The 55,394-nt window shown below is 39.9% G+C and overlaps 1 protein-coding gene and 1 long non-coding RNA gene across 2 annotated transcripts; both read right to left on the bottom strand.

The window, feature by feature from the left end:
• Positions 1-11,882: 11,882 nt before the first annotated feature.
• LOC119789536 (interferon alpha-inducible protein 27-like protein 2A) lies at positions 11,883-12,600 on the bottom strand. The gene is made up of 4 exons (XM_038294455.1): positions 12,478-12,600; positions 12,339-12,371; positions 12,098-12,259; positions 11,883-11,991 (listed from the first exon to the last, which is right to left on the bottom strand). The coding sequence occupies exons 1-4, from the start codon at positions 12,485-12,487 to the stop codon at positions 11,894-11,896; spliced, it is 303 nt and encodes a 100-aa protein (XP_038150383.1). The 5' UTR covers positions 12,488-12,600; the 3' UTR covers positions 11,883-11,893.
• A 13,429-nt stretch (positions 12,601-26,029) lies between these two features.
• On the bottom strand, positions 26,030-26,458 carry LOC119789531. Its single transcript, XR_005281600.1, has 2 exons — positions 26,355-26,458; positions 26,030-26,241 (listed from the first exon to the last, which is right to left on the bottom strand). It is a non-coding gene; the product is annotated as an uncharacterized LOC119789531 (long non-coding RNA).
• Between the last annotated feature and the right edge of the window lie 28,936 nt (positions 26,459-55,394).

Genomic DNA, 55,394 nt, shown 5'->3' with positions numbered 1-55,394 from the left:
CTGAATCTTGACGTCCGCCATGTTCTTCAGGTCCGGAAGCCAGGACTCCCACCGTGGTCTCAGATCGTCTGGCAGCAGATCATCCCATCTGACCTTGTCACGGCACATTTGTTATAGTATTTGCCTTCCGAATAAAGGAAGCAACAAAGCCTAAGGGGTCGAAGATGGAGGCCACAGTCGACAACACTCTTCTTCTTGAGAGCGGGCTTTCGTCCACCACCACTCTGAAATTGAAGTGGTCTGACGGGATGCACCATTGCATGGCAACAGTCAGTCTGGATGCTCTGCTGCTCTTTTAATGCTTTAGCACAGCAGGCTCTGCATTTGTTCACCCCTCTGACCAAGATATCACATATATTCACACAATATATATAAACTGAATTCCAACTCATGATTTCACTCTTCCCTGTGGCATTTTTTGTTGCTATTTTGCTTTTTTCCTGCAACACACTTTCAACTTTAAAGACATTTCTAAGGAGTTGGACTGTAAATAATTTGTTTCCCTCAGTATAAACAGTCAGTGCTTTTTAAAAACAGCAAAGGGAAAACATTCATTTTTGCTCATTTTTATTCTAAAGACATGAAGGATGACAGAGAAATGGAAAAATTAAACTGTTAGTTGTGCCAATTGAAACTTTATTGCCCTGGATATTTTTTACTTTTCATACAGCTTTCCGTGATTTTGCAACTCGGTTCTTTCTCTCATTGCTGAGACTCAGAAAAAACAGATAACCAACAGCAAGACAAATTCTTCAAATCTCTGTGTGCGGGTTTGGAGAAATCCCTAAAACATGCTATATGCTTTTTTAATGCAATTAAATAACTTTGTGATGGTTACTTATAAAGATCTTAAGGTATTTCGTATCGATAAGATAACACAATAATTTGTAGTTCTTGTAGTCTAATATACTCACAGAGACCCATGCCCTCCCTCCAATAAAAGTTTAGAGGAATATGTGGGCCATAAATAATATAAGTCTCAGCCAGCACAGTTCTAAAGGCCCCCTCCCTTCAGATCACTGAGGGGAGGAGCCATGATGGGCTATGGCTTTATTCTCAGGCTTTTGCAGGTGAGGGGGATCTAAAGTCTAAATATCTAAAGCTGTTCCTTAAGGGCAGCTTCTTCAGGTGAGAGCCATGTAACTATGTTAAAATGATAGAGCTGCTTCCTGACCATGTAAAAAGGGGAAGATTCAGGTTCTGTGTTAGTTTTGATGACTTCAACGTGAATCTAAAATTTTCATAGTCATGAAAATAAAGAAAGCTCTTTGAATGAGAAGGTGTGTCCAAACTTTAGTGTACTGTATAGCATCTTGATAAACTTCAGAGAAATTGCATCAGCGGCATAACCAGTTAGAGGAGATGTCTAGTGGGTGTACTTCCCAATACTGGTGTGGATAATCTAAAGAGAGTAATAATAGGAAATAATTTTATGAAACTAACAAATAAAAATCAATTTTCCTTGCAAACATCTTTAAAATACCTTGGCCCGCCCCTGGGACAAGCGGCCAAGTTGTCACTCCCTGTCGGCAGGCGTGTCGACCATATAGACGTGGGTGTTTGTTTACAGTAATGTATTTGCATATTGTTGCTTTTTATGTTTAATTAGTAGGTAATCCAGTCTTATGGGTTGACTTAAACTGTAAGAACTACAAAAAGCATGAGTCATTCTTTTTATGCATGTAACCAATGTGGTTCTGACTAATGTTTTTCTTTTTATAGTCGTCCAGTTCCTGAACAGTCAAAGAAGAATAGACAGGCTCAGACTCTTTGTAAATAAAATACTTGTAAAGGGCCAAAAACTGTTAAAAACTAAACCCATGTCATACTTGGTCTAGAAAGGCTAAGTAAACAATTTTAGAACAGCAACATATCTGTTAACAGTTAAATAGGAAAGAAATGCAGAAAAATAACAAATTGCAAATTAAGGTGATCAGGAAGTGTAAGACTCTGACTGAATTTCTTATTTGAACTTTCTGTTTTTATTTGCTTCATATCTGCAAAAAAGATCAGAATTCTTGTTTTGAAAACTTATAGGAAAATACAACAGAAACTTAAAGTTGGAAGGAAAACATTGTGATGAAAAACCTGCCATATGACATCCTGTTGCTCTAAAGGCAGAGGAATGACAGAGCATCACAAGGAGGAACACAAGTCACTGAATGTAAGCTCAAGTATTGTTTTCCCATTGAGCTTCTTCAAATGTGAGAAAGCAACAATATAAAAATTAGTTTGGTGAAGTACAAAACCATAATTTACAAACAAGGATTTCAAAAATATGGACTCATAGTTCTGTTCTTGCTTAAGTAATAATAAATATAATCAGCAGTTAAAGTGCATGTGTGCATGACTAAGAGATTAACTAGATTAACTACGAAAGCAGTTAAAACTATCAGCACGCCCTGTCCAATACTTGAGCCAGAAATAAAATGCATGCATCATTATTTGTGGTGCCTATAAATTTGACTTCAATAAAGAAAACAGAGCACCTTTTAAATTTGACTAAGCCACTGATAGCTGATTATGGTGTTGCTCAACAATAATAAGTACTGTTTGAGGAGACTCTAGCTAAGAGCAGCAGGGGTGGATTTAGGAAATTTGGGGCAAAGGCAGGCAGGGAGCCCCCTGGATTGAGAAGACAACACATAAAACAGACCCATTATACAGATACATAAATTTTAATAGAATAGACATACATTATTTGTTCTACAGTTTGTTCCTCTCATCTTGTCACTTTTCTTTTTGTTTTCCTCTCTGTTTTGTACTTAGCTGACTTTTCAGCTTGCCTGTAAAGGAATCAAATGTTTTTTCCCCAATCACTAAGCTCAATTAGCTGATTGCTCCTTCCTGTGTTTCCAAATAGGCGACAGCAAAAATAAAAAACCTAGACATGTCTGTTTGTTCATGATAATGTATTTGCATATTGTTGCTTTTTATGTTTAAGTAGGTAATCCAGTATTATAGATTGAGCCTCACTTAAACTGTAAGATCTAGAAAAGGCATGAGTCATACTTTTTATGCATGTAACCAATGTGGTTCTGACTAATGTTTTTATAGTCGTCCAGTTCCTGAACAGTCAAAGAATAGACAGGCTCAGACTCCATGTATATAAAATACTTTAAAGGGCCAAAAACTGTTAAAAACTAAACCCATGTTATATTTGCCCTAGAAAGGCTAAGTTACCAATTTTAGAATGGCGATATATCTCTTAGCAGTTAAACAGGAAAAACATGCAGAAAAATAACAAATTGCAAATAAAGGTGATCATAAAGTTTTCTGAATAAAGTTTGTAATTTGAACTTTCTGTTTTTATTTGCTTCACCTCGCAGTTTAGAATTCTTGTTTTGAAAAGTTATGGGAAATTACAACTGAAACTTAAAGCTGGAAGGAAAACATTTTGATTAAAAAAACCTGCCATATGACATTCTGCAGCTCTAAAGGCAGAGGAATGACAGCATGACAAGGAGGAACACAAATCAATGAATGCATTTCAGGTTTTGTTTTCGCTTTGAACTTCTTCAAATATGAAAGAGCAACGACACAAGAAAGGAGTTTGGTAAAATACATAAAGAAAAATTTACAAACAGAGATTCTGTTCTTGTTTAAGTAATAATAAATATAACCTGGAGTTAGTGTGCAGGTGAGCATGACTGAGAGGTTCAGTATATGAGGTAATTATTCAGGTATATATTGGTCCTCAAAAAGATCAGCAGTTCTAACTACCAGCACGCCCTGTCCTTTATTTGAGCCAGAACAAAAATGCATGCATCATTATTTGTGTTGCCTAGAAACTTGACTTCAATAAATAAAATAGAGCACCTTTTAAATTTGATTAAGCTGCTGATAGCTAATCCATTGATTGTTGGGAGCTGGAGAAGTTCCACCTTTCTCCAGCAGAGTCCGCTGTGGATCCTCTGAGGGAGCCTCCTGCACAGCTGCAGTTCATCAAGATCATCAGAGGATCCACTACTTAAGCTGTCTTCAGACCTTGCCTCAACGCCGCAGTGTTGTTCCAGTTGGTCAGCGCTTAAGCCTAGATCCTCAGTGAAACTTTGTGACTTTGAATCCAGCCTGGATTCTAACTATTGTCTCTGTCTTCCAGGAAACCAGTGTCTCCTCTGAGAAGCTCAGGAAGAGCTAACCTGCCGAGCCGACCCTCTGAGCCAAACCTGAAGAATCCTAGAGAACCTCCAAGCAGCTCAGGGCTAAGAGCTGGAAAACCTAAAGCCAAGGTCTGTGCATTACTAGAAGTGAGACGCTGAAGCAGCTAGCGGACTCTGCTGATGAACCCCTCTCCAGATCCAACAGAGACTCTCCCAAAGCTAAACCTCAAGAACCCTCAAGGTACAATCAGTAAGCTTCAGGAAATCAAACCTCTGTTGGCAACGCTAACTGAACTGTCTCTCACGCAGACTCCGGTGAACCAGTATCCAGGCCCCGAACCCGAACCAGTACATTCTGTGTGCTTGAGCAAAATAAACTTGTTAAACTTTCATCCCTGTGTCCGTCAGTGGTGTTCTGCATACTTGGGTAGCTTTTAGTGAACCCATCATGACATTGATTTTCTCAGCAATACCAGGCTGTGTGAGAAGAAACTAATTAAGATCAGACATACAGAAAGAAATTAAAGAAGCAATGACTGCAAAAAGAGACAGAAAGGCAGGTTGCTGTTCTCTGTTTTAGGTGTTGGGGGTCTCATGGTTCCTCGTGAGGGTGCTCAGGCAGCAGGGAAATGAGCATTGGGGGAATGGCCAGATAGGTGAGCCCTTATGAAGACTACTGAACTATGTTTTCCCATTCCAGATGGGTTCTAAGGACAAGCAGAGAGACTCACTTGGATATCTGCACATCTTGGATTTAGGCTGAGCAATCTGGAATCAAGATAGTCTTAAAATTAGGGAGCAAAAACAGGATTAATCTTTCTAAAGGCATTCCAGGGAGTAGGTCTGTTGCTGCAAGCAAAAATAAACTGGCATCTTCTTCTTGGTTTCAGCTCTCCTTAAACGCCTCCTGACTGAAGTCAAAGATAAGAGGCTAAGGCTGCCACTCTGCTGAAAGAACCTGCAAGGACAGGTTAGAGAGTGCACTATAAAACCTGCACACAGATCTGAGAGTGTGACAAACTGTGCCAATTAAACGTAATGAGTTAAGATTTTACCTGTCATTTACCGTGTTTAAATAAAATCATCCTGTTAGATGTTTTTTATTCTTGTTTTTTGTGTTCTCTATGGCTGAGTGTCCCTGGGCATTTAGAGTAATGGAAACAGTACTGACAAATTCCCTGGGATTTCTATCACCTGGGTAACATAAATCCTTGGGCATCCAAAACAAACAGGGCTGTTAAAGTAATTGTTTTCAATTCTTCTGTGCTGACAGGTCCTAAGTTGGATATCTCCTTTGCATACATCTTACAACAATACATATTTTTCTATTGATGATACTGAAAAAAATCATCACAAAAATTGACTCTTAATTATAATTTATGGGATACCTTTGGAAGTGCTGTGCAACAAAAGTTTTTATATAGATCTACCAACTACATAAAGATACGTAATGCTGAATGCTCAGTACAGTTTTAGCTAAGGCTATAGATGCAGAAACAGGTCGTAGAAGTTTCTGTAATATAACATTTTGGAACAGAGGAAAACCAGCTTAAATGTACAATAAGTTTAACTTATTGCAGTCCATTTTAGTTGTTAATTTCTTTAAGCTTTTCCTCCTTAGCTAGTTGCTTCTCACACAGTAGCTTATATTTGCTGAGATACACAAAGTATCAGCTATCAAGCCTGTCCTGGGGCAACTGCTTTCACTTTGTAGTTTTAGGTGATGTTCCTAATTAGACCAAAATATACCTGAATATTACGTTACAAACTAAACCTCTCAGTCATACTTACTTAAAAAGAGTGGAAGTAAGCACTTCCACAGTTTTTTTATATAATGCATTAATTTAATAGTTTTGTCATTTATTTATTTGCGTATCACTTTTCAAGTTTTGCCTGATGTATTTTAAAAAGTTCCTTTTTTATTGTTGGTATTTTTTATATTATTTTAATTTCATTTGAGGAAGCTAAAACCCATGTTCCCTGCTTTTGGTTCCTGCATGTGATGCTTAGTCATTGACCCTTAAGGCAGCAGAATGTCGTATGTCAGGTTTTAATCACAAACTTATCTTTCCAGTTTTATGTTTCAGCTTAGTCTGACTCTATTACATTTCCAATGAATTGAAACAATGAAGATTCATCTTATATCTTATCCATCTTATAAAAACCACCCAACTCAAAACAGCCAAGGACACAAACATCAGCTGCAGTAAAAGCCGTAAGCTGCAGACATTAGCCGCAGACATTAGCTGTAGATTAAGACATAAAAAATACAAATACATTTATTTTGAAATATATCAATATATTTTTTAGATGTGCAAGACAAATATTTAATATTTAATGACGGGTAAAGCTGTTTCTTTCGTTGTACGATTGGTGATGTATTACCGCCCTTTGGCTCATAAATCTTTGGCAATTGACTCTCGTTAAAAGTTGTAAACGTACACACCCACAGCCAGGATAACCAAGGAGCGGCTCTGTAAAAAGCATATCAAGGTTCTGGTGTTGCCTAGCCAGTCTCCAGACCTAAACCTAATAGACAATCTTAAGAGGGAGCTCATACTCTGTATTTCTCAGTGACAGCCCAGAAACCTGACTGATCTAGAGAAGATCTGTGTGGAGGATTGGTCCAAAATTAGGCCAGCGGCAAAATTAATTTTTGCCTGCGAGTTGGTCCTCAATCAAAGCCCCAGGCCCTAGAACTGGCGGGCCAATCACATCGCAGAGATGTATTTTGAATTTTTGGATGCAATGCGGATGGAGTTTTGAGGGTGGGATGACAAAGATTAGCGACGCTGAAGAAAGCACAACAAGGAAGAAGGCAACAACTATTGAACAGTTCTCGCTCAATAATTTTTAAGAAGGACATATTCGCCATTTTACAGACAGGCTGTCATTTACACTCCCCCACCAGCTTTCTGTCACGCTTACTACATCACAGTCAGTTGCGCTCATTGGTCAGAGCGTTGGCCAGTAGACACAGACATGGTTTGAAAAATAACGGGTTGTCATCATCAACAATCTTCCGATGTCTCGTTCATCGGGGCCAGACTAAATTACACAATTAATCTCACATTTAGTCTAGTTTATCAGGCTAGGTCAAAATCCCTCCTGGTTAAAAACTGAAGCAAACAAAGGCTACTGTACCAAATATTAGCATTGATTTTCTCAGGTGTTCAATACTTATTTGCAACTGTATCACACAAATAAATTGTAAAAAAAACAAAAAAAAAACATACATTGTGATTTCTGGATTTTCTTTTCTTTAAATCATATCTCTCACAGTGGACATCCACCTACGATGACAATTTCAGACCCCTCCATGACTTCTAAGTGGGAGAACTTGCAAAATAGCAGGGTGTTCAAATATTTATTTTCCTCAATGCAGATCTTGGAACAGTGTGTTGGCAGTGCGGTGCTCACTGTATAACAGACTGTATGAAAATGATAATACACAACAGCAGCTTTATCCACACTGTCTGGGATGTTGAGCGGCTCAGAATATGGAGTTAGAAGAGTCTCAATATTAACATGTGATCCACATATCTGACCCACAGATAAACAAAGATCCACACATATACACTCACCGGCCACTTTATTAGGTACCCCATGCTAGTAACGGGTTGGACCCCCTTTTGCCTTCAGAACTGCCTCAATTCTTCGTGACATAGATTCAACAAGGTGCTGGAAGCATTCCTCAGAGAGTTTGGTCCATATTGACATGATGGCATCACACAGTTGCCGCATATTTGTCGGCTGCACATCCATGATGCGAATCTCCCGTTCCACCACATCCCAAAGATGTTCTATTGGACTGAGATCTGGTGACTGTGGAGGCCATTTGAGTACAGTGAACTCATTGTCATGTTCAAGAAACCAGTCTAAGATGATTCCAGCTTTATGACATGGCGCATTATCCTGCTGAAAGTAGCCATCAGAAGTTGGGTACATTGTGGTCATAAAGGGATGGACATGGTCAGCAACAATACTCAGGTAGGCTGTGGCGTTGCAACAATGCTCAATTGGTACCAAGGGGCCCAAAGAGTGCCAAGAAAATATTCCCCACACCATGACACCACCACCACCAGCCTGAACCGTTGATACAAGGCAGGATGGATCCATGCTTTCATGTTGTAGACGCCAAATTCTGACCCTACCATCTGAATGTTGCAGCAGAAATGGAGACTCATCAGACCAGGTAACGTTTTTCCAATCTTCTATTGTCCAATTTCGATGAGCTTGTGCAAATTGTAGCCTCAGTTTCCTGTTCTTAGCTGAAAGGAATGGCACCCGGTGTGGTCTTCTGCTGCTGTTGCCCATCTGCCTCAAAGTTGGACGTACTGTGCGTTCAGAGATGCTCTTCTGCCCACCTTGGTTGTAACGGGTGGTTATTTGAGTCACTGTTGCCCTTCTATCAGCTCGAACCAGTCTGGCCATTCTCCTCTGACCTCTGGCATCAACAAGGCATTTCCGCCCACAGAACTGCCGCTCACTGGATGTTTTTTCTTTTTCGGACCATTCTCTGTAAACCCTTGAGATGGTTGTGCGTGAAAATCCCAGTAGATCAGCAGTTTCTGAAATACTCAGACCAGCCCTTCTGGCACCAACAATCATGCCACATTCAAAGTCACTCAAATCACCTTTCTTCCCCATACTGATGCTCGGTTTGAACTGCAGGAGATTGTCTTGACCATGTCTACATGCCTAAATGCACTGAGTTGCCGCCATGTGATTGGCTGCTTAGAAATTAAGTGTTAACGAGCAGTTGGACAGGTGTACCTAATAAAGTGGCCGGTGAGTGTACATGATTATTCAAACCATAACATAAAATGTGTACACACAAAATGTGTACATTAACAAGACAAGATTTACATATTTTTTGATTTATACACAAATATATCTTGATTTATAACACAGCACAACATGCACAGGACAAGATCCGCAAATTCACAGGACAATCCACACATGCACAGCACAATCCACACATGCGCAGCACAATCCACACATGCACAGCACAATCCACACATGCACAGCACAATCCACACATGCACAGCACAATCTACACATGGATTGTAAAAGACCCACAAATGCACATACTGATTCAAAACAGCACACAAAATATACTCAAAATATTCTCAAAACAAGATTCACAAAAGTATTTGTGATGCAAACACAGTTATATCAAATGCATCTTTTAAAGCTATGATATGCAAATAATTAGACAACATAATATGTACATATATAAAATAATAGCGAAATATACATATGGCTGGGGTATGAAATAATATGACAATTGCCATAGCCTTATCCAATAGGCACAATGCCCTGTCTGTATAACAACAGGTTATTTAAGATCCTTTGGACAATATGTTTTCTTTTTCATTTTAATAACTTGACTTGCCATCTGAGGCTTTCTTGCAAAGGTTTTACTTTCCTCAGGCCATATCAGACTTCTGCACAGCATCTATAAACCAAAGTAAACAAGGAATTTAATGAATGAAAACAGATATTGAGGTTTGTTGCAATACTTGCGTCTAAGTGTTGTTTCCATATGTGTAAGAAGTTTATACAACATAAGAAGTAACAGCAAGATCAATTTATATCGGTTTATAGAGTCTAACTAAAATAAGTTGCAAAAACTTAAATGGTGTAAAATTCATGCATGATTTTAATGACAACCCAAATGATTTACACATATAAAACAAGAAATTAAAATAGTCCAAAAGTAAAATTATTTGTGAACAAATGTAGAAAATTATCAGACAGCGAACAATTTCTGCAGATACTTTATGTCCATGAAAGCAAACTAAATCAACAAAGATGGAGATATTTATATATATTTAAATTTTTTGCTTTGCTTTATTTCAAAATAGTTTCTTCATACCCTTTGCATTTTTTAACTGCAGAAAGAAAAAGATAATAAAAGTCTTTATTTTATCATTTATCCAATTTAGAAAAGATTTATCCAAATACATTTGTTGAAAACAGAAAAGTCAAAGCAGATAAGAAAACATGACATCCAGGAATATAAAAGATACTGCAGAGAATGGCTTAGTTCCAGTTCAACTATAACTATACTGTGCATCAGCAGAGTAGAAAAAAAAGGAAGAAAACATGTTTCATTCTGGGGTTCTTAACCGGGCTTGCAAATAAGCCATTTTCAGCCCAACCAATGTTACACACCCTATTCAGCAAACTTAAGGACCAGCACCAAATACCCTATCATTCTATGACCCCTTTAAAAAAGCACCAAAAAGCCTCCAGGCTGACTACTGCCATACAATCAATCAGTAAAATAGGAGATTTAACGGTAGATAACTGATAGAATAATTTTATCTCTTAACAGCTGCCCTGCAGAACCTACTGTCTAATTATTTCTTAACGGTGTGACCCCAATCTGCTGTAAAAGTAAACAAAAACAAAAAAATAGGAATATCTCATATTCTGGAAATCTTATGATTTAAAAGATCAGCGTACTTTAAAAAATTAACTGTCACAAGTTGATCTAGGTCCGCTGTCCAAAACACAGAAACAGTTAACAGGTGAAATCTCGCCGGTGATGCCATCACTGAGGTCTGAATCGGTAAAGTTGGTACATAATCCTGGGCTCGTGTCCACAGTGGAAAGTTTCCTCTCATTTTATTTTAACTAACTTCTCAGAGTCGAGCAAGATGTTATGTCCTTCGTCTGAAATAACAAACATTTCCTCGCTATTAACATTTTGTGATGAGTTTCTTATATGTCCCTCTAATGTGCCAGAGAAACAAACAGTATAGACACATATTAAAAAGTAAATCAAATATTACTCAATTGCCAGACACTTTAAAAATGTCAATGGTTTAAAGTTGATCTGCATGCAAACATCCACAGACAAACAGAAGGGAATAAGATGACAGCTGACATAATAAAACATGGTTACAGAACATGGCAGGGTCATTATTAAGACATGAAAAGGCATCAATATTAGCTATTCCAAATTTAAAGTACTACAACCTTATTTGGAGGATAAGCATCATGGCAACATCCAAACATCCAAGGTGATGGAGTGTTTTACAGTGTGTAAGATGTCTATGCAGACATCTGCAGTCTGCATAGATTCTAACCGGCTCCTCTTTTCCCCAGTGGTGCAGTCACAGCCCTTCTTCCCAACTTCAGTGCAGTGTTGGCTAGGATGCTTTTTAATTTATAATATTTTAAATGGTTTAACGCTTCTCTTACAGTGAGAAGCTATTATGATCTTTTCTGTGTGAAGACAAAAAGTAACATATTGGTTTTAGTGACGGAGTAGATCTATGCTTGGTTAAGTGTGGGCACTCAGGCTCACCCAGCTGCTTAATTTTTTATAAAAATAAAAAAAAAAGCCCTACTAATTTTAAAGATAACGTGGATTGTAGGTTCTAACTTCAATACAGCAAAAGATGCCTTAAGGAAAAAAAAGAGTCTCTGAAAAATGTCTGCAAGTAGAAGACCTTTCTTTAAGGACTTAATTTAAGTCTCTAGCACCACCCCTTTTCATAAATGTAATGATATTGTTTACCATGATCTGCTCAATTATTAGACTGTTTTTAGTCTTGATTCCTCAGTGGTACAGAGGCAAGGTCAGAGGATACCCATGTCTAAAAGCAATTTAAGAAATGTTTTGAAAAGGAAAAACAAGACAAAACAAATGATACAATATATGTCAAATGCTTTTATTAATTCTTCATTTAGTAAAATTTATTGCACAATGAGTAATGCACTTTGGCCATTTGGGAAAAGTCAAATTTATAGTTTGCTTTTTTGTAATTGATGATTCAAATAATAAGGGCTGCAAGTCCACCAAGAGCTCCAGCAATAGTTCCCCCAGCAGTGGCCACTCCTGCTGTTGCAGCAGTGCCTAAACCGGCCATACCTGCAAGTAAACCGCACATTTAGATTATTAACACATTCTATATTTTTGTTGAATTTATTTCTCTGTTAGAAACGTTAAGCAGGAGAGTCTAAAATAGGGATTTTACCTGCTGATTGTAAAACAGCTACAGTTGATCCAACTGCAATTCCTCCTCCATTAGCAATTGCTGCTGAAGACATCATGCTCGCAGCCATTGAACCGGCCGCAATCCCCACTGAGGTGAAACCAATGGCTCCCAAAACCACAGGGGCCGCCACCACGGCGCCTCCTAATGTGGACAAGGAAAATTTTGCATTTGAAGAGACAGCTATGAAAACTGATTAAGACAAAACAATGTTAAATCTCACCTGCACCAAGAGCCGTAGCAGCGGCAACCGTTACTAAAATGAAAAACAGAGGAAAGTATTTGAAAAGAATGACACATCATTTTCTGTCATGACTTAACTAGAACATTAATATGAGTATTTAAAGAAAAGCTATACTTACGTAGTCCCATATTGCGTTAGAACAGTGGAGCATACAGAGAAGTCCAGGCTTTATATAGGTTGGATGAGATCCTGAAAAAAAGAAAAAAAAAAAATCCACAACGTCACATTCCACAGTCCTGCTCCTTTCATATGTATGTGTGCCTTCTGCTGCCCCCTGCTGTTCAGATATTGGTATAGGTTTCGTTTCTTAGTAAACGAACTCGTCTCTCTGGACCAAATGCTTTTTCCTGAGAAATGAAAGCTTTTTTTTTTTTTTTTTTTTTTTATTCCACTTAAAGTCACAGAACAATATATAAACAAACAAACAAACAAATAAATATGCCAGGGGGTATGTCACAATAAACAAGTACAGTTAGGAGAAAATAAACAAGCAACTATACAAACATATGCGCTGGGGAGTGTCATATATATATGTGTATGTATTATACAAATAAATATATCTTTTACAACATTAAATTGTCTAGAATTTCTAGTTGGGAACAGACTGTTATGGTTTTTTGAGCTTTCTGATGAGAAGAAAGATGAATTGTATGAAAATATTGTTTGACTTCTATTAAATAAGCTTTAAAATCCGTTTTTTTTTTTTTAGAAATTTAAATTTATGCAAGTGAAATTTGGCCAACAAAATTAAAAGATTGATAAGAAAAGGTTTGGGAAACATTTTACTTTGCAGTTGAAAGCCAAATAAAATGTTTTTCCAATGAAGCTGTAAATTTTTCATAATATTTGAATTCACATAGTTGCAAAAGTGTAACCAAAATGTCTTAGAGTATGGACACAACCAAAACAAATGTGTTACAGTTTCTGGGAGAAGATTACAAAAAGTGCAGTTCACAGGAATATCAGGTTTAAACTTTTTTAGGTAGTCTTTTACAGGATAAATCCTGTGAATAAGTTTGAATGAGACTTCTTTCACCTTGTTAGTGAGGAGAAAGTGATTGGGTAACAGCCAAGTGTATTTCCAGGAGACATCAGACACAAATCGGTTCCAATATGATAGAACAGCAGGAACAGACACCACCTCTCTCTGCAAGAGGGATCTGACTGACTTATTGTTTTTACGAAGCGATGAGGTGAGACATATTTTGCCAACAGGAGAGTCCATGGGAGTCAGAGAGGGTGATGAAGAAGAATCGAGTCTTGGCCTCTGTCTATATAACATGCAGATCCCAGACGAAATGGCACCAAAAACCTTTGCGTATTCTCCAGAAGAAATAGGGATGTCAAATTTAGAGAGAAATCCCTCATAACTCAATAATGTGCCATTGTCATCAAACAGTTGATCAACCAGAGTAATGTCATGCCTGAACCAAGAATCCAAGAACAATGATCTTTTCTTGTACAGGATGTCCTTATTGTTCCAAATAAAATACCGGTGAGGCGAAAAGTTGTGCTTGTAGATAAGTGACCATGACAAAAAAGCCTGACGGTGAAAATTAGAGAGATTGATGGGAAGTTTATGTACATCAAAAGTACACACCAGGAAGAAGGTTAAACCCCCAAGTTTTGAAAAAATGTAATACGGAATAGTATTCCATATAGAAGTTTGAGATGCGAAGAACTGGCGAATCCAGTTTATTTTGAATGTGTTATTTAATGTGGAGAAAGATAAACAGTTAAGCCCTCCATTTTCATATGAGTTAATTAAAGTAGATTTTCGAATGTAATGTATTCTATTCTTCCAAACAAAGTTAAAGAGCAATTTGTCTATTTCTTTTTCAGTGCCTTTATTAAGATCTAAAGCCTGAGCAGCATATGTAAGCCTAGAGATGCCTTCAGCTTTACTAAGTAGAATACGACCTCGTAGTGAAAGATCCCTAACCAACCACTGATTAAGTTTCTTTTTAGCTTTTAGAATTAAAGGATCAAAATTTAAGGAGCTATGATTTTTTTGTTCTTTTGTAATGGTTATGCCTAAATAAACAACCTTGTTTTTAACTGGAATGCCTTCAATTGATGTCTCAGTGCAATCTTTAACTGCCATAATTTCACATTTTTTGAGATTCAAATGCAGACCAGAAGCTTTTGAGAAATTATTTAATTCTTGAATTGCTAATGAAGCTTCATCCTTGTCCTTTAAAAACAGGGTCGTGTCATCAGCCAGTTGTGTTAGGATAAGTTCTTTTTCTGCAACAATTAACCCTTTCAGAGGACTGGTTTTAATATGATCTGCCAGAAGCTGAGCTACCAAAAGAAACAGGTAGGGGGAGACTGGACACCCCTGTCTGATTCCTCTGCTGATGTTAAATCTAGGAGAGGAGCCATTCCTTAATTTGATAGAACTGTTGTTGTTTTGATATAGAGTTTTGATAATCGTTACAAATAGCTTTCCAAATCCAAACTTTTCTAAACTTTGAAATATAAAGCCATGTTCTACAGTGTCAAAAGCCTTATAGAAGTCTAAAAATAAAATAAGTCCATTATCAGAAACAAAATCAGGATAATCTAAAATATCAAGAACAAGTCTTATATTATTTGTGATATGCCGATTTTTCATAAATCCTGATTGAGTTTCGTCAATGATTGAATGAAGAACTGATTTTAATCTTTTAGCGATCACCAAGGCAAATATTTTATAGTCGGTATTGAGAAGACAGATAAGTCGCCAATTATCGAGAAATAAAGGGTCTTTGTTGGGTTTTGGTATAAGTGTAGTTAAGCCCTGAGTAAGAGTTGCAGGCAGAGAGCCATTTTTAATGCTTTCATTAAAGACCTCCAGTAAAAAAGGGGCGAAGTCATTAGAAAAGTGTTTATAGAATTCAGCACTTAGACCATCGGTCCCAGGGGATTTGTTGGTTTTGAGATGTGCAATAGCATCAAGAATTTCATGAATTGTGATTGGCTCCTCACATCGTTTCTGGTCGATATTAGAAATTGGTTTTACTATTAAATTATTTAATAAGGAATCAATTGAGGCTTGACAGAGGTTAGAACGATACAGATTCTCATAAAATGAACAACAGTATCTAGCAATATGATCAGGATTATCAGTTATTGAGTTGTTAATTTTAAGTCTGCTAATAGAATTATTGACAGCATTATGTTTTTCAAGATTGAAAAAGTAATGGGTATTTTGTTCTCCTTCTTCCATCCATTTTCTTCTTGATCTAACAAAAGCACCTTTACTTTTATTTATGTATATATTGTCTAACTTAATCTGTAATTCAGTTAATTCTTGTTGTTCTAAATCACTTAAAGTGGAAGGATTTGAATAAGACATCTCAACAATTCTGGAAATTATACAATTTTCTTCTGCTCTAATAGATTTGACCTTATTACTACTAAATTTTCTTAAGAATTTTCCAGCTTCAAATTTGAACAATTCCCAATTAAGGTTATAGCGAGCATCTACATGAGCTTTAGACAAATACTGATTGAATAACGTTGATATATTTTCAGAGACTTCTTCAAATTGCAGTAAGGAACTGTTCATTTTCCAGTGTGAGTAAAAAGATTGTTTTTTGTCTGAAAAATTTAAAATTAATTCAATAGCTTTGTGGTCAGTAAGAGGAGTAGGAAGTATTTTAACAGTTACATTCTCCTTGTTTACTGTGTTTGATATTAACCAGAAATCAATTCTAGACATTCTTGTTGACGATTTATTATTCCAAGTGAATATATAGTCATGAGGATGGACATCTCTCCAGATATCAGTCAAGTTGAATTTTTCCATAAAGGATTTGACAGTTGAGTTGGAGGCATTAGGTCTGTTTGGAGGCCATTTATCAAGATCCCCATCAAGAACATTATTAAAATCTCCTCCCATGATAATTATAGCTTTGGGGAATTTCTTTAGCCATTCTAAAAAAAAAATCTCTATTAAGTGAAATAGTCTATCATTCTCTCGTTTGTTGTTGTAACCATAAATATTAGCACAAATGAAGCAATGGTTTTCAAAAGCAAAAACTTGACAGATATAGTGTCCCATTAAGTCACTTTCAGAGGCAATAATATTCCCCTTAAATCTATGTTTTAACGTCATAACTCCTGCAGAATGCTCCGAACCATGAGAAAACCAAATGGAATTTCCCCATTGGGCTTTCCAAAAATTAACATCAGAAGCAACTGAATGACACTCCTGAAAGAAACAAAAATCAGGATTGACATTTTTGGCAAATAGAAACAAAGCTTTCCTTTTTAACATATTACGCATCCCCCTGGCATTGAGAGATATAAATGAAAGGTTTAACATTTAGAGAACAAGTCAAAAGGGCTCGGTCAGAGAAGGTGAATAGTAACAAACATCGTGGACCAGTACCTTATTAAGGAACTAAATATTAGTTGGCACTGAAATAGGCTATACATACTTAGAACAGTATGGTGAACCAAAACAGGATATCTGAAATATAGCTTATTCCTTTACTGGGTCAAAAGTTGCAGGAATCTCCACGCCGTCAATGAAACCGCGACCACCTATGAAATATGCTGACTTCCCCTCTTCCCGAGCTTCCTGGATGGACGGCCACAGTTTTTGTCGGAAGTCGCGGTCTTCTTTGCACAGATCTTCAGTAAAACGGAGACCATTTTTTTTAAGAAAGTCGTTGCCTTTAGCTGCTTTCCATATGTAATCTCGATACCTTCTGGCGACAAAACGAATGATAATAGGACGAGGACGGGAGCTGCCGACGAACTTTTTCCCAACTCGATGAGCAACATCAATGAAGAGCTGAAGCCTCTCTTTTTCCCTCGGCATAATCTCTTGGCAGACCCGGGTCACCTCCGCCACCGCGTCCTCCTTCTCTGTCTCGGGGACTCCGTGAAGTCTGAGGTTCCAACGGCGACTGTAGCGCTCCAGCTCGGTAACACGAATCGAACAGGCTGTGGTGTTTTTTTCAGTGAGCTCAACACGTTTTCCCATGCAGTCAACCTTTTTTTTTAAAAAGTTCCATTTGTTCAAGCATATTTCCCAACTTCATTTCCAGTGCATCACTTCTTGTGTTGATCAGGTTAGCAAGCATGGCAATAGGATCTTCAGTATTTGGGTTGCTTGTCGTGCGAGGAATATTGGGAGAAGGTTTCTTGGCAGCGGGAGACTTACTTGGTGTTACCGGGAGCGGGGGAAATTCATCCTCCTCAGCATCTGTTTGTGGCTCCGTGCCAGTGTAGTTATGGTCATCATTAGCAGGCATGGTAGTTGTGAGCAACTTATGCTCATTGGGTCTTTTCTGAGCAGCTTTTCGCATTTTCTTTCACGAAGAGTAGTGAAATTCGATAAGAACTAATTTCTTCTCAAAGTGTTATTTGGGGAAGCAAATAACTGCCATCTAACGTCCTGGTACTGAGAGCACGATGCAATATGTCTTACACGTCCGCCATCTTGTCCGGACTCTCTGAAGAAATGAAAGCTTACATTTCTAACACAGACTCACTCTTGCATCATCCAAACAACATAAAAAAATAAAATACTAATGTCGTAGTCACAAACATTGGGCAACAAATTTCTATTTATATTGTTTATTCTCTTTGCTGTTTATATGTTATAGTATGAAAATCCCTCTATTGTCTCACAATGGAGAAGTTGTTGTGTTGCAGAAGCAAAACCAAACAGTAAAAGTGGTCACACATGTGGACCTTAAAAATATATAAAATTAACAGAATAAGTGATGGTTTAAAAATAAACAGAATACTAGACTGTACAGTATTTTAACAAATATACTGTGCAGTCACCCAAAGAATAAATAAACATTATATTATACACAGGCAAATCCATCATTAAAGGTGCAAGTAATAGATAAGTAGATAAGTTATCCCCTGAATTTAATTTGAAATATATCCACATTTTACCATTAATTATTTAAAAGCTAAAAGCATCATTGAGACTATTGAGCAAAAATGCTAATATCTCCATATAAAAATGAATTAAAAAATTAAAGATTTGAAATGGAAAAATAAAATGTGTAACTTTTGACTCAGTGTTGGATCACAGCACTCCATCGACTTCAAAAGTTACTCCTTTATTTGGTTGACAGTATTATTCTCTTTGTTAAGTAGTCGAGACGATAAAGAACATGATCTTTAGAAACTGTGTTGTTGGAGTTTATTTGCTATGACATTCCACAAGTTAGCATCGCTACACCTTCGCCTGGAGGCAAAATCCAAGCACGCACGCTTGTGCTCTGTAACCCCTTATGGGAAGCTGGGCCTTGGCTAATAACATGTTCTACTGTTTCATATTTTCCAAAGTAATCACATTTGTCTGTAGTAAGTTTCTGAATTTTTAAAAGTGTATAATTAAGTCCTGTATGCCTAAATCTTTACCTTATTATCACTCTCTCCTCCTTTCTATTTCGTCTTCCATTTTTTGCCATTTTTTTCACCAATTTTTATTTAATAATACTCTTTCCCTCTTATTTACTTGTTTTAACTGTAAAACTAATAGGATTTTGAATTGCCCTCTTTGCCATTTTATCTGCCCTCTCGTTTCCTTCCACTCCAATATGTGCTGTATGTGAACCCACACAAATACAACAATCAAACCCATATTTTTTTTTCTGAATAATGTATGAAATATTTCTAATAGAATGTCCATCCTACTATCGGGATGCTCATATTTTAAACTTAATAATGCAGAGGTTAAATCTAAACAAATTACTGTTTTTAATGGTTTTATGTCTTCTACCCACTGTAAGGCTAATAATATTGCAGCATTTCCCCTGTATATACTGATAATACATCTGAAATTCGTTTTCCTGTTTTTATATTGAATTCTGGTATTACAAAAGCTATTCCTATCTTCCTTGTTATTTTTGATGCATTTGTATAAATTTGAATATATTGATAATAACTGTCTAAATATAACTGTACTAAATTAACATCTACCATGTAGGATTTATCTTGTTTCTTTTCCATTAGTGACATATCTACTATTGCTTCTGGTAGAATCCATGGTGGTACAACTGACATTGGTGTTGTCTGAGTGATTTCAAAATTGGTCATTTTAATTATTTTATTTTGTTTTCAATTGTCCATCAAAAACTCGTCATTTCTTTCTTTTCTTTTTCCCAACATGGATTTAAAATTTCCAGAGTTGGATGATCAGTTATTACCTTGTAGATTTAACCAATGATTTATTTCTAGTTTTGTTCTTTTCAAATCCAACGGCATTTCTCCCATTTCTGTTTGCATTGCGGCTGTTGATGTGGTTTTAAATGCTCCAGGACATAATCTTAATGCCTGATGTTGGATAATGTCTAATTTAGCCAAATGTGTTTTAGCTGTTGTACTATAAACTATACAACCAAAGTCTTTGTTAGATCATACCTGTATAATTCTGTTTTAATGATTGTCTATCTGCTCCCCAGTCACTGCCAGCCAAGCATATAAAAATATTTAAGAATTTCTTACTTTTCTCACCATTTTTTTGAATATGTATATTCCATTTTAGTTTCTCATCAAACCATAGTCCCAAAAACGTTTTACACTGTACTGTATTCTTGGTTATATTGTTTTAATTTATTTTTTTCTGATTAAATATCATTACTTTATTTTTTTCCACAGAAAATTTAAATCCCCATTGCAATGCCAATTTCTCTATTTCAATAATAATCTCTTGTATTTTCTTTACAATGAAATCTACACTGCCCCCTCCCCGGCATCGTTTTAACATTACAAGCTGCAGTCAGAGATACGGAAGAGGATTAGGGTCACTGAAAAAAAAAATGTATTGATTTTTAAATTTCATTTCAGTATATGAAATATACTGAATATGAGAAAAAAGTCAGAATTCTGAATTTAATCTCAGAAAAATTCAGCCGCAAAAGTGTTGACCTTTCGGTGAATTCAAGCCAAAGCAATCTACACTCGATAGAGTCGAGCAGCTTCTAGCCAATGAAATTAGCTCATTTGGTCACGTGACACAACGGCTGGGTGAAAAAACTAAGCCAGTTTTTCTGTCTGCCAAGGCTCTTGGTTTGATCCGGAAGAAGCGGCCGGCGGCAAACTTTTTTTCTTCTTCATTTCGGCCAGAGGCAACATTGCGGCGGCAAACAGACAGGGGTGCCGTACTAGCTGTGATCGGCTCAGTTTTTTCACACAGTCTGATAAGAGGAAAAACTCTAATAGCTGTCTATTAGTAGCTAACTGACGTTTTGTTATTCTATCTGTTTAACAAAAAAAAATTCCTCATTCAGCCGGGAACAGCGCTGAGTGCAGCCGTTGTGTCATGTGACCAAATGAGCAATCATTGGCTAGAAGCTGCTCGACTCTATCGAGTGAAGATTGTTTTGGCTTGAGTTCATCAAAAGGTCAACACTTTTACGGCAGAATTTTTGCAGCTGAATTTTTTTCTGGTGAATTTTTATCAGATAAAAATTGAGTGTAAGGAATTAAATGTCTAAAAAAATTAAGTGTTTAAAATTTGGTGTTAAAAGAATTCAGTGTTTAAAATTTGTTGTTAAAAAAATTCAGTTTTTAAAATTCGTTGTTAAAAAAATTCAGTGTTTAAAATACGGTGTTACAAAAAGATAGATTCCAATGAGACTGTTTTTTTTCTCCATAGAATTCTGACATTTTTTCCCCATATTACACTGAAATAATATTTAAACATCAGTTAAATTTTTTTATTTTTTCAGTGGCCCTAATCCACTTCCATACAGACGATCAAGTGGAAATGGATGAACTGGAAGTAGAGGAGGTGGAAATAGACGAAGTGGAAAAAGGACAGAAGGGGGGAAAAAAAAGGGCAGGCGAAAATCCTTTGGGTAAAAAAACTGTTTGAAAAGTTAGAGGCAGAAATAAATCATTGTTTCAGAAATAAAAGGATGTTAAAATAATATGAAAAAAAATTATGGTGGATTAAAAACATGCTTTAAAAATTTTGTGGTGTAAATCAGTATGAAACATTATTTGCTCTTCCGTTTTGCTTAAAAAAAAATTCTCTGCTAACTAAAACGGGTCTATGATACTTTCTCATCTCCTAATTTTTATAGTTGTCAATGTACATCAGATAACAGTAATAAAGAATATATGGATTTGACGCTGTTATCCAATGTAAACAAACCTCTTCATCACTTGAAAAAACAGGTAAAACCATTGTTGAAGAAGCCAATTTCTATCATAATGATCTCCGTATTGTTGGAGGGGAAGAAGCACTGGGGGGGAAGCGGTTTATGTCACTGCAGTCTGACCGTTAGATGTCGCTGAAAATTACATACTAGCTATAATATGTTGTACAACCTTATGGGACAATACCTGCAATCAAATCATTCTTGTGAATATTAATTAGACTTATGCTGCTCTCAGCAGGGATTTTGGTCCACTCTTCATAAGCAAACTGCTCTAGAAGTCTAACGTTGGAAGGATGCCTATTCCAGACATCATTGTTTCAGCTCCTTCCAAAGATACTTGTATGACTTAGGTTAAGGCTCATAGAAGGCCCCTTCAGACAAGTCAAAGATTTCCTCCTAGCCTTTCTTGGATGTTTTCAGCTGAGTGTTTTGGGTCATTATCGATTTGAAGTCCCATGACCTCCGACTGAGACCAAGCTTTCTGACACTTGGCAGCACAGTTATCTCTAGAATCCTTTGATAGTGTTCAGAATATATTGTACTCTGCAGAGATCCAAGACATCCTGTGCCAAATGAAGCAAAGAAGCTCCAGAACATCATAAGGCCTCTTCCAAATTTCTTGGTAGGAAGAGTGTTATTTTCTTGACATGCCGTGTTAACATAGAGCTGATATGCCTTGGCAAAAAGGTCAGTTTTTGTCTCATCTGTTAATAGAACATTCTCCCAGAAGCTTTCTGGTTGGTGAATCTGTAGCTTGGATAATCTAAGGGTTTTCTAAGTGTCCTCCTTGGTTGTCTCCCATTAGATCCATGGACCTTAACTTTCTGTATAACATGTACAACAATAGTCCCAGGAACATTAAGCTGCTTAGGGGTGATCTGATAGCCTTTAACTTTAACATGCTTGTTAGGTTGGAGACATCATTCCCTCCGAGTCTATAGAATGAAGGGAACCATAAAGAGGGTAGATAAACCAGGTCGTTAGAAAAAGACCAAGTGTGCCGTCCCCATCTGTCTTTGGACAGGTGATTAATTTTGATGTTTTTGTCTGACCAGGTCCAAATATGTTCACCTCCACCTTCTTTTACTTTAAGGGAATGACTTCATTTATTTTTTCTCGTGCCATTTCTCTCTCTCTATATCCAATGATCGTCTTCAACTTCCATGACTCAACTTTTCAATCAGGTCGGCACACTATTCCTGTGACAGTTCCTGCCACCTATAGCCATTCTGTACCTTTGTATTGCAGAGGAGCTAAGGCGCATGTACAACTTTTAACGAGAGTCAATGGCCAAAGTTTTTTACCCCCAGGGTAGAAATACATCACCAATCCGAAACAGCTCCAAAACAGCTTTACTTGTCAAGATTAAATATTTATTTTGCACATCTAAAAAAATATATAGATATATTTCAAAATATTTTAATTGTATAATAAGATTTTTATTTCATGATTTTTATGTCTTAATCAAGGTCATTGGGTGGGTGCCACGCTGCTCTAGTGCCTGGATGGATGGATAATCTTCTCTGTGTTTCACAAATAGTTAATAAAAAATGTCTTAGTGTCTGATTCAGCTCAAACATAAACTGGAATGATAAGATTATGATCTAAAAGCTGACATACAACATTCTGCCACCCTCAGGGTCAATGACTAAGCATCACATGCACGAACATAAACCACTCAACATGGATTTTTTTTTAGTTTAGTTTAGTTTTTTTTTTTTTTTTTTGCATTAGGGTTAGGGTTGCACACTGTCTCTTATACTCTGCACTGTTCACACTTTGACCACTGCTGCACTTTTGTATTTTTGTATAACTTGTGCTATTTGAAATATCAATGCAACGTTCATAAGCTGTATGTAACGCAATTTCGTTCTGTATGCACTCTGTGCATACAAAATGACAAATAAAGAAGTCTAAGTCTAAGTCTAAGTCATTTAACTTCCTCAAGTGAGATTATAATAATATAAAAAAATGGAGATACCCAACTTAGGACCTGTCAGCACATGCTAAAAATGCAAAAAAAATCAAAGGAAAGTTGAGCTAAAATATTAACTCATGTTTTATTGGCACAGTTTTTCATATTCTCAGAGCTGTGTGCAGGCTTTGGGTGTGCTCTCTAACCTATCCTTGCAAGTTCTATCAGCAGAGTGGCAGCCTTCTGATCTTTGACTTCAGTCATATGGTGCTCAAGTGGAGCTGAAACCAAGAGACAGATGCCAGTTTATCTTTGCTAGCAGCAGGTTTTCCAGGCTGAATATTAATTTGACCTCCTCCCTAAAATGCCTTTAGAAAGATTAATCCTGTTGTTTCTCCCATTTTTTTTTTTAGACTATCTTAAACCTAAATCCAAGCTATCCAGGGGTCCATTTCGGGAAGCAGGTTTACCGAAAACGTCAAAACCTGAAAACAGGGAAACTCTTATTTTTCCAGTTCACAAGAAGAGTTTCCTCAACCTCTGCTTTACTCACTAACATTTCCCGCAGAGCTAACCTGGTTTGAGCAGGTTTTCTTCAGTAAATTCAGATGGTCTGCTGTCTCCGCTCTCCTTAGAACCCATCACGTTGTTTTAGGGCTGGGCGATAATTCAATAACGATATATATCGATCGATAGACGTGTGGCGCAATAGAAAAAAAGAGAGTCGATAAAAGTTCGATAAAAAAACGCAGTTTTCCTTCCTTCTCATTGTAGCCTATCATGTAGGTTTATGCTAGTCACTACTTCCTCCCAACCAATCGCAATCGCGGACCCAGGCACCCCATCACAAAGCATATGCATTTTTTTTTTATCGATAAGCTTTTTTTCTATATCGCCCAGCCCTACGGTGTTTTATTTCCTGATAAAGTCAGATTTTTGTTGTAGTTTAATCATTCACTAGGTCCATTAGAGACCCCCAACACCTACAACAGAGAACAGCAACCTGCCTTTCTGTCTTTGTTTGCAGCCATTGCTTCTTTTATTTTCTTTCTGTCTGTCTGCTCTTACTTAGTTTCTTCTCATACAGCCTTGTATTGCTGAGGAAAACAATAAATTAGCTATCAGCAGCTTAATCAAATTTAAAAGGTGCTCTATTCTGTTTATTGAAGCCACGTTTCTGGGCAACACAAATAATGATGCATGCATTTTTGTTCTGGCTCAAATAAAGGACAGGGCGTGCTGGTAGTTAGAACTGCTGTCCTTTATCAGGACCAATATATACCTGAATAATTACCTCACATACTAAACCTCTAAGTCATGCTCACATGCACTTTAACTCTAGATTATATTTATTATTACTTAAACAGAACAGAACTATGAGTCCATCTTTTTTTTATCCTGTTTGTAAATTTTGCCTTATGTATTTTATGAAACTCCTTTTTATATTGTTGCTCTTTCATATTTGAAGAAGCTCAAAGCAAAAACAAGACTTCAATTTACATTCAGTGATTTGTGTTCCTCCATGTGATGCTCTGTCATTCTTCTGCCTTTAGAGCTGCAGAATGTCATATGGCAGGTTTTTTATCACAATGTTTTCCTTCCAGCTTTAAGTTTCAGTTGTATTTTACTATAACTTTTCATAACAAGAATTCTGAACTTTTGTGCCGATGTGAAGCAAATAAAAATAGAACGTTCAAATGAGAAATTAATTTAGAGATTTTACCTTCCTGATCATTTTTATTTATAATTTGTTATTTTTTCGCATGTTTTTCCTGTTTAACTGTTAACAGACATAGCGGCAGTCTAAAATTGGTTACTTAGCCTTTCTAGGCAGAGTATCATATGGGTTTAGTTTTAACAGCTTTTGGCCCTTTAAAGCATTTTACTTAGATAGAGTTTGAACCTGTCTATTCTTCTTCAACTATTCAGGAACTGGACGACTATGAAAAGAATAACATTAGTCAGAGCCACATTGGGTAGATACATAAAAAATATGACTCATGCCATATTGTTTTTTATGTGTTCATTAACTGGGCCACTTTAAAAAAAAAAAGAAAATACATTTGTCAGAACCACATAGTTTATTATTCAGAAAAAATACATAAGGATGGAGGATTTTCATTTTTCCCCCAATTGAAGAGAGCTTGTGGTTGTTGTTAGACAGACAGAAAGTCTCTCTCTCTCTCTCTCTCTCTCTCTCTCTCTCTCTCTCTCTCTCTCTCTCTCTCTCTCTCTCTCTCTCTCTCTATATATATATATATATATATATATATATATATATATATATATATATATATAGAGAGAGAGAGAGAGAAGAGGTCTACAGTATGTGTATATATTTATATTATCTTGTGTGGTATTTCTGATTCTGATACAGCAAAAGATGCCTTGAGAAAAAACAGACTCTGAAAAATGTCTGCAAGTAGAAGACTTTTCTTCAAGGAGCTTAGACATTTGTTGCTGGCACCACCCTTTGCATAAATCTGATAACATTGTTTACCATGACCTGTTCTGATCAGTTCTGATTATTTTTAGTTTTGATTCCTCGTGGCACAGAGGAAGAGTGAAAGCAATTTAGTTTCAGAAATATTTTTGAAAAGGAAGAACAAGCCAAAACAAATGATACCAAACACATTTCAAATATTTTTTATTATTAACCCTTCATTTGGTAACATTGATTGAAAATTATTACTGCACTTTTTTCATTTGGGAAAAGTAAAATTAATAATTTATGCTTTTTTTCTAAATGATGTGCTTCAAATAATAAGGGCTGCAAGTCCACCAAGAGTTCCCCCAGCTGTGGCCACTCCTGCTGTGGCAGCAGTACCCAAGCCTGCCATGCCTGCAAGTAAACGGTATATGTAGATTATTAACGCTTATAACAATTCATATTTGTGATGCATTATTTTTCCTGTTAGAAGTGTTAAGAGGGAGAGTCTAATATGGGGATTTTACCTGCTGATTGCAAAACAGCAACAAGTGATCCAGCTGCAATTCCTCCTCCATTAGCAACGGCTGCTGTAGACATCATGCTCGCAGCCATTGAACCGACAGCAATTCCGGCTGAGGTGAAACTAATGGCTCCCAAAACCACAGGGGCCGTCGCCACGGCGCCTCCTAATGTGGACAAGGAAAACTTTATATTTAAAGAGACAGCTATGAAAACTCATTAAGAAAAAACAGTGTTAAATCTCACCTGCACCAAGAGCAGCAGCTCCAAAAGTGACTAAAATGAAAAACAGAGGAAAGAGCATCAAACTGAAACTCAGCAAGTATTTAAAAAGAATGACACATCATTTTCTGTCATGACTTAACTAGAACATGAATATGAGTATTTGATACTATTAAAAACTTAATCAACTACAATTAAAAGTTACTTGTTTAAACATCTACTCAAGTTGAAGTATTGAAGTATTCAATTTAGAAAATATTCCAACACATTCTCCATCCCAACTCGTCACATTTGGACGCTTGGTCAGGCTCCCTCTGCGTCACATAATGACACACCGGGTATCCCTTTCAATATTTGACGCGCAGGGCGCTCCACTTTTAGCACATGTAGTTATTGACACACAATAAGGGTCGTTAAATCATATCTAAGCCTTAATTTTTTACAAACCAGTCAGGATGACTTTTAAAATTAGCTGTGATAACTGTTCACCGTGTGTAAAATGTTTTACTCACTGAATTGTGTTCTCTAAAACCTTTTTTGCACCACGGACTGCTATATGTCAGACAATATTTCCGCAAACCGGGGTGGGGTGGGGTGGGGTGGTGGATGAACCGGCCGTGGGGGGCGGGGGTATGTACTGTTTTTTACTTGATCATATTCAAATACCCCCAACCCCCCACCCCCCCCAAGATTTATACTCTTTGTAAATACGATCAAGTAAAATGATACGACTGGCATACTGTAACATCAAATACAAACAGCATAAAAATAAAACAAGCCGGTCCCATCGAGGCATAATCGGAGACAATGACACACGAAGTGTGCTCCTGATGTCCAGTCTGCTCCATAGCTTTGTTTTGGTCGCTGTAACCGCAGAAAATCCCGTTTCACAAAGATAGGATGTTATAGATAGGATAAGTCTTAACCTGTGTCAAGAGGTATAGATGCACCGACTGATGTTATTGGGAAAATATACCGCAATTTTTTAGATTTTTCAAAATAAAACATCACTCAGACTCTGATCGTCGATAAATTCTTCTGTGCGGCCCGGTACCAAATGACCGACGGACCGGTACCGGTCCACAGCCCGGTGGTTGGGGACCGCTGCTCTAAAAGACGTCCATTAGCCACAAATTACTGGCTGTTTGCTTTTCTATGTATAACTGGGTTGTTCGCTTTGTTTTATGCTGTTTATTCCAAATGTGATGGTACCAGAAGCCAATTGCACTATTTTTTTAATTTAAACTGGATTTTGGAGAAAGTTGGTTTCAGATCTATATTCCCAATCTAAGTTAATGTATTCTGCTGCATTTTCTGTATACTATATATTTAAGTTAAAAAGAATGGACTAAAAGGCATTAGTAAAAATTAAACATGGACATTAGTGAATAATATTAATCTTTAATTTCTGTGCATCTGGTGTAGACTGTTTTTTTTATTAAGGTTCCTTTTGGATTCGGATCCCTGGAGGTCGTTTCTTCATCTCATCAGCGCTTTTGGTCGCCCAGGTGCCTGGCTCCTTGGTCCACCTCCTCTACTTAGCAGCACCACAGAGGCTCCTATGAGAATCCTCGGTTTGGACTTTGAGTATTAAGGGGTGGTAGGACAACTTTAATTTTGGGTGCACTCAAGGGTAGTTTTCATTTTTGACATTGGACCAAGTTTATTTAATTTTTCCCTGAGATCTCAGAGGTACATTGTATTTTTTTTAATTCCCCTGTCCTTTTTGTGATTTATATTGTCCTCCTGCCCAGGTCTGGTGGGACATAGACCACAAAAGACTCCAGCCTCCGCCCCAAAAACACACATGCTTGAACCTCACTTACACCGAACACCATGAAAACCTTCAGGCCAGCTGCTCAGACTCCAGAACCTGCCTGGTGCTGCCAGGTGGGCCCCCAGGAACCACAGTAGGGCCTTTTCACATACGCATGCACACACTGCACACAATAGCAGCACATATGCTCAGTAAGCCTCTTTACAAATGGAGGCACTGCAACACACATGGTTACATGGGTGGCCCAGATGAAACTCCACACTGCTGGAGCGTGCCAGCTCTATACGCCCAGCCTTCGCAGGCTCAGGTGTGCCCCGCAGCTCCCTATAACAGCCTGGGTTCACAGGGGTGCAAAGCCAACAGGTGGCGCTGTTCTTTTTACTAATTACAGCTTTATTTATTCATTGGCATGTGAAGGCTTCCAGATGACTTGGCCGGCCTTCTTATTTGCAGGATAAAAGCCAGTGTTCTGGTTTGTGTGTGAGAGCATTTGTTTTACGCTGCTTCCTTCTTATTCTGTGAGGCACCAGTCATAAGCTTCTCATTATGTTCTGAGAAATTTGTGGATAAAAAACAATATATTGACAACCAATCATTCACAGTGGAATCATTTCCTGATTAAAATGGGACCCTATTTGTTAACACTAGAAGTCCAAGAGAATTTCAGTTTTCCTGCAAGCCCCCCTCCCCTCTTCAAGTTTGTGTATTCACTCTACCTTGCTACGTGTCCTTGTTGTAAAGCAAATAACCTGTGATATGACCAGCCCTTCTACATGAGACTGGATAAAGGCTGAAACAAACTGGCATCAGAACAAGGGCATGCTCCAAACACTTTTCATTGCCTGCCCCTGCAACATCAGACCTTTTTGTAGAAATAACTTGATAAGTCATATCTAAATCTTTTATTTAGGCAAACCTATTGAACAACCAGATATCATACAGGTCTTACGATGTTCCTGAGCTGAGAACAGCCCATAACCAGGCTTTTCAAAAAAGGCAAGGCAGAGCCTATTTATATTGTCCATTCACCAGCAGACTCATTTATATTGCAAAGCTCAATATGTGAAAGAAAGAACAAAATAGAGAATAATTGTATTTTGTCTGTTCTTGCCTTTTCATGTCATTCAACATTTCAGCTTAGAGAATGACAGTATGATTTCAGTATTGGAGTAACATTTATTTCACCCAAGGAAAAGCATTACATATGAAGCTACAATTGTCCCATTTAGCAGTTTTTACAAACCCAAGGTGAAAAGAATGCAACCGTTTTTTGCATTTACTTAATCATATTTAGTTACTTTAACACAATTGTTTCATGTAAGTAAGGTACAGTGTTGGGCACGTTACTTTGAAAAAGTAATTAGTTATAGTTACTAGTTACTTCTCCCAAAAAGTAACTGAGTTACTAACTGAGTTACTCCACAATATAAGTAACTAGTTACTAGTAAAAGTAACTATTGCGTTACTTTTGCGTTTCTCACCCCCATAAACCTCACCACCCAGCCCCCACCTTCTCGCCGTGTGTTTCAAAGGCCATCTGAATAGAGAGGATGACAAAGACAAGAACCTGCAGAGAGTGATGTGAAGTTTTTTAACAGGGCATTCAGATCTGGTGAGTATATGAAATTAATAACTGGGGATGTCTAATTCTGAAATCCTGTGTGTTTGGGTTGTTATAGATACTGCAACATCTATCTATCCATCTGTCTATCTAGATGTATACTCTGTGTGTGACATAAAATATGGATCTCCATCCCTGCCACAAAGGCCATCAACTAATGTTTAAAATAAAAAATATAGTAGGTTGAAAAGGCAGAGTATCCATCCATCCATCCATCCATCCATCCATCCATCCATCCATCCATCCATCCATCCATCCATCCATCCATCCATCCATCCATCCATCCATCCATCCATCCATCCATCCATCCATCCATCCAGATGTCTCCCTTTCTCCATATAGGCTATCATTTGATCGTTCACGCTCTCCATAGTTCTCCTGTGGCGTGAGCACAAGGTGACTGTTGCGCGCCTTTAGCGAGCATGCGCGTTTCCTGTCGCTTGCGCAGTGAATCATGCCGCCTGCGCTGTGCGGAGATGCAGGGGAAACCGTATGTGATGGGGAAACGCAGCTCGACGTAACACCGGTATTTCCATCTGGAAAACGTTTTGCTGCTGGAGTCATCCTCACTCTCCATCTCTCTGTGTGTGCTGTACGTTAACACCCGCCAGCGGAAACACCCACCTACCCAACTGACAGACGGAATCTTACTATACATCAGCCATTCTCATCCTCCCCTCTCTCATGACAAGGTGCGCTCGAGTCCTATCATGAAAAAAGGTTCATTGTGCAACCTGAGTAACGAGCAGTAACGGGGTGTCTGCAATGGTAACTGCGTTATAGTTACAGTCAAAGTAATTAGTTAGATTACTCGTTACTAAAACAAGGTAACGGCGTTAGTAACGTTACTTTCAACGCCGTTAGTCCCATCACTGGTAAGGTAGGACATAAAACAATTGTGTTAAAGTAACAAAATATGATTAAGTAAATGCAAAAATCAGTTGCATTCTTTTTTTCAGCAGGTATACTTTGTGCAGTTCACACAACGCTCAGTGCTGTGGTTCCAAAGCAGAGATTGTGCACCTGGCCTACTTATAATAACAATGAAAAAAATCTTAAAGAAAGTAGAGTTAAGCACATATTCCAAAAGTAAGAGTTGTAGTCTGAACTAGATGATGTTATTCATGTGTGCTACAAGTTTGGAGGCACTAAAATGATCTATAGTGTAGTCATTGCTCATTTTATACTTGTTCTAAGGATAAAATAGAGGTGCCATTTGTCATTCAGGCTTTGGGAAATTCCTCAAAAAGTATTATTTTCAAATCCAATAACTGTGGTATGAAAGACATGAGATGAGATACTCATGAAATGAATTTGATGATAATCCACCTTTCCTTGGTGAGGAGCGAGCTCTGCATAGGGTCCAATGTAATTCTCCCAGTGTGATAGGAGACTCGTTTTCAGGAAACTACGGTTGTAGCTCACTGTCCGCCTTGCTGTGGTTGCAGAAAGGTGACTGTTTTGTAGAATAAATAGTCCGCAGACCGGCAGACAAGTTATTAATCCAGAAAAGCAGAATCATATATTGCCAACTTTACTGCAGTCTCACAATGCTGTCTCGGCTGCAGCAGAGGAGAGATTGCTTGAGTTATATTTGCCCCCTAGTAAATAGAGCAGACTGACATTATTGTATAAATATTCTTGCTTTCCCTCTCTACAGTGTTCCAGCTAATGCAGCTATTTTCATTGTACAGATCAATTATCGTCTGATTGCTGCGCTGGTGGCTCTGCTGTCTAAAATCATTCCGGTATTGGTGACACTAATAACGTAGACCTAGTTATAATTAATTACAAATATGATTTTTCCCCCCCTGCCCTCAGCTAAAACACTCTCCAAGAGAGAGGCTTGAGCTGAAACAGAAACTGAAGGGGGTGGAATGATTCTGCAACAACAGCGCAATGGGGATGTACATCTGAAAATTGATTGATAAGTACTGTTGGGAATGGTTGTTTGTCCTGTGTGCCTCTGTGTTACCCTGTGATGGACAGGTGACCTGTCCAGGGTGTACCCCACCTCTCGTCCATTGACTGCTGGAGATAGGCACCAGCACCCCTCGCGACCCCACTCGGGACAAGCGTGTAAAGAAAATGGATGGATGAAGTACTGTTGGGGGGACTGGAGGCTTAAGAAAATTCTCATATCTCCGGACTTTCTAGTGTTAAGCTTCTAATTTCTTTAATCCCCCCAAATTTATATATTTTTTTAGCTTTCCCAAATTTTTTTTTTCATCAATTAATTTGAGGAAACTGTTAAAACAGATCAAGTTATCAGAACACAGTAAAAACAGAACTCTTATACAGGTGCTGGTCATAAAATTAGAATATCATGAAAAAGTAGATTGATTTCAGTAATTCCATTTAAAAAGTGAAACTTGTATATTATATTCATACATTACATACAAACTCATATATTTCAGATGTTTATTTTGTTTAATTTTGATGATTACAAATGACAACAAATGAAAATCTCAAATTCATCATATCAGAAAATTTGAATATTGTGAAAAGGTTCAAAATTGATGGCCCCTGGTGCCACACTCTAATCAGCTAATTAACTCAAACCACCTGCAAAAGCCTTTAAATGGTCTTTCGGTCTAGTTCTATAGGCTACACAATCATGGGGAAGACTGCTGACTTGACAGTTGTCCAAAAGACAACCATCGACACCTTGCACAAGGAGGGCAAGACACAAAAGGTCATCGCTAAAGAGGCTGGCTGTTCACAGAGCTCAGTGTCCAAGCACATTAATAGAGAGGCGAAGGGAAGGAAAAGATGTGGTCGAAAAAAGTGTACAAGCAAGAGAGATAACCACACCCTGGAGAGGATTGTGAAACAAAACCCATTCAAAAATGTGGGGGAGATTCACAAAGAGTGGACTGCAGCTGGAGTGAGTGCTTCAAGAACCACCACACACAGACGTATGAAAGACATGGGTTTCTGCTGTCGCATTCCTTGTGTCAAGCCACTCTTGAACCACAGACAGCGTCAGAAGCGTCTTGCCTGGGCTAAAGAGAAACAGGACTGGACTGCTGGTGAGTGGTCCAAAGTCATGTTCTCTGATGAAAGTAAATTTTGCATTTCCTTTGGAAATCAAGGTCCCAGAGTCTGGAGGAAAAGAAGAGAGGCACTTCATCCACGTTGCTTGAAGTCCAGTGTAAAGTTTCCACAGTCAGTGATGGTTTGGGGTGCCATGTCATCTGCTGGTGTTGGTCCATTGTGTTTTCTGAGGTCCAGGGTCAACGCAGCCACATACCAGGAAGTTTTAGAGCACTTCATGCTTCCTGCAGCTGACCAACTTTTTGGAGATGCAGATTTCATTTTCCAACAGGACTTGGCACCTGCACACAGTGCCAAAGCTACCAGTACCTGGTTGAAGGACCATGGTATCCCTGTTCTTAATTGGCCAGCAAACTCTCCTGACCTTAACCCCATAGAAAATCTATGGGGTATTGTGAAGAAGAAGATGCAATACACCAGACCCAACAATTCAGAAGAGCTAAAAGCCACTATTAGAGCAACCTGGGCTATCATAACACCTGAGCAGTGCCACAGACTGATCGACTCCATGCCACGCCGCATTGCTGCATTAATACAGCCCAAAGGAGGCCCAACTAAATACTGAGTGCTGTACATGCTCATACTTTTCATGTTCATACTTTTCAGTTGGCCAATATTTCTATAAATCCTTTGTTTTTATTGGTCTTCAGTAATATTCTAATTTTCTGATATGATGAATTTGAGATTTTCATTTGTTGTCATTTGTAATCATCAAAATTAAACAAAATAAACATCTGAAATATATGAGTTTGTATGTAATGTATGAATATAATATACAAGTTTCACTTTTTAAATGGAATTACTGAAATCAATCTACTTTTTCATGATATTCTAATTTTATGACCAGCACCTGTACAGCAGCCCCGCTTCTGTTAGTGAGCCCCAGGGCAGCTGTGGCTACATTGTAGCTTGCCACCGTGAGTGTGTGTGTGTGAATGGGTGAATGAATGTAGTGTAAAGTGCTTTGGTCAAGTCTCCTGACTTGAAAAAAGGTGCTATATAAGTAAATGCCATTTACCTTTTGTTTTTTGTCATTTTGTAGACACAAGTGTTAACAAAAAGAAACTTTGTTAAGAACAGCTCTCTAGACCATTTCATTTTTTAAAGTGCAACCTTGATAAGGTAAGCAGCAGTGATAAAAAACATTGTGATGAAAAACAGTAATGTAAACATATGACTGTATAGTTACAGTTCTAACATTCATTTTTTTTCTTCTGTAGAAGGTGGTGAGGATGGGTGGGGGCAGGTGGGCTCTCCTCATCCTCCGCAAGAAGTACATGCGCTTTTGTGCCCTTTTGATCAATGAAGTGGTGTTTACATTCCAGGTGAGGGTGTCTATAATGTGCACCACCAGGAATTTGGTGACCACCTCTACAGCTGAGCTGTTGATGACCAGTGGAGCGTGGTTAGACTGGTTCTTCCTGAAGTCCAAGAGTTCAGGATCAGGCTGTTATCTTTGCACCAGTCCACCAGCTGCTGCACCTCCTCTCTGTAGTTCTGCTCGTTGTCGTCCCTGATAAGGCCCACCACTGTGGTGTCGTCTGCAAACTACACGATATGATTGATGGTGAATTAAGCTTCTAATTTCTTTAATCCCCAAAATGTTTATTTTTTAGTTGTTCCACTTTTTGTTTTTTTTGTTTTTAAATTTAATCAATCTGAGGAAACTGTTAAACCATTGAAGTTACCAGAACACAATAAAAACAGAACTGTTATACAAGTTTCAAATGTTTAGACTGAGAGACAGACTTAGATTTTATTTTGTCATTTTGTATGACCTTCCAGTTAAAGCATTTGTTTACATAGTGTTTTTTGAAGTCCTCCTTTTCTTGGTGATGTTTTTCCATCAAATTCGCAGAGCGACAAGCTCACGGTCCCGTTCAACCTGGTTTGCAGTTAGAGTCGCAATCTTGCCATCTTTTTCTGTTGGCATGCATTCCATGGTACGTTGCTGTGACTCTTCCATTGCATCAATATCTGTATCCCAATCTATTGTGTCCTCTGATGGTCTTTCTTGGCGATGCTGTTAATCTTGAATCTTAAAAGGCCACATAGCAAGTTGAGCTACAATACTGTTCATGCTTGTAAGCTTGTCGGCCTGCTTTCGCAGTTCTTGTTGATGTATCTCCACAAAATTTGCGATTTCCTCATCCTTTTTGGCGGACGTCTTAAAAGAGCTGCTACGCCATCTGAAATTAAGCATCCGGTCATCCTGTGTAAAAACATGCATGCAGCAACATTAATTCTGCGTTACATTCACCATCTGCTTGGTTATGCAGGAAGAAACCACATGTTGGCCATGCTCCATCAGAGATACTGGATAATCAATGCAAACTCTGCTTCCAGAAAGATCCTGTCTGACTGTGTCACCTGCAGAAGAAATAGAGGAAAGCTTCTGGAACAAAAAATGGCCGACCTGCCCCAGGAAATGGTAGTACCAGATAAACCCCCATACTCAGATGTTGATGTCGATTATTTTAGACCCATTGATGTCAAAAGAGGCAGAAGTCTTTTCAAATGTTATGGAGTATTATTTACTTGCCCAACTAGTCGTGCCGTTCATTTGAATATGGCTCATACCCTTGACACAGATTTTTGCATTAATGCAATCAGAAGATTCATCTGCAGGTGCGGCCCAGTCTTTTCCATCAGGTCAGATAATGGCACAGATTCTGTGGGAGCCAATAGAGAGCTAAAAGAAAGTCTGGCTGCCTTAAACCAGAGTAAAATCCAAAAGGCTCTGGTGCAGGATGGCATAAACTGGCATTTCAATATACCTGCTGCTTCACATCAAGGTGGCATCTGGGAGCGCTTGATCCGTTCAGCCAGGAGTGTACTCACCTCAGTTCTAAAACAGGTTGTGGATGATGAAACACTGCAAACTGTTTTCTGTAAGGCTGAAGCCATTTTGAATGACTGACCAATCACTTTGTGTTAGGAATCCAGTTTGTGTGGGTTGTGTTTTTGTTTGTTTTCCCTCCACCACCAGGTGGCACCTGGTTCTCACACACCTGAGGATGGTTGCCACATTACCGGAGGACTCTTAAGCTGCTGACTGCCACTACCTCAACGCCAGAGTTTTTGCAAGTTTTGGGTACTCTAGCCAAGCTGAGTTTTGCTGAGTCAGACTGAGTTTTTGTCACCTGAGTCTTAACCTTGTGGTTTTTTGTCTTTGCCTCTCGGCAGGAAGTCATGGATCAACTTTTCTACAAGGATTGTTTGGGCTTCACACTGAGCAGGGGATTCATTTCCAGGAATCTATAGGAAATCTAAGTGGCAGTCAGCTCCTCCGTGCCTCAAGGAAACACCTCAACCTGGGTAAACCCTGCCCGCCCTCCAACGAGCAAGTCAATTACTGGAACAATCCACACCGACTGGATTCAAAGAAAGAATCCTTTTCTGAAAACGTGAGTCCTGCAGCCTTTATTCCTTTTTACAAATCGAAACACAAATTTCCCTCTGAGCCTGAACTATCCGCAGGATCTTCCCCTTCACTTTTCAGTCTTTGTTCGCCAGTGTTCATGTCATGATGGGTTCTCAAATGGAGACCCAAGTATGCAGAACACCACTGACGGACACGAGGATGAAAAGTTTAACAAGTTTATTTGAACAACACACAGAATGTACTGTAGACTGGTTCGGGCCTGGTTCTGGTTTCACCGGAGTCTGCGTGAGAGACAGAGCAGTTATGGACTGCAGACAGGATTTGATTTCCAAAAGATCTCTGATAGTACCTTGAGGGTTCTTGAGGTTCTCTTTGGGAGAGTTACTGTTGGTTCTGGAGAAGGGTTTATCAGCAGAGTCCGTTTGCTGCTTCAGCGTCTCACGTCTAGCTTGAACAGACCTTGGCTTTGGTGTCCCAGCTCTAGTCCTGAGCTGCTTGATGGTTCTCAGAGAATCTTCAGGGTTTGGCTCAGAGGGTCGGCTCGGCAGGTTTGCTCTTCCAGAGCTTTCACGGAGGAGACACAGGTTTCCTGGAAACACAGAGACAGTGGTTAGAATCCAACCTGGATTCAGAGTCATAGAGATTTACACAAGGATCTAGGCTTTAGCGCTGACCAACTGGAACAACACTGCGGCGTTGAGGTAAGGTCTGAAGACAGCTTAAGTAGTGGATCCTCTGATGATCTTGATGAGCTGCACCTGTGCAGGAGGCTCCCTCAGAGGATCCACGGCGGACTCTGCTGGAGAAAGATGGGATTTTCTCCAGCTCCCAACAGTACCCCCCCCTCAACGACCGCCCCTTGGCGGTCCGGAGGAAGTGGAAGGACAGGAACGCTCGTACTCCTCGATGAGAGCAGGGTCGAGGATGTACGAGCCAGGGACCCACTGACGATCCTCCGGTCCGTAGCCCTCCCAGCCGACGAGGTACTGCCATCCGCGACCTCGTCGACGGGAGTCCACTATGCGGCGGACCGTGAAGGCCGGATGGCCATCGACTTCCAGGGCGGGTGGTGGGGAGTCGGATGGTCGCACAGAGGGCTCGAGGAAACAGGCTTGATCTGGGAGATGTGGAAGGTAGGATGGATTCGGAGGGACTGGGGAAGTTGAAGACGGACAGCAGAAGGATTGATGATGCGAGAGATCTTGAAGGGTCCTATGAACCTCGGGGAGAGTTTTCGAGACATCCCCTTGAGGGGGATGTCTCGAGTGGAGAGCCACACCTCCTGGCCCACAGAATACTCGGGGGCAGGACGTCTCTTGGCGTCGGCGAAACGTTTGACAGACTCGGATGATTGGTTGAGTGTGGCGATGGTCTCCCTCCAAATCCTCTGGCAGCGACGGATGTGTTGATTAACGGACAGCACCGATATCTCTCTCTCATCTGCAGGGAAAAGAGGTGGTTGGTATCCGAGACTGACCTGGAATGGGGACTGTCCAGTGGATGCGGAACGGAGGGAGTTGTGGGCATATTCTATCCACGGGAGGTATTGACTCCAATCCACGGGGTTATTGGAAGTGAGACAGCGGAGAGTGGATTCCAGTTGCTGGTTCATTCGTTCTGTCTGGCCGTTTGATTGAGGGTGGTAACCTGAAGTGAGAGATGGTTTTCAGCCGAGAGCAGAACAGAAAGCCTTCCATACCTGTGAGATGAATTGTGGACCTCTGTCCGAGAGGATTTCCTGGGGAATGCCATGAAGCCGGAAAACATGTTTGATTAGCAGCTGGGCAGTCTGGAAGGCCGAGGGAAGTTTCCTGAGGGGAACTAGATGGCAGGACTTCGAGAAATGATCAACAATGGTTAGTATGGTGGACATACCTCGGGAGACAGGGAGACCGGTGACGAAATCTATGGCTATATGGGACCATGGGCGCGAGGGAACAGGAAGTGGTTGAAGCAGGCCTGAAGGAGGTTGGTGTGAGGCTTTGTTGCGGGCACATGTGGGGCAAGCCAACACATACTCCTTTACGTCTCTGTGGAGTGTGGGCCACCAGAAACGCCTGGAGATGAGAGCAACTGTCCTACTCACTCCTGGATGAGCGGTGAATTTGGCGGCATGCATCCACTGGATAAGACGGGACCTGACAGAAGATGGGACATATGTACGGTTAGGCAGACCGGTACCTGGATCTGGTTCGGTGGCTAGGGCAGAATTGATGAGGTCCGTTATCTCCCAGTTGACCACTCCTATGGTACATGAGGCAGGGAGGACAGGTTCAGGTGTCTCTGGATGATCGACGGAGTAGAGACGAGAGAGAGAATCGGGCTTCACGTTCTTGGATCCGGGTCTGTAGGAAATTATTAGGTTAAATTGTGAGAAAAAGATTGACCACCTGGATTGGCGAGGGTTTGCCTGCTTTGTTGACTGGATGTAAGCCAGGTTCTTGTGGTCTGACCACACAAGTATCGGATGCTCAGCTTCTTCCAGCCAATGCCTCCATTCTTCTAACGCCAGCTTAATAGCCAGGAGCTCACGGTCACCCACGTCATAGTTCTGTTCTGCAGAAGAAAGTCTACGGGAGAAGAAAGCACATGGGTGTATTTTTTGATCTGAGTCGAGCCTTTGGGAGAGAACCGCTCCAACCCCGGAATCTGAAGCATCCACCTCTAGGATGAACTGTTTAGCTGGATCTGGTTGAATTAGGACAGGTGCTCTGGAAAACAAGGATTTTAGTTTTTCAAATGCTGCCTGAGCCTCGGGAGTCCACTGAAAAGTTCGTTTAATGGAAGTCAGCGAGGTTAATGGAAGGGCGGTTTGACTAGTTTCTTATGAAACGACGATAGAAGTTAGCGAACCCTAAAAACCTCTGTAGCTGTTTTCGGTTTTCCGGAACTGGCCAGTCTAAGACTGCTTTGATCTTGTCCTCGGAAAGTTTTACCTGGCCGCCCTCGAGCACAAACCCCAAAAAGGTGACTGAAGGTTGATGGAATTCGCACTTCTCGGCTTTCACGAACAGCTTATTCTCCAGAAGTCTCTGTAAGACAAGACGGACATGTTTCTTGTGTTCTTGGAGGTCCTTGGAATAGATGAGAATGTCATCAATGTACACAAAAACAAACACGTTGAGGAAATCTCTGAGAACATCATTTACTAGGGCCTGAAAACAGGCAGGAGCGTTTGTTAAACCGAAGGGCATTACCAGGTATTCGAATTGACCCAAGGGAGTCTTAAAAGCAGTTTTCCATTCATCGCCCTCTCGTATCCTAAGGAGATGATAGGCGTTTCTTAAGTCCAGCTTGGAAAACACTGTTGCACCCTGTACAGGTTCAAAAGCAGAGGCGAGAAGAGGCAGTGGGTACTTGTTTTTAATAGTGATCTGGTTCAAACCTCGATAATCAATACAAGGTCTCAGGGAACCATCCTTTTTGCCCACGAAGAAGAAACCGGCGCCCAAAGGAGATGATGAAGGACGAATGATTCCTGCAGCTAATGATTCATTGATGTATTTTTCCATAGTTTCTCTTTCGGGCTTGGAGATGTTATACAATCTGCTGCTAGGAAGAGGAGCTCCAGGTAACAGTTCAATGGCGCAATCGTATGGTCTGTGTGGAGGTAGGGACGTCGCACTGACCTTACTGAAGACAGGGGCTAAATCATGGTACTCAGAGGGAACTGAAGAAAGGTCAGGAGAGTCCATATCCCCCCCACCTCTAGGAGGCCCCACCATAGGGGCAGCGGAACGAAGGCATGTTTCGTGGCACATAGTAGACCATGATTCCAGGAGACGTTTAGTCCAGTTAATGTGAGGGTTATGCTTCTCCAACCACTCGAAGCCGAGGACCAGCGGGGAACATGCAGAGGGAAACACAAAGAAAGTTATTGTCTCTCGGTGGTTACCTGACAGAAGTAGCTCGAGGGGCTGAGTTTGGTGGGTAACCCGGTGGAGTCTCTTTCCGTCTATGGCGGACACACTGAGAGGCTGAGAGAGAGGAATGGTCTTGATCTGGAGTTGCTGGACGAGGTTAGAGTCGATTAGGTTACACTCACAGCCTGAGTCGATGAAGGCGGAGAAAGAGAGACTTTGGTTATCATAGAAGAGTGTAGCAGGCAGCAACAATCGAGGAGATTTTATTGTGTTTATTTGGCCCGCCAGACACCTCAGATCCTCTGGCGGGCCCCGGCTTTTGATTTTGCCGGGCAGGTTGCGATGAAGTGTCCACTCTCGCCACAGTAGATACATAATTTACCAAGGAAGCGCCTCTGTCTCTCCTCAGGAGAGAGCCTAGTGTGTCCCACCTGCATTGGTTCAAAATTCCCCACCTCCGAATATGAGGCCTGAACAGGCAATGGTAAAGACAGGGACTTAGACCTTTGAGTGGGCATCTGCTCTGTAGAGGGAGAACAAACAGTCACATTAGGTGAGGCCGGAGAAAAATTACTCTGCTTCTTAGAACTGTTTCTGGCTCGAATTCTGTTATCTAGTCTGATGGAGAGGCGGATTAAATCCTCGAGGGAGGCTGGTTCGTCGAGGGTTGCAAGTTCATCTTTAATCTGTTCGTTTAATGCCATGAAGAAAGCTCCCTTCAAGGCGCTTTGGTTCCATCCGGAAGCTGCCGCTTTAACCCGGAAGTTAATAGAAAAATCTGCCACTGAAGAATTTCCCTGTTTAAGACCGAAAAGAATTCTGGAATCAATAGTTTGGTCAGTTTCCTGGTTGAAAACCTGGGTAAATTCAGCAATGAAGTCCGAAAAACGGCAATCTAAACTGTCGTCAGTAGCAAATCTTGCCTGAGCCCATTCCAAGGCTCTTCCTGTTAACTGAGAAAGTATGAACATTATCTTCTTGTGATCTGAGGAAAAACTGCCAGGAGAATTCTGAAAGATCAACCGGCACTGAAATAAAAATCCTTTGCAATCTTTCATGTTACCGGAGAATCGTTCAGGGAGACTCGGACGGAATTCCGATGACGTCACCGGTTGTGACCTCGGGGGAGGGACTGGACCCGGAAATGGTTGCTGTACAGATGCAGTATTAGCGCTATTCAGGAAGTTAGCACAACTCTGTAGCATTTGATTATGAGTTCCAACTAGATGGTATAACTCACGAAGCGTTTGGGTTTGTCCTTGTAGTTGAACATCCTGTTCCTCCAAACGACGGGTGAGGTGATCTGCTGGGCCTTGAGTTTGGCCGCAGTGTTCTGTCATGATGGGTTCTCAAATGGAGACCCAAATATGCAGAACACCACTGACGGACATGAGGATGAAAAGTTTAACAAGTTTATTTGAACAACACACAGAATGTACTGTAGACTGGTTCGGGCCTGGTTCTGGTTTCACCGGAGTCTGCGTGAGAGACAGAGCAGTTATGGACTGCAGACAGGATTTGATTTCCAAAAGAGCTCTGATAGTACCTTGAGGGTTCTTGAGGTTCTCTTTGGGAGAGTTACTGTTGGTTCTGGAGAAGGGTTTATCAGCAGAGTCCGTTTGCTGCTTCAGCGTCTCACGTCTAGCTTGAACAGACCTTGGCTTTGGTGTCCCAGCTCTAGTCCTGAGCTGCTTGATGGTTCTCAGAGAATCTTCAGGGTTTGGCTCAGAGGGTCGGCTCGGCAGGTTTGCTCTTCCAGAGCTTTCACGGAGGAGACACAGGTTTCCTGGAAACACAGAGACAGTGGTTAGAATCCAACCTGGATTCAGAGTCATAGAGATTTACACAAGGATCTAGGCTTTAGCGCTGACCAACTGGAACAACACTGCGGCGTTGAGGTAAGGTCTGAAGACAGCTTAAGTAGTGGATCCTCTGATGATCTTGATGAGCTGCACCTGTGCAGGAGGCTCCCTCAGAGGATCCACGGCGGACTCTGCTGGAGAAAGATGGGATTTTCTCCAGCTCCCAACAGTTCAGAGCAGCACTGGACCCTTCTCTACCAGTTCATAATAAACCTGTTAAACCTTCCCCTGATCTCTCTGTTTGGTTTTCTGCATGTGGGTAAGATCTTTGGATAAAATCATGACACTTTGGTCTCTGAGAATCCAAATGACTTAGAAGCCCTCTCACCAAATCACATTCTGACATTAAAGAGGAAACCCGTTCTGCCATCTGGACTGTTTCAGAAACGAGACCTGTACCTCAGGCGCAGATGGAAGCAAGTACAGTATATGGCTGAACTATTTTGGAAAAGATGGATCTCTGAGTATCTGCCATTACTGCAGGAAAGACAAAAGTGGATGAAAGGGAAAAGAAAATCTCTCTTGGAGAGTTTGTCCTGATGGCAGATGATACTGCAGCCAGAGGATGTTGGCAGATGGGGAGAGTCCTGGTAGTCAGAGCTGAGGCATGAGGCCTGGTTCGTTCAGTGCAACTTCAGACCAAAACCCGTGTGTTGGAAAGGCCAGTGACAAAGCTCTGTCTGCTCCTGGAGGCATCTACAGACTAAAGACATCCCTATTCCTTCTATTCTCTTCTTTCTTTATTTTCTTGCAGGTTCATTATTATGAAAACGTAGAACAAAGAATAATTCATGTATTGTATTAATATAGTATTATTGAGGTTGTTAGAATAGCTTCTTAGTATCTCAATATGCAACCGTTACAAAGAAATGCAGAATAATATCTTATATAATGTATACATATCTCCATATATATACAGTATATATATATATATACATATATATATATATATATATATATATATATATATATATATATATATATATATATATATATATATATATATATATATATATATATATATATATATATATATATATATATATATATAGCAAATACACACCGTGAAGTTCCCCAAATTGTCCCAAATGTAAAATAATTACCGGGACTAGAATTCACTGTTTATGGGAGTGTAAAATAATAGAGGCATTCTGGCAAGCAGTATGTCAATAAATTAGCTCCGCTATAGGACAGGCACTTCTCCCTAGCCCAGTCATGTGTCTCCTTGGGTTTATACCCAGTCATCTGGATACTCATAAAGAAACTGTGCAATTTCTATTGATGTTGGCCAGAAAATCAATAATGCTTAAATGGGTTGGCTCTGATGCCCCTTCAATCTAGCCTTGTGAGACCATCCTGATCTCGCGAGCTTTCAAGATCTCACTCGCTAATCAGTCTGGAGACTCTCCGTTGAAGAAAATTTGGAGCAGTTCACCAAACGAACGTCCAATCAGCATTGGCTTTGAGGCGGGTTGAGGTGTGACGCAACGAGAAGCGCGACAGTTCAGTCTTCAGCCGATGAAACTAGCGTTAGCGTGGCTATCGAGCAAGTTTTATGGGAATTACAGAGTATTTCTTCACTGAGAGAAGAGGGAAAACACTACTCTGGAGGCTTTTCTCAGAAGGAAAAGATGTTTTTCCTCTTCTCCCGACTGGTTTCGGCAAGAGTTTGATCTATCAATTGGCTCCTCTTCGTCGTCGCTCTGTTATGTCATATGCTTCGTTGATCTGATTGGTTTATTTGGCCCATCTATCACCAACATAGGCCAATCAGCTAACCAGTATTTTCGCCCCTTCCCAAAATTACTTCTACGGAAAGTTTCCAGATGGATATGCGGAGCAAATCCATCTGGCGGAGTCAAGTTACCTTCAATCCAGTTATGGAAAAACTTGCTTTTATTGTACTAGAAAGACTGAGATACCGTATGAATGGGAAATGTCATGCTTTTAAAAAAAGATGGGAACGTATTCTTGATTACTTCAAAATCTCAAAAATGAAAAACCAGTAATGTGAATTTGAATGACGTGTATGTATAAATTGGTTATGTTTCTCATATGATGCTGTAATTTATGTACATGCCTCCCATTTTTGATTTTGTCTTGTTTGTATCAGTGCTGTATAAGTTTTGCACTGTTATTTTTCTTTCTTTTTCAATTTTTGTATAAATGTTCAAAAATACCTAATAAACACAATTCATAAAAAAAAGAATAGCTCCTTTAGTTAGAGATACAATTGTGATTTAATGCACAATTAGGGGCTGGAGTGTAGGAGCTATTTATTTAAATCTTAGAATTTGGATTATTTATTTTGATTTGTTATTTAGAATAGGATTTGTTTAGTCATTCACTTAATTAGTTAATTAATTTTAGCTTGGGATGTGGATGTTTCACAGTATAAATAGGTAGGTCTTAGGTAGCTCATTATGTACGTGTGCGGTCATATGGTTTTTTAACAGTTCTCAGTCTCAGTTTTCAGCCAGCACATAGATGCCGATTCTTAGACATTGAACAATCTAGAAAAAAATTGCAAAGAAATGTGGACCTCTCTCTTGAGATCAAACAAACTGCTTAAATGTGGAGGTGATTCCTTACCTGACTGTTTTCTACAAACAGCTTTTTTTCATCAAAAACAGTCAAAATGATCACCAAATCACCATGATCTACCAAATGATTATCAAACTAAAACAACCAGATTAATGCCCTTAATACGAAACACAGTTTATGCAGCTGCAAACACCATGAGGCCACTTCTTTGGTGTTCCTGGTGAAGATTTTTTACAAACCCTTTAGATCAACGTCTTTTATAGGAGCAAACAAAACATGGAAGAACCTTTGGAACAACCTACCCTTTAATTCAAGCACATTCACCATCACCATTCACCTTTATTTATTTTACTTACAGAGTATATTTGTTTGCTTTGGGTTTTTTTTTTTAAATCTTTTATTTGTAAACAGCTCCATTTTGTGTGTTTTTTTTATTGGGAGTAATCACAGAAGTTTTGCCATCTGCAGCATTAAACTGCAAAAGATGAAACAAAAACAACAAAATGAAAATGATAATTTTTTAACTTAAGTGTTTCATTTTGAGTTGGTAAATAGGTTGATCCATCAATGGAAAGAATATTTCTGCCTTTATAATTAGATATTTAGGTATGCACTTGAAATAAGAAAATGTATAATGTGTATTTCTGCTCCTGGGTCAAAATGGCGGGCTGGGGCTGGGAAAGAAATAAAAGATTGCAAATGCGCTCCAGCTCTACCTTTCATGTTTACTTCTGTAAACATAGAACATGCTCCCTTGTGACACTTAAGTTGAATGAATTCAGTTCACACAGGAGATTACATATTTGGAAATTAGATCAACCACACAAAAGAATCAGATTTCCTAAAAAAAAATCTGAACTGTGCATTAATGCCTGCAGTGTGAACGTAGCCTTAAACGTGTTCATCCAGACATGACAATGGCCCGAGGTTCCAGATGTTAATTTAAAGCTGCTTAATTTATTCCAAAACCAGTTTAAATGTGAGTTTAGGATCTTCAATCCATTTTCCCCTTTTCTTTTGATAGAATATAGAGCCGGAAACATTAACTAGTTGGTTTCTGCTAAAAGGAGTGAGCAATGCAACACTGAGGGACCAAGTATGGTAGAGATATAAAGGTATAGTTTAAAGAAGAGAAAATCACCTTAAAACGTTTTAGTTTTATTCAAATTAACCAAAGCTGTTTGCCTTTGGGTTCATTAAACATTTAGTTCCTGCTATCTTCATAGTTGATTGAATTTTTTACTGTTTTATTTGAACTTTAATCTTTAATTATCCTCCCATATTTGTTTGTTGTTCTTTGTGTGGCTCAGTGTTGATTAGTCCTGTCTGCTCTGCTGCTTAACTCCCAGATTGTCTATAAGGTCAATAAAATGAGAAGAACTGCAGGAGGAACGTCTCACTGTCCTTTTTTAAAGCTAATTTGTTTTAAAACTGCAAGGTGACAAGAACAATTGTTCTATTAACATGAGCTGTCAGGTCAGGCCCCCCCAACAGGGAAACAATAATAACCACCAATCTGCCAAAGCGCTGTACTATAGTAATATTAGGACTCTTGCTCCATTTGACTTCAGTTTGTTTTGTTTATAAAGAATCAATTTACAACCACTTATTTCAAGACACTTTACCAGAAAATACAAACAGATCCTGTTCACATTACTGCAATCAAACCTTTATTATAGTGAGAAATAACAGATGAAGATAAAACGACAGGAAGCATACTTAAACAGAACCAGACCCAGTAAGGGGATTTAATATAAATAAGTTTTAAAATAGAAACAAGTCCCAACAAATGTCATCTAAAGGCAATTAACATGAGAATTTTAATACAGAAACATGTAACAGAAGTAAAAAAAAAAAACACAGAATGAAATCTAAACACAAAGATCCGGTTAGATCCTATTTACAATATGGTAAAGATAAATTCAGTTTATCATAGCATTCACAGAATTCAATCCAAGGAAGCTCAGCCAATCACATCCAGTTGTCAATGTTGCTGCAGTGCCTCCTCCGGAGCAATGAAGTGACAGTGGAGAGGAAAACCAGCTTCAAGCAGGAAGGAACCTCCAGCAGCTCCATGTCAGCGCCCATCTACTGCGGCTGAGCGGGTCTTTATCAGGACAGCAGATGTCGACAGACACAGAGGCGCCGGTCCAAGGAGCAGATGACCTCATCTGGAAAAAAAAGAACAGGAGTTAGTGAACGAACACGCTAGTATGTGAAATTTAAACACATAAACACTGGGAGAGGTGTAACTTTAACCAATAGAACAGGGAAACACACAGGGAGAACCTAAAGTTAACATAAGTAATAACTGTAAACAATGGATGCTTGGAGAAAATGCCTGAAAATGCTGCATTTGTTGGAGTCTACAGTCTATGGAAGTAAATCTGTGTTGCTGTGTTTTCTATTAAACCACAGAGAAACAGTTAAAAGCAGCTTCTGATCCAATATGGGAGAATTTTGGCCTGGTTGATCTCAAGGGTTTTTTAGAACCTATTAAAGCAGAGAAATGTGTCACTGCGATTTGAATTAAAAATGCTACTAAAATTTAAATGTTGTATGTTTGTACTTACTGTTTCAGTGTTAGAATATCTTCAGAACAAATTTTTGACCTAAAAAAAATCATTGTCATTATTTCTACACAGTTGAAATTTCATTTGTTATTTTCTCTTCAAGCTAAAAATTCACATTACTATTTCAACGTGATTACATTTTCAATACTTATTTTTCAATTTAATTTTTGAGTGTCAAAAAAATCTGCATATAAAAAATAAATTTGGCGTTTAAATTCAGTTCAAAAAGGGAAGGGTTACTTCAGGTCACAGACATTAGCAATGGATTGTGGTGTCCAACACCCAGCCAATCCCCTTACGTTTTCTTGGTCATGTGACGTGACGCATGTGGCGCTCATGCGGTAAGGAAAACCAGCATGACCGAGCCGGTCATGCTAGCTAACGCTAACTCAACTACAGAAAAATGAAAGTAATAAACTCACCGTTGAGTTAGCGTTAGCTTGCATGATCGGCTCCGTGATGCTGGTTTACCTACAGTATGAGCGCCACAAGCGTCACGTCACATGACCAAGAAAACGTAACGGGATTGGCTTCCCTTTTTACACTGAATTTAAACGCAGAATTTAAGACGGTGAAATAGAGCTAGTTGAATCTCAGGAGGCTGAAAATATTGAGTTTGACTTTTGAAAGGTTGAATTTTTTTATATGCAGATTTTTTTAACACTCAAAAATTTAACTGAAAAATAAGTATTGAAAATGTAATCACTTTGAAATAGTAATGTGAATTTTTAGCTTGAAGAGAAAATAACAAATGAAATTTCAACTGTGTAGAATTAATGACGACTAATTTTTTTAGGTCAAAATTGTGTTCTGAATATATCTTAACACTGAAACAGTAAGTACAAACATACAACATTTAAATTTCAGTGGCATTTTTAATTGAAATCGCATCGACACAGATTTATTTCCACACAGTCGGTCGTTTCTCTGCTTTAATAGGTTCTAAAAAAACCTTCAGAGATCAACCAGGCCAAAATTCTCCCATATTGGATCAGAAGCTGCTTCTTAACTGTTTCTCTGTGGTTTAATGGAAAAGTCAGAACTTCTGGTTCTGATAAAGGTTTGGTTACAGAGATACAAATAGAGGTGAACATCAATTCATGATGGAAAGATGAAGATTAAAGGTTAGACCACCCTAATGGGATGGTTGTAGCTTTTGTATCTGTTTGTTCTGGATCTGTTTTTAGTATCTTCACCAATACTGATGAACATTTGGAAGCAATAAAGGTTCATTACCTTCTTCTACTGGGTGTATCAGACTGATGGTTTAGCTGCGGGGTCGTCAACGTTTTTTAGACTCCAGAATGTTGGAGAGACAAATAGAGGAGCCATGTTTCTCCTGCTTAGTGGACTGTGTGCTCCGTCCTCTTCTTCAGCTCCTTCATAAATGAAAGCAAAGCATCCTCAGAGTCTTAACCTATCTGCATGCGATGTTTCTCTAGTCAAACCAACATACCTCCAAACATGTGTGGATGAATGCTGTTGCAATGTGATCCGACTGCTAGAACACTGCTAGCTGTTCAACCTGCTTTCCCTGTAAAAATAAGACAAATTAATCTACAGAATTTCCTCGACACCAAGTTGAAATCTGGGGCAGGATGTTGTTTTCATCATAATCTTAGTCTTTCTGTGTTTCAATGACTGTTATCTTTTAATCAGGCCTGGGAAGCTTGAGTTGTCGGTTTCTCGTGTTAATAAAGTCTTACTCTGTGTGTTTTCTGTTCCAGTCTTCCTCTGTGCCGTCCTCAGGTGGGGACTAGAAATCACCTGACCATCCTGGATGTCCCGGTTCCTCACAGGAGTTTCGCTTTTGGATGTCCACAGTGTCTGAACATACATGAAAAACTAAGTGAGGCCACCTGAAATGTTAACTATATATTTAAAAAATGGATTATTGTTGCTCCTTACTGAACATGCTCTCACTCTTTGTAAAGGTCAGCAGCCCAGACGATCCTCCTCTGGTTTGGTGGCTGCAGATCTCATCAGCATCTTCTGATGGCCCAAAGCTTGGAGAGGCTCGGTCCAACATGGGATTCAAAAAACACAGAAGAGATCCACTGCGGTCAGGACAGGCCTAGATGATATGGAGAATATTTCTGCAGAGGGTTCTTTTCCCTCCAACTAGGCCTGAAAACTAACTAACCAGAGGAACATCTAGAACTAGACCAAGTCACATCGGAAAGCCGTTTCTAACAGTCGGTGCTTCTCCTAACTCAAATCCTCACATCAGTCCTGTCCTCTGCCTCTAACTGGTCTAAATCAATTAGTCCCACCAAGCGTCATCTCTCTACCTTCTCACCAACATCCCAGAGACCACACCAACTGATGATCACCATAAGCTGTGTCTCTGTTCCATTCTTTCCTGTTTTTCTCCTTTAGGGTTTAAGTTTGACCTCCTCCGTTGTCCTCAGCAGCGATGTCCAGCTGTTTCGTTGAATTGGTTTGCCTCCTTGTGGTTGATCTTTTAACCAGGATTTAATTTCTGTCTTTTTTATTTATTTGTTTTTGTTAATTTGCCTCCATTCTGTTTTTAATCTTGTCAAAACTGTTTGGGTTTCCTTCTGTTATCTAGCAAAATGTCCACATTAGATGTAGAGCATGTTAGACTATTTCTGCCTTAACCAGCTGTCATGTTTCACACCTTTTATTAGTTGTTATCATTTCCTCAGATGTCTGTGCTAACAGATATTCTTAACATCTAAAACTTACATAAAAATCTAGCAGCGGGGTAAAGAAAAGCCAGGGTGCAAGACGCTACCTAAGGCATCCCTAGACCTGCCAGACTCCTTAGCATCTAAAAAAATAAATCTGGCAGCGGGGTAAAGAAAAGCCAGGGTGCAAGACGCTACCTAAGGCATCCCTAGACCTGCCAGATATAAAAACAATCTATAAATGATATCTAGGTGTGACTGTTTCCAGTCCTTCAGCCTTCCCACCTCCAAAAGTCACCAAATCAGCAATAAAATAAATAGTTGAAGGCGCTAAAGGAAGGTTCTTGAAATCCCTATTCTCAAACATGCCTCTCGCAACAAGGCCTCTTCCCAGGGGGCTCCTCTTCATCATCTTCCTCTCTTCTCCTTCTCCTGGAGGCACGGTCTTCTTGGCAGTCCGGGGAATCCTCCGGCTCCTCGTAGTTCCAAGGGAGTCTAAAGGGGGGGGGGGGATCCTCAGGGTAAGCCGAAGGGGAGGTGGAAGGTGGTCATTGTCTTCATCATCTTCCTCATCTTCGTCTCTTCTCCTTTTCCTAGAGGCACGGTCTTCTTGGCAGTCCTGGGAATCTTCATCATCTTCTTCCTCAGAGCTTGTGGTGTCATATCCGGAGAACTCACTAGATACCTCAAAAGACTCACTAGAAAAAGACCTATCATCCTCATCCTCGTCCTTATCCTCATCCTCGTCCTCATCCTCAGCCTCATCCTCAGCCTCAGCCTCATCAAGAGACTCACTAGAAAAAGACCTATCATCCTCCTCCTCAGCCTCATCCTCAACCTCTTCCTCAACCTCCTCCTCAGCCTCATCAAGAGACTCACTAGAAAAAGACCTATCATCCTCAGCCTCATCCTCATCCTCAACCTCTTCCTCAGCCTCCTCCTCATCCTCATCAAGAGACTCACTAGAAAAAGACCTATCATCCTCAGCCTCATCCTCGTCGTCATCCTCAACCTCTTCCTCAGCCTCCTCCTCATCCTCAACCTCGTCCTCAGCCTCATCAAGAGACTCATTAGAAAAATACCCTTCATCTTCAGCCTCATCCTCTTCTTCATCCTCAACCTCTTCCTCAGCCTCCTCCTCATCCTCAACCTCTTCCTCAGCCTCCTCCTCATCTTCAACCTCGTCCTCAGCCTCATCAAGAGACTCACTAAAAAAAAAACTATCAGCCTCATCCTTGTCCTCATCCTCAACCTCTTCCTCAGCCTCCTCCTCATCCTCATCAAGAGACTCACTAGAAAAATACCTATCATCCTCGTCCTCATCCTCAACCTCTTCCTCATCCTCAACCTCTTCCTCAGCCTCATCCTCAACCTCGTCCTCAGCCTCAGCAAGAGACTCACTAGAAAAAGACCTATCATCCTCAACCTCTTCCTCAGCCTCCTCCTCATCTTCAACCTCGTCCTCAGCCTCATCAAGAGACTCACTGGAAAAAGACCTATCATCCTCATCCTCAACCTCTTCCTCATCCTCAACCTCTTCCTCAGCCTCCTCCTCATCCTCAACCTCGTCCTCAGCCTCAACCTCTTCCTCATCCTCGTCCTCAACCTCATCCTCCTCCTCAGCCTCATCCTCAACCTCTTCCTCAGCCTCCTCCTCAACCTCTTCCTCAGCCTCCTCCTCATCCACCTTGTCATCCTCAGCCTCGTCCTCAGCCTCATCAAGAGACTCACTAGAAAAAGACCTATCATCCTCAGCCTCATCCTCGTCCTCAGCCTCATCAAGAGACTCACTAGAAAAAGACCTATCATCCTCATCCTTGTCCTCATCCTCAACCTCTTCCTCATCCTCAACCTCGTCCTCAGCCTCATCAAGAGACTCACTAGAAAAAGACCTATCATCCTCAGCCTCATCCTCCTCCTCATCCTCAACCTCTTCCTCAGTCTCCTCCTCATCCTCATCAAGAGACTCACTAGAAACGTCCTCATCCTCAACCTCTTCCTCATCCTCAACCTCGTCCTCAGCCTCATCAAGAGACTCACTAGAAAAAGACCTATCATCCTCAGCCTCATCCTCGTCGTCATCCTCTTCCTCAACCTCCTCCTCAGCTTCATCAAGAGACTCACTAGAAAAATACCCTTCATCCTCAGCCTCATCCTCCTCCTAATCCTCAACCTCTTCCTCAGCCTCTTCCTCATCTTCAACCTCGTCCTCAGCCTCATCAAGAGACTCACTAGAAAAAGACCTATCATCCTCAGCCTCATCCTCATCCTCAACCTCTTCCTCAGCCTCCTCCTCATCCTCATCAAGAGACTCACTAGAAAAAGACCTATCATCCTCAGCCTCATCCTCGTCGTCATCCTCAACCTCTTCCTCAGCCTCCTCCTCATCCTCAACCTCGTCCTCAGCCTCATCAAGAGACTCACTAGAAAAATACCTATCATCCTCAGCCTCATCCTCATCCTTATCCTCAACCTCTTCCTCATCCTCAACCTCTTCCTCAGCCTCCTCCTCATCCTCAGCCTCATCCTCGTCCTCATCCTCTTCCTCATCCTCAACCTCTTCCTCAGCCTCCTCCTCCTCCTCAGCCTCGTCCTCAGCCTCATCCTCGTCCTCAGCCTCCTCCTCAACCTCTTCCTCAGCCTTCTCCTCATCCTCATCCCCATCCTCAACCTCTTCCTCAGCCTCATCCTCGTCCTCAGCCTCACCCTCCTCCTCAGTCTCCTCCTCATCCTCTTCCTCATCCTCGACCACAGCCTTGTCCTCAGCCTCATCCTCAACCTCTACCTCCACAAAATCCTGTATCTCCACCTCCTCATTCTCCTCCACCACTACTGCTTCAGCCTCTACCTCCTCCTCCTCATCATCAGAAGAAGCTTCCTCCACCTCCTCAATGTGTAACTGTTCTCTCAACCTCCTCATCCTTCTCCTCAGTCCTCCCATGAGGTTATTAAAATTGAAATTAAAATTACCCAGTTCCTGAATCCAGAACGGGAGCTCCGGGTCAGGAAGGGCGGCGACTGGAACAGTGAGGGAAAGAAGTCATTAGAGCAGGAACGTTGATAAAGGAACATTAAATAAAAAATTAAATGCTTTATTTTAGGTTGCTGGATGTGCCTGTGTGAGTTTGTCAGGTTAAAGTAGATTTAATCAATAAGAACATCGATCTGTGAGCTAAAATAACACAATAAAAAACATATTAAGAATGTTAGTGGTTTGGTTAGTTTTAAAATAAAAATTGACATTGTTGTAAAAGACACAATAATTCAAAAATTAGTACACACAGAAATATTTAAAAATATGTATATATGTGCGTATATGATTATCAGCCTGAGGAGGATTTTAATTACTTAACTATCACATTGAGGATATCTTTTAAATCACAAGACTGCCATTAAATTTAATTTTTTTTTTTTAAATGTAAATGTTTATTTTACTGTTTAGTAGGGTTTAGAATTTATTTTCAGAATATTATCAATTAAGGAATGGTCCATTTATTTAGTTTATTTCTACCACGCTTCCTGCAATGAGACTGAGCTCCTCCTAGGTAGGGCTGGGTATTGTTCAAAAATCTTCGGTGCCGGTACGAATCACTTCGATACCGGTTCCTGAATGATACTTTTTTCGATACCAGTTTTATAATATCAATTTGAAGAAAAAGAAAATTACACAACATAATAAAGTACAAATCTTGAGTTTTATTTTAAGCTCTGATTTTTCCATTTACATTTTTCCTCTTACATAATTGTTTTTCAGTGAAGAAGAACAGTTCGCACAAGTCAGTGTCTAATATTCACTGTTACATTGTGAGGACCTTTTTACTTAGCAGTTTTTCTTTAGAAAAATTAACATGTCTGCTTTCTCAGGAGACAAACAAGCCCGTTGAATGGGATCCTACTGGCAGCGCACCGCTGGTATGTGGGGGTCTGAGCGGCTCTGACAGAAATAATATTGGAAGGCAGGATGGTAATCTGGATGGACTGACTGCACTGATTAAGTTTTCAGGTGGATTTTCCCATTTAAAAACATAATAAAACTACTTTATTCCAACTGATCACAGCAAATATAGCTGCAAGGCAAATAAAGGATAGAGTAGCTCCGCCAACGTGCGTCAGAGCCACTTTTCAACCGCGCAGCCAGAGCAGCAAAGCTGCTTCAGCTGCGCGTCAGAAGCTGGTATAATACAGGTGCTGGTCATAAAATTAGAATATCATGAAAAAGTAGATTGATTTCAGTAATTCCATTTAAAAAGTGAAACTTGTATATTATATTCATACATTACATACAAACTCATATATTTCAGATGTTTATTTTGTTTAATTTTGATGATTACAAATGACAACAAATGAAAATCTCAAATTCATCATATCAGAAAATTAGAATATTACTGAAGACCAATAAAAACAAAGGATTTATAGAAATGTTGGCCAACTGAAAAGTATGAACATGAAAAGTATGAGCATGTACAGCACTCAGTATTTAGTTGGGCCTCCTTTGGCCTGTATTACTGCAGCAATGCGGCGTGGCATGGAGTCGATCAGTCTGTGGCACTGCTCAGGTGTTATGATTGCTCTAATAGTGGCTTTTAGCTCTTCTGAATTGTTGGGTTGGTGTATTGCATCTTCTTCTTCACAATACCCCATAGATTTTCTATGGGGTTAAGGTCAGGAGAGTTTGCTGGCCAATTAAGAACAGGGATACCATGGTCCTTCAACCAGGTACTGGTAGCTTTGGCACTGTGTGCAGGTGCCAAGTCCTGTTGGAAAATGAAATCTGCATCTCCAAAAAGTTGGTCAGCTGCAGGAAGCATGAAGTGCTCTAAAACTTCCTGGTATGTGGCTGCGTTGACCCTGGACCTCAGAAAACACAATGGACCAACACCAGCAGATGACATGGCACCCCAAACCATCACTGACTGTGGAAACTTTACACTGGACTTCAAGCAACGTGGATGAAGTGCCTCTCTTCTTTTCCTCCAGACTCTGGGACTTGATTTCCAAAGGAAATGCAAAATTTACTTTCATCAGAGAACATGACTTTGGACCACTCACCAGCAGTCCAGTCCTGTTTCTCTTTAGCCCAGGCAAGACGCTTCTGACGCTGTCTGTGGTTCAAGAGTGGCTTGACACAAGGAATGCGACAGCAGAAACCCATGTCTTTCATACGTCTGTGTGTGGTGGTTCTTGAAGCACTCACTCCAGCTGCAGTCCACTCTTTGTGAATCTCCCCCACATTTTTGAATGGGTTTTGTTTCACAATCCTCTCCAGGGTGCGGTTATCTCTCTTGCTTGTACACTTTTTTCGACCACATCTTTTCCTTCCTTCGCCTCTCTATTAACGTGCTTGGACACTGAGCTCTGTGAACAGCCAGCCTCTTTAGCGATGACCTTTGTGTCTTGCCCTCCTTGTGCAAGGTGTCGATGGTCGTCTTTTGGACAACTGTCAAGTCAGCAGTCTTCCCCATGATTGTGTAGCCTATAGAACTAGACTGA

Source organism: Cyprinodon tularosa, unplaced genomic scaffold, assembly GCF_016077235.1.
Source record: "Cyprinodon tularosa strain WSP-4 unplaced genomic scaffold, ASM1607723v1 ctg340, whole genome shotgun sequence".
NCBI lineage: Eukaryota > Metazoa > Chordata > Actinopteri > Cyprinodontiformes > Cyprinodontidae > Cyprinodon > Cyprinodon tularosa.
This window is presented reverse-complemented; position numbering and strand designations above follow the sequence as displayed.

Excerpts from the sequence above, each read along its gene's own strand:
- LOC119789536 (XM_038294455.1), bottom strand. Across the intron at positions 12,260-12,338 it reads TGCTACGGCTCTTGGTGCAG|GAGGCGCCGTGGTGGCGGCC; the intron begins GTGAGATTTAAC and ends TGTCCACATTAG. Across the intron at positions 11,992-12,097 it reads AGCTGTTTTACAATCAGCAG|GTATGGCCGGTTTAGGCACT; the intron begins GTAAAATCCCTA and ends GTTTACTTGCAG.